Source organism: Ovis aries, chromosome 2 (genome assembly GCF_016772045.2).
Source record: "Ovis aries strain OAR_USU_Benz2616 breed Rambouillet chromosome 2, ARS-UI_Ramb_v3.0, whole genome shotgun sequence".
NCBI classification, from domain to species: domain Eukaryota; kingdom Metazoa; phylum Chordata; class Mammalia; order Artiodactyla; family Bovidae; genus Ovis; species Ovis aries.
This window is the reverse complement of record NC_056055.1, coordinates 212073939-212134886: the sequence shown is the minus strand read 5'-3', so window position 1 is coordinate 212134886 and position 60948 is coordinate 212073939. Positions and strand designations below refer to the sequence as shown.

Genomic DNA, 60948 nt, shown 5'->3' with positions numbered 1-60948 from the left:
AGGAGCTAGCAAGTGTCCTAGTAGCGCAGTGGTTCAAAAGAACAAAGGGAGCCAGAGCAAGGGCAGAAGGAGCCTTTGGGATGACAGCCACAGAGGAACAAGCTTAGGCCAACGTGGGGGTGAGCTGCGGATTGAGCTTCCACAAGAGGTTTGGGGCTAGGGACCTTCACTGAAACATGAGGAAGGAAAGAGAAGAGAAATGACTATTTTTGATCATTTAACTGAAATTCAAAATTCTCTGAGCAACAGAATGGGCCTAATGTGTACCAGGTGGGATTTAAATTTAAATGAAAGCAAAATTTTTCAAATACTAGAGACTGTTAAATATTGAAATTGTATGTTATGAATTCAATGTTACATCTTGATCTACTGGACATTGTTATCTTTTTATAGGGCTTGGGTATACAGTATTATGATCTAATTTAAACTAAAGGAGCAGATTAAAGTTCTTAAGAGCTGTGATTTGTGTTTTCATGTTATTTTCCTTGAAGTTTTAGCAGCTGCCATGTGACACCTTGCCATTGGCCACTCACATTGACTGAGTGCCTTTGAGGTTAAATTATCACAAATTATCTCCAAAGATCTTTGTCACTAAGAGTGATGATGGTGTTTTATTATATTTTTTGTTTGTTTAAGGAAAAAAACAAAACGCTTGGCAAATCTCTGAGGAGACATAATCCTCCTCAATTTTATTCAGTCCTTCAGTCCTAGCAGTAGGACTATGAATGTGTTCAGAACTCAAAGTTTTCTTCTCCAAATTAAAAATTTTTTAAAAATCGAATTCTTGCGAATCATCTGGACTTGAATTAGTTTATTTGATTTTTTTTTTAATTTAAAGGAGAATAAAGGTAGGAAACATTGCCCACAGTTGCGCGTTACTCTAAAATATGTTCCCTCCCCAGCTCTCTGGGAATTCCATCACCTGTCCCACCCTTTAGAAACAACACTTCTGTCTCTTTAACAAACTGAAAATGAGAAGGGGGCGGGCCTCCGGGGTGGCGAAGGCTCTGATTGGTCCAGCTGGCAGGAAGTGGGCAGTGAAAGCGTCGCTTCAGTTTTTGTCCGGAGGCGGCGGGGTGAGTGGCCAGAGGCCGTACAGGGCTTTGGGATCTTGGACGGGCAGTTGCTTGAAATCGCAAGTGTGAACGTGGGGTGCAAAACGGACCCCCTTCGTCGCGGTGGGTTAGGAGCCCTGGCAGCCCTTTTGCGGAGGTGCCCCACCCTGACGGCTGGGCCGCGGGGGGCCAGGGGTCCACTCGAACCGCAAGGACTGCGCAGTGGCCGAGGGACTGGAAGAAAGGTGTTCCCCGGGCGCTGGCCTCCGCCTTCGCAACGCGGACTTGGCCCGTATCTCAACGTAGATTCTCTTTTTCCCCTGTTCTGCAGGCTCGTTTCTGGCATCATGGCGCAGAGGGCCTTCCCGAATCCTTATGCTGATTATAACAAATCCCTGGCCGAAGGCTACTTTGATTCTGCTGGGAGGGTGAGTTTGGGAAGTATCTGCCTCCATCCCTACCTCCAAACCCCAGTGTTTGGAAAGGAGTTCGATTTTGCCTGAAAGAAGGGGATGAACACCTCTTTTAAAAAAATAAATAATTTCAGTATAAACATATAAAATACTTTAAATATGTAAAGTACATATGCAAATAGTTTGAGCTCTAACATGTTGAACGTATGTAAGAAGTTGTTGATAATATTTGTAGTAGAAGTTGATCATTGAAATAACTTCAGTCATTGATATTTAAATTATAAAAATGGCAGCTCTGCAATTTAGTGTGTAATCTTGCCTTTTTTTTAAAAAAAAATCATTTTTGGTTTGTTTTTTAAGAGAGATGAGAAATCCTCCTGGCTTTTCACATGCGCAGTGTTAACTGTTTTATGATTGAACAGGAGTACCGGCAGGATGAGGAGGAGAGTAAACCAGAATGCAATGAAGACATCTTTAAACTGCAGCTGCTAAGAGAGGTTTGGGACATAGGCCTGAAATCTTTGTCCCATTTCCACTCAACCCCACAACTGGAAAATAAATAAATGAATGAATACATGAAAATGGTCAGTTAAACTGATGGGCACCTCACAAGTCACTGTGAGATTACAAAGAGAACCTGGGCTTGAGATTCCAGAGGCCTGTGTTTTCTCATGCCTGTGAACATAATTGTTAAGAGGGTATACACCTAGTTGAGAAGTGTTAAGTGAGAAGAGTGATCTCTTTAAATGTGCACACATTTTCAAATTTTACCAGCTAATTTCTTCTAGGCTCATCAGCCATACGAAAAGCATTTTGCTTGTGGTTGAAGGGCTTTAGAGATTCCATATCTGCCAAGTGAACTTTCAGTAATTCTGTTGATTCTTTCCTTAAAACACTTAGCACCGTAGTTTAACTTGAGTAGTGCAAGTAGGAGGAATGAGAGAGATGGCAGAGAGTTGTAAGACAGAAGGCTGCCTAAGTGTGTATGGAGCTGGAATCAATATGATTCCTTTAAGACCATAATTGAACTGCCGAAACAAAGCTTCTAATCATTACCTTGAAGCCAGATGGCTTCCTTTTGGCTTTTTGGACCTGTGTTCTGTCTAGCTCTGCAGATCTTGAAGCTGAAGCATTTGTCTTGTCTTGTCTTGTCTTTTTGGAGGAAGATCTGCAGCTTCATGTTTCTTGGCAAAGAGAACAGTTGAGTATAGATCCTAATGACAAAAGCCTTCAATGGAACGTAGCTCGCTGTTTAGGATGTCTACAAAGTAAATGCTAATTACAAATTTAAATCTGTATCTAAGGGAGAAAAATGATACTCATAAATTTGAACTCTGGCCCCAAAATAATAGTGTAATTTATTGCCTGACACATGGTTTTTGGACAGTCCTCCCACTTCTAGAATTGTTTAATGTTGAACACTAAGGAACAGACCCTAGGGATCTGTCCTCCTTAACTTGTTAATGCAAATAGTTCAATAAGAAACTGCTCTGTTTTCTGGCATCTATTGAAAAAGGGCTTTTAGAAGCTTTTCATATTATTGCTAGGTTTGAATAATTTTTTGGTCTGCCACAAGCAATCAATATTCTTAGGCAGGTCGCTTTTATTAAATGCAATTATGTGCCAAATAGAAGGTAATGTCCCTTCTTGAGGCTGAGGCATTCTCATTATTCTCAGTCTCTTACAGTAAGGTCAGGCAAGATGATAAATTATCCATGATCTACGAACAGAATATGACATGTTCTTATGTAGATGCACTCTTCTATCTAGTTAAGATTTATGGGCCTTTTATATTAATACTGAAGTATATTTTATCTTGCTAAATGTATTTTTAAGGCCTGTTGAAATCTTAACGTCTTGGCAGACATTGTTAAATGATGAGAGTGTGTCTGTCAAACAATGTGGTTTCTTCTTCAGAGTGTGAAATAGGGGATCATAGTGATGCTTTAGAATAAATAACCCAGATATGGTTGATCATCTGATTTGCCTTATCAGAGATACTCTTCAAAGTATCAGTCTTTTTAAAAATTTAATGTCTTTTATTACCACTAATAATTCTGATACTGCCTTTCCTACATTTTTCTTTCCTATATTTTTTTCCTACTGCCTTCCTACATTTTTTAAAAATGCCCTTTTTTTAAAAAAAATGAGGCTATGATGCTTGCAGGTCATTGTTATATATGTTTTTACCATCCTTATGTAATGAAATGTTTGTACTTTTGTAATGTTCCCCAACATTATTTCACTGTTTTACTGCTTTGTGAAATCCAAGTCTGAGAATCAGGGCAGATTACTAAAAATGGAGGGATATATTAAAGTTACCTTTTAAGACATTTCATAATTCAATGTATCCAGAACTTTCTAAATATTTTTCAGTTATTAGAACAATTAACATAACTTTTTGGTAAACCTTACCATTTGCCCTTCATCTATGGTCCTTTATATGGATATCACCAACCTCACAGCCCAGTCTTAGTTTGTTTTCAGTCTGTATCCAAAATATTTGTATAGATCATTGGATTGCTTAAAATAGTAAAAATGTCAGCATTTAAATCCCTGAATGCAAAGGGTATGAGACCCACAATCTCATTTGATCCTCAGTGTACCGTTGACATTGGTGAGTCAGGTGTTATTATCCTGACTTTACAAGGCAGCTGAAGCATAAAGAAGTTACAGGTTGAGCGTGGTCACTCAGCTAATAGCAGACAAGGATGTGGCCTGGCTCATTCATTGAGCGATATTTGTGAGGCCGGTAGCCTGCAAGGCACTGTCCTGGGCATGGCTTTTTGTGTCTTGATCCAATGTTCTTTCCACTCTGCTGAATGCTCCTAATATCTATGAATTTATTTAGCTTTTCTTATGCTACTTCTACATTTTTTTAATGTTGATACATTTTTTTCTAAATGGATTTTTTAATAAATATTTATCATCATTTTTAAACAACAGAAAGTGAAAGTGAAGTCTCTCAGTTGTGTCCGACTCTTTGTGACCCCATGGACTGTAGCCTACCAGGCTCCTCCCTCCATGGGATTCTCCAGGCAAGAGTACTGGAGTGGGGTGCCATTTTCCTTCTCCAGGGGATCTTCCCGACCCAAGGATCGAACCCGGGTCTCCCGCATTCCAGGCAGATGCTTTAAACAACAGAAGCAATTAGTATTTCTTTAGGGAATTAACATTGCATCTGAATACTAAAAATCCAATTGCTTGAAAACAGCAAATATCTTCTGTTTTATGCTTAGTTTAATAAAATGGTTTTTATTATCAAAAGAAATATTGACTTAAATAATAGATGATTCCTAGTAAATGGAAATTACTGTGATCCTGTTTAACATTGGCAGTCTAATATTAAAATTTTTATGTAAAACATTTAAGTTATATCAAAAATATTTCCTCACTTGAGTAAGAAAATACAGTAGTACTTTTACGTTTTGTTAATTCATCCTTGTTGTTTAAGAATAAAATAATTGTCCTGTTCTCGCAGGCAAAAAACTGCAGCTTGAAAGGAAATGAAGTACCCTCCTATTTCTAACAGGCTATAGCCTAGGACACCAAGTGGCATATATTTTTTGATACTTGTTTTCCCTTTACTTTCTACAGCTGACTCCTGAGTTTTCACAACGCTTGAACAATAAGATTCGAGAGCTTCTTCAGCAAATGGAGAGAGGCCTGAAGTCAGCAGACCCTCGGGATAGCACTGTTTACACTGGCTGGGCAGGTATGAAGTGCTGACTGGGAGCTGGCACAAGCATAGGAGAGGCGAGCTGCCTGGCTGAATGGTGTACTCTTAAGTGCTTCTTGCATCTGCATAGAAGTAATTGCTTCTGGGTAGAATGCTGTGCTCTCAGCCTAACCTGGTATCTTCTGGATCTTTAACAGTGTCCAGAATTCAGAGCAGAGTAAGCATATTCCTAGAATTCATGCCTGACACAAATTTGGATGGCTTTCATACTTGGGTGAAAAGTTGACGTTCAGTGTTACATAGTTAATTCAGAAACGGAATTTCACTGAGAAGAGTTGGGAAGATTCCCAAAATGCAGTGCATGAAACAGGAGAATGTACCCATGGAAAATAAAACATGTCCAAAATTGTCTTTTTTTTTTTTTTTTTTAAGTTACCATGTAACAGGTGTCCATATAGGAACTCGGGATAGAGTATAGATTCCATGAACTAATCCTCCAGTATAGTCATTGCTCATTGATGTACATTCTCTGTGTTGCTGGTCATTGAGAGGCTGAGAAAGTTTGGGAGGAAACTGTACATAGATGTCAAAAAAGTGAGAAAGAGGGAAACCAAAGAAGGAAAGTTGAACTGCAGCTAGCTTACAAATGCAGAGAGCAGGAAGACAGCTTTCTAATCTTGAAGGAAACACAGCTTGGAGACTTAGCGTTTCCCAGTTATTCTGAAAAGCAAATGAAGAGGAATAGGTTTTTAGCTTAAGGAGTTTGGATTTTATTTTAAGGCAATGGGGCTTATCATAAAAATGCAGGTTCTTAGGCCTCGCGGCAAGATTCTGCTTCAGTAGTCTTGAGCAGGACCCAGGAATCTGCAGTTTACAAGCCTCCATGGTCCTGAAGCAGATGGTGATGGTCTTTCTCAGAGCATACATTGAGAGCTTTTCTAGGAGAGGAATTTACTGTTAATAATAGCAGTCTCTTAGTAATCCTCTTTTATGGCAAGTGATTCTGTTCCTTCTCCTGAGTATGGGAAGGCGGAAAAAAAATCAATAAAATTTTAATCTCTCAGGGACATTTAAGGTCAGTAGTTTATAAAACAAAAGGAGTGGTCAAGATAGTGTTATTGTTCGTTGCTCAGTTGTGTCTGACTCTTTGAGACCCCACAGACTATAGCCTGCCAGGCTCCTCTGTCCTTGGGATTTTCTAGGCAAGAATACTGGAGGGATTGCCATTCCCTTCTCCAGAGGATCTTCCCAAACCAGAGGTCGAACCCGGTCTCCTGCATTGCAGGCAGATTCTTTACTATCTGAGCTACATGTGGACCCTCCCTTTTATAGTATAATGTTATCATATTTGTGGATTTAGAAACTTAACAGAAAAAATGTTAAGATGAGAATAAAATGAAAGTGTTTTGTTTCAAGAGAGACATTATAGCAACAGCTGTCATTTACTGAGTAGCTGTACTGTGTTCCAGGTGTGCAGTCATTGGTAAACGAATCTTACTGATTAGTATTACTCTTCTTTATTTAAAACTATGAGGATTTAAACAGAACAGGACAACTGAGACAGATGGCTGGATTTCATTGCATAACTGATTGTTAAAAGAATGACATAAATCTGTAACTCACCTCCTTCAGGTGAGCTTATATTATTATATATCATAAGGTACCTTGCTTTAGGAGGAAAAGAAGTGATTGATTTCAAGTTTGAATTCATCGTTTGACAACTTTTGGAAAATCTTCACTATTGGCAGAGCTGGTTGAGAATCAAAGTTAAAATTTCCTTGGAAATAGAAAAAAGAAAAAGTTACTCCAAAGTAGAATGCAAGTTTTTTTAAAATTTTTCTGGCAATATCGAGTTTTTGGCATCATTTTCTTTGAATTGCCTGTGTCTTTCAACTCTTTTATCCTTCAGTATCTATGATATTCATTGCTGTCTCCTGAAAGCAGCGGCAAATTGGCATAGTAAGCAATTAAGGATTTCTTCAGTTGCTGGTTATTTTATGATATAGCATAAAGTTTTCTAGATAAATTTGATAATGGCTTTCAAGGCAAGGTTCCTAATGCCTCCTAATCAAGCACTGTTATAAAGCCGTTGTTTCCACATAGAACGGATTGTCTCCTCCAGTGTTTTCCTAAGTAAAATCCGGTCCCATCACTTCATGGGAAATAGATGGGGAAGCAGTAGAAACAGTGTCAGACTTTATTTTTCTGGGCTCCAGAATCACTGCATGACTGCAGCCATGAAATTAAGCAGCCAGCTTACTCCTTGGAAGAAAAGTTATGACCAACCTAGATAGCATATTCAAAAGCAGAGACATTACTTTGCTGACTAAAGTCCATCTAGTCAAGGCTGTGGTTTTTCCTGTGGTCATGTATGGATGTGAGAGTTGGACTATGAAGAAGGCTGAGCGCCAAAGAATTGATGCTTTTGAACTGTGGTGTTGGAGAAGACTCTTGAGAATCCCTTGGACTGAAGGAGATCAACCCTGGGATTTCTTTGGAAGGAATGATGCTAAAGCTGAAACTCCAGTACTTTGGCCACCTCATGAGAAGAGTTGACTCATTGGAAAAAACTCTGATGCTGGGAGGGATTGGGGGCAGGAGGAGAAGGGGACGGCCGAGGATGAGATGGCTGGATGGCATCATGGACTCGATGGACGTGAGTCTGAGTGAACTCCGGGAGATGGTGATGGACAGGGAGGCCTGGCGTGCTGCGATTCATGGGGTCGCAGAGTCGGACACGACTGAGCAACTGAACTGAACTGAACTGATGCAAATCTTCCATCTGAACAGAAAATTTGTTGGGGAGAAACTAAAGCTGATTCAACCACAGAATATCATAATATCATATTATGTCTTATCAAGTATCATCTATTCATAACTGCAATTTTATTAGCAAAAATACATTCATGACCATCTTAACACAATAAAAACACTTTGTGTTCTGTCTCAAAGCAGTGTTTACATAATAATGAGTGGCTTTGTATGTTACTTTTGTGCCTCATTATCTTTCAAAAAGTAACTCTTTTGAGGAAAAGAGAATTATATATTTTTAACTTTGTTCACCAAATTTAGGGTCATATTTCTATTTATTTGCAAATATTATTATTTGCTCTTGTTATTAATTTTTCCAAAATAACATTCCTTTGGGAAACACTAGTTATAGAAATTTTTTAAAACTTTATTTCCTTCTTCAGCATTCACATCTATTAAATATTTATTATCATATACAGTGAAACTCTTTTAATATAATATGTAGTTTATTTGAGAAACTATGATTGTACTATGATTGTTACAATTTGAACCTTACATTTCTATCTTAATTTGTTAAGCTTCATTCCCCAGTAGAAATACAGTCTGATTTCTGTGCTGATTTGGATAGGATTGTTTTTGGAATAGGATTGGGTTCAGTTTCATATACCCAAAATAATCAAAATTACAGTGGCTCAAACACGATAAAAATTTTTTTTTACTCTGATGTAAAAGAAGAGTCATTGCTTTGCTGACAAAGGTCTGTATAGTCAAAGCTATGGTTTTCCCAGTAGTCAAGTGTGGATGTGAGAGTTGCACTGTAAAGAAAGCTGAGTGCCAAAGAATTGATGCTTTTGAGCTGTGATGCTGGAGAAGACTCTTGAGAGTCCCTTAAACAGCAAGTAGATCAAACCAATCAATCCTAAAGGAAATCAACCCTGAATATTCACTGAAAGGACTGATGCTGAAGCTCCAATACTTTGGCCACCTAATACGAAGAGCCAACTCATTGGAAAAGACCCTGATTCTGGGAAAGATGGAGGGCAAGAGGAGAAGAGGGAAGCAAAGGTTGAGATGGTTAGATAGCATCACTGACTCAATGGACATGAGTTTGAGCAAACTCAGGAAGATAGTGAAGGACAGGGAAGCCTGGCATGCTGCAGTCTATGGGGTAGCAGAGTCAGACACAACTTAACTGAACAAAATAAAACAGATGTAAAAGAAAGCCAGAGGGAGGTGGTCCAGAGCTATGGTGATGGCCTCAGGATGTCAAAAGGAACCCAGGCTCATTTCTTTCTCCATCATCCCTCAGCCAGTCCTTTGGCATGGCCCTTTTCTGGATTTCAGAGAGTCAGACATCACTTAGCGACTCAGCAGTAGCTACAACATCCCTCAGCACTAGCTTCTCTCCCTTGACCAAATAGCAACTGAATATCCAGCCATTATATCGGCTTTTCAAGGCTGCAGGGAGGAAAAAGGCAAAGAAAAAATGCATTTCTTTCCTTTAAAATAAGACTTCCAGGAAGTCCTTCTCAGCATTTCAATTCTACGTTCTTTGCATTGGGTAGAACATAGTCACATGGTCATACCCCTTAACAAGGAAGGATGGTGAGTGTAGTCTAAACTGGGGTCTGTTACTGAAGGAAAGAGGAGCGTGGATTTAGGGTAAGACCTAGCAATCTCTGCAATAAGTTCTGTACAACATGAAAAAGAATCCTTTTGTTCCTATGTTTGCACAAGGCATGTAGACAGTAAGCCACAATATTTCTATCTGCAAAAGGCTCTCTAACCTGGCTCTCTAATTTGGGAGAATTTTTATAAGGATAAATTTATCATTAACATGAGTTTGAGTAAGCTCTGAGGGTTGGCAGTGGACAGGGAAGCCTGGCATGCTGCAGTCCATGGGGTCACAAAGAGTCTGACTCTTTCTCAGACTGAACTTCTGAACTGAACTGAACTGATAAATGTTTGAAATATGCTAAGCAATGTTTTGCCTACTCTATTTCTAGGGAGATTAATATTTGGATTTTGATTGAAAATTTCTTACTCACTTTTAAGTTTCTTAATTTCTATAAGTAATAGTCTTTTCATAAAGCCTGCCATAGGAAGTATTCTAGAAATGCCAAATCATAAGTCGTGTTTCTAGAGCCAAGCGTAACTTAAACTTAGAAATGGGGCTACAGCAGGTTATAAACACTGTGAAACATCAATGGTTTCTCAGCCTGAGTAGACAGCTCTCTGCCTCTCCTTTCCGCTTCCTCTCAAAGTCTCACTGGCTGTCACAGGGTTATAAAGTCCTTAATTTGTTTGTAACATTTATCAATCCACAGTACACCCTGTAGTCATGTATCTGTGTTTCTGACTCATGACTCCAAAGAAAACCACAGGGCTAGGCTGCCCAGCTTCATGATACTTCATTCAAGGTATGCCTAGATTTGTCTCAGTTGTTCAGCTTGATCTTGAAAGAGTTTCAGTGAAGAGAAAAAGCACCCATATGTTTTTAATGTTATATATGAACTTAAAACTGAAAAACAGGATTCACATCATTTTTTAATTTTCCAACAAAAATTGAGACTAATAGTGATAGGTTACTTTTCTGCTAGAGTACCTCTGTGTATTGTATGTGCTGTAGAAAACACGATACTGCTTTACTGGTAAGGATGACATATACAAGTTTAAATTGACACTCAAAAGAAGCAGATCATTGCTTTAGAAAGTATTTAACATAGACTTTACAAACTATTTTACAACTAAAATTATCTTGACTTTCATTTTTAAATAAAAGCAGAGGATATAATATGGTGATGAGGGTGATTAACATGAAGTTTTAATAGGATTCAGATATCATCTCTGAAGCCTTTATTTATACCTGTGGGTTGTCATAGTGCAGTTTTACAAGCTGTATTCTTTGGTGTTTATCTTTTTTAATATACCACAGAGAGGTAATATACTTTGATCCTTAGGAAAGAAAGAATAATTTTAAAATCCCATAACTATCTCTTATTGGCAAATGAAGCAATTTTTACCATAAATCCCTCTGGTCTCTTTTTTGCTTATTCAGGAATGAAGTGTTGTGAATAATCAGGTTTTTCAGTCAGTAATTGAGAGTTAACACATTATTACTATACATTAATGTTCAAAACACAATTCAATACTTTAATAATAAAATACATTGATTGAATGAATTTTGGCTCCTAAAGGAATGAGGATCATCAGTATGCAATTTCATGATTATCTGACTGTGGAAAGATAAGAGGAAAAATTAAAATTTGACTCTTGTTAATAAAATGCTAATAGGATTTACATTTGAATGGCAGGAGCTAGTGTGTGTGTGTGCGTGTATGCCAGTCACTAATGTTATATGCCAGGCTCCACGCAAGTGCTTTGCATTAAATAACACATCTACATCTCAAAACAACTCCATGGCATGCATCCTATTCATACCCTGATTTTGAGGATGAGGAAACTGAATCAAAGCGAGGCTGAGTACCTTGTTCAAGGTTACACAGCTAGTTAGTGACAAAGATAGAGCCCTGCTCTTTAGTCCCTGAGAATGTGTATGTGTGTGGCGTTGGGGGCGGGGGGCGCTGGTTGAAGTTTCCTCTCCACTCCTACATTTGGGTTTACTCCATACATTTGATAGGTAAAAAAGTGAAGAAGACCAACACATAAGCTATGAGATGAAGTAATGTGAACCATACCAACTTTTTAGAAATGGCTAATGACTAGTCAATTATAAGTGTTTTAGAAAAAATCAGAATAAGCCCTGCAAAAACATGACAAGAATTTGGAAAGATTGAGGGAATCATGGCTTGGTAGAAAGGCAAGAATAACTACTATTAAAATGTCTACAGGAAAATGTTATTTGAGACTGGACATGGAGTAAAATCCCTAGATTTTATGGGCATTTGCAGCTAGAAAAGTGTAATCTTCGGCTTTGTTCCTTAGAGCGTTCTTCCCCTTTCTAATCCTAAATTAATATATTCAGAGCATGGCTTCAGGATAGAAAATTAACTGGGCCAAAACAGAAGCTTTTCCTTATAATTGCTTGTGTTTGAAAAGGCTTGTTGAGGATCCTCTTGTGTAAAACATTACCCAGAGTCTGAAAGCAATCAGTAGCTCTTGCAACTGTTAAATAAGTGATGTTTGAAATGAACAGCCTCAGTTCTTTTCACTGAAATCCTCCTCTGTAAAATCGAATACACTGAAGTGTAGTGCATTATGATATTGATGTATGACATACACCAGCAGTAAGCATTGAGTTGTTCATTTTTAGCTTTATTCTTTTCCCAGTAGAGTTTCAAGAGTTCTTGGCTATACACTCCCAGCTTGGGAGGCAAGGGAAGCCATTTAGATCTTTAGGTGCCCCATTAAGAACCTTTCAGTGTGCCCATGCACGCAGCAGACAGTGTAGAAAAATAGCAGGCATGGAAACCCCTTAAGATCAAATCTGAAGTCCAGGTATTAAATGATGGTAGGTGATGCCCCTGCCAGCGACTGAACCCATGCCCCCTGCAGTAGAATCATGGGATCCTAACCACTGGACTGCCAGGAAATTCCTATATTAGTAAATGTACTTAATCACAAATTGAGATTGTTTTCAAAGGTTATTTTTCAGAGATAACTCCAGATCAAAGACCCAGCAAGGGTTAACCTATTTCTGTTCAGTAGCTTGTTTTTTGAACTATCCTGAAGCACTAACAGAAGACAAGGTATCAATAACTTTTAAGTAAATTATGGTTAAATGAGGTAAGTTAAAATGCATCTAATAACTTGCTCGCATTTAAAAAATGAATAGGGACTTCCTTGACAGTGGGCTTCCCATGTGTCTCAGTGGTGAAGAATCTACCTGTAACTGCAGGAGATGCAGGAGACATGGGTTCAGTCCCTGGGTCGGGACGATCCCCTGGAGAGGGAAATGGCAACCCACTGCAGTATTCTTGCCTGGGAAACCCCATGGACAGGGGAACCTGGTGGGCTACAGTCCATAGGGTCCCAAAGAGTCAAACAGGACTGAGCATGTACACACACAAGTGGTGTCCAGGGATCTGTGGGGACTCACCAGAGGACATGACTGTCCCTGCCATCTGGGTTCTGCTCCAAGTAGATTTGTTCTAGGAGGGAGAAGATTGTAAAGTGCTTTATAAAATGGAAAACATGAAGCTCTGGTGAGGTACTGTTATTATAAAGGATTAAGTGAGCAGATGAAGTTTTCTCATGTTAGAAATTAGCATTTAGTAGGAAAGATTGCTTTCCGTGCAGATAACAAAGTAAGAAAAGTAAACCCAAGGGATGGCTGATCTCAACTAGTGTCTTAAAGAGGGAATGAGGAAAAGTGCTAGCCCTCATTTAATTTCATTTTTTCCCACTCTTAACTATGATAATTCCCAAGGGAAATAATGATCAACTCACACTCAAAAAACACACACAGGACTCTAGCAGCTTTAGTTCTAAAAGACATGACCCAATCTTCTATACCGACTCGCAAAGTTAATGAGGCTAAGATTGGCATATATTTCCTCTTTTCAAGTATTAGATAACATTTTAAATAAGAGGATGTGCAGCATAATCCCTAGAGTACTATTAACTCACGCTCTAAATGCAAGTTATTAAAGTGTTTCAAGATACTGTTCCTCTGATCTGCCAAATTTATAGCCTCTGAGCTACAGTTTTAGCATGTGGGTCTTAGTTTCTGCTGATGCCAGATATTTGAAAGAAATTGCTCTGGCCAGGTGTCTTTTCTTTGCAATTTGATATTCTTCTAACTAGCTCTTCATCAGAGCCAGCATTTCAGTGTCTAATTTGAGCCTTGACCAAGTGTCCTTCACCATCAGGAGAGGCATCTGTGCCTCCCACCCAGCAGTGTTGGGACAAATGGAAGGAATCAGTGGCGTGGATCTCCACTGGGTCTGTGAGGGCCCTTCACAGTGATCACTAGATAGATGAATGCACCATGAATGTTGCCTGCTTTCTTTTTGCCTACAGTTTATAAGGTGCTGATGTCATTGTGCCGTCAGCGATCTTATTAATAAATGGCTGACACACAGGCTTGAAACAGCTGTAGGGTTTAGATATCACCAGTGTGCTTGAGTGAAGCACAGAGTAGGATGTAAGTGTTTGTAGGTAGATCAGAAGAACTGACAGCAGGTAAAGAAAGAGACAGATATCTAAGCATTTGATTTTTATCCACAATACCAGGTGGCATGTCTTGTCAATTTCATTCCGTTAACTTTAGCGGTTAACACAATGCCAGGGTCATAGTTGGTGCTTAATAAATGTTTGTTGAATGAATGAATGGATGAGTGAAAGAGAAATAACCTGTCTTTTACTACTCTAGCTACCATCTGTGCAAACTAAAAACAATAACAAAACTAGGCAGAATGGGGAAAGAGTGAGAATCCGACTCATTTCATGTCTCAAGGATATAAAAGAGTTAATCACATCCCATTCCCTTCAACCTCTGATGCAATTGAGAAGTGAACTCAGCAATGAGACAGGGCTCATACATAATATTCACTTTATACTTGGCAGAGTTGGATAAAGAGCATATCGTTTAGACCTGGACATAAAGTGGGCTTCCTCCTTCTTGCCCCCAGTTTAAACTTACCTGCTCTCGTGTGCATGCATGCTTAGTTGTGTCCAATTCTTTGCGACCCAATGGACTATAGCCCACCTAGCTCCTCTGACCAAGGGATTCTCCAGGCAAGAATACTGGAGTGTGTGCCATTTCCTGCTCCAGAGGATCTTCCTGACCCAGGGATCAAAACCCAAGTCACCTGCATCTCCTACATTGTCATGTGGATTCTTTACCACCATGCCAGCTGAGAACTCCCTAGACTTAAAGAGCCTCTGGACAGCCGAAGAGTGGATAACAACATGAAAACAGGATTGAGGAGAAGAGAGACGTCCTGATGCAGGGAAGATTTTGCTAACCCTTCTCAGAGGAGCCAGTGAGAGAGGAGAGAGGCAGGAGATAGGAGGAGGAAGAAGAATATGGTTGCCTCTGTATTTTCTGTCCCTTTAGATCAGGCATCAGTGATGAGACAAAGCAACTCATTCAGCACTCAGAATCACAGACTAATGGGGTTTGGGCATTTATTGAGTAGTTACTGGGTGCTGGAGACTGTTGTACTGATCAGAATGATTTACAATAGCTATGGAGTAGCTGGGCTTCCCAGATGGTGCTAGTGTTAAAGAACCTGCCTGCCAATGCAGGAGATGTAAGAGACACAGGTTCGATCCCTGGGTCTGGAAGATCCCCTGGAGGAGGCATAGCAACCCACTCTAGTGTTCTTGCATGGAGAATCCCATGGACAGAGGAGCCTGGCAGGCTATAGTCCATGGGGTCACAAAGAGCTGGACACGACTGAAGCAACTTAGCACGTGCACACACACGTATATGGAGTAGCTACTGTTATTTCCATGTAATATGTAAAAATGCTCAGGCACAGAGAGGTTTAGTAAGTGGGGTAAGATCACACAGCTAGGAAGTAGCATAGATAGGCTTCAATATCAAGCAGTGATTCATGAACCTGAATTAAGTTACTCTTAATAACTATTGTGTTAAAGGATTTATCACCTATTAAGGTAGTCTAAGGCCTACTGGGTGGCTCAAACGGTAAAGAATCTTCCTGCAATGTGGGAGACCTAAATTCTATCCCCGGATCAGGAAGACCCCCTGGAGAAGGGAATGGCAACCCACTCCAGTATTCTGCCTGGAGAATCCCGTGGATAGAGGAGCCTAGTGGGCTACAGTGCATGGGGTCACTAAGAGTTGGACACAACTGAGCGGCTAACATTTTCACTTTTCATGGTAGTCTGAATAACAGAATAGGAGCACTTCCTAATTTGACAGTTAGGAAGCAGTACACTGCAGGGCACTGAGGGAAGGAAGGAGGAAAGTATAATATCCCCCTTTTTAAAAATTTTAATCCCTTTTCCTGTTTAGCTCTGGAAATAGATAATGGAGAAAAGAAGACACCTCTTCAGTGTGCTCATTTGCCTTTTTTTATTTGCAATTCCACCTCTTCATTTGGGTCAGTATTTTTAAATTAAGGATTTAAAGTCACAGCTAGTTTCCTCCTCAGGTTACCTGTATTAGAAGTACTGGAGTATTTGGAAAGCTGGCACTACGCCCAGCTTTAACCTGAAGATAGACTGGATGTACTAGTCAGTGCAGTGTTCACATCCAGGCTTTGCGGAGAATAACTTCAGGGACTGGGAGCCCTGCACTAAAGACACTGTCATTTTGTTGAAGAAATGGAAACACACATGCTCAAAACACACGTAAGGTTAAGATAATTATTAAAAATAATGCATTAGAAAATACCAGCCTCCTTAGAAAGCAGGTGATCATACTATATGGGGTTATTTAGAGACAACTTTCATTTCTCATATTTCCATTAATCTGAATGAAAAAAAAAATTGATGAGCTTTAAAAATTTCAACTAGGGAACAGTTTGTTTGAAACTTAGGGTGAAGCAACCCATCCCCCCTCCTTTAGGAAGTTCTTGTCTCGGTATCACTCAAAACTACTAAGACCCATTCTTGGGCGTTTACTGAACATCTCCAGTGGTTGCAGCAGTATCCATAATCTGAACATGATTTTTCCCACCAGAGCATACATGAAGAAGAGTTCAAAAGTACCTAACCTATAAGGAAATAACCTGCAGAACTGAAGTACCATGGCAGAGGTTTTTATATCAGTGTGGGCTGGTTGTAAAATAAATGAATAATGTTAAGGAATAATCTCAAATGCATAATTACAGAGAAGTGCTTTGAGAGCTTCATACATCTGTGGAGATTTTTATCATCTCCATAGCCATTTGAGATGCATCAAGGTCTTGATTGGTCAAGATGAATACGACTAATGATCCCTCAGAAATTCAAAGGCTTCCTATTAATTACCTCTCAACAGCTGGCTATATTTATAGTACTGCTGGGGATAAGTAGCTGAGTAAGGAAATTGCAGATTTAGAAGTGTCCCTAAACAATTCACCCTCCCTTGCCAGAGTTGTAGCTACGGAAGGAAACAGAATAGAAAAAAATCTGGTGCAGAGCATCTATACTGAAAGCCAGGATGGATTCCTTTACAGCAAAGTTTCATTTGTTTTTTGTCTTTCAAGTAAATTAGTTTTCAACAGTTTAAAGCCAAGAGATTCCTGGGATGATCTGTGAGCAGTGCCAGACATCCTGAACTTTTTATATAAACAAGGACATCTGTCCCTAATGCAGTAATGTCGTTGAACCTTTCTGCAGTGATGAATCTGTTTCTTTGCTGTCCATTCAGCAGCCACTAGCCATATGTTAATTACACTAGCCATATGTTAATTACATTTCCAAGTGTTGGAAATGTGGCCAGTGTGATTGGGAAACCGAATTTTAAATTTGTTCATTTTAACTAACTGAGGTTTCTGTAGATACTTATGGTTGCAGTCTGTCATAGTGAACACTGTAGTTTTGAGCCACCAGACAGATTCCACTGATCCAGTTATTAGATCAAAGTATAGATATCTGGGTTTCTACTGGCCTCTGAGATCACAGGAGATACGTAGGTTCTTTTTTTCTATTTTCTGGAGGACATTTGTCCAACCTCTCTTCCCTAAACTCAGACCCATGCATCCTGCTGCCTACTTGATATCTCCACTGAGATGTCTAATGAACATCTCAGAACTGACCTGTCCAAGATTTGGCTTCCTCTTTCTGCCACTTCCCCACCAGGCCCTGTGTCAGACACTTCTAGTGCTCATTCATATCTGGGTGTCCCTCTCCTTCTTGGTTTCCAGGAGGGTTAGACCGCTCAGCTTCTTTCTAGTTAGGTGAGACCACCTCCTCTGGTCCAGGGGCTGCACGTGGAAGCAGCGTGCAGTTGCTGGCATGATGCCCTGCAGTACCCTTCATGTTATGTATGTCCCTAGTGAAGTCCAGAATGTTCAGTCCTATCTTGCAGAACCTAGACTAACACGTATAGCTAAATATATCTTTGAAAAATACTGTTTTTAAATACTCCTTCTTCACATAAATTGGCAATAAATTAGCATTAAATCTATATTTCCGTGTCTAGTTTTTAACAATTTGAACCCCCAAGGAGTCCAGTCTTACTAGCCAAGTCATCCCCTAGTCCTCTGGTCCACGTGGATTTGCTTAGATGATTCCACGTGCTGGGAGCACTCTCTGCATTTGCTCTGTGTCAGGCTTACCACAAATGAAGCCTCCCTTTCAGTCCACACTCTGCCCATACCTACTTCCTGATGATAATTTTTTATCTCTGGGGTAGAAGAGGGTTCTGTGTCCACCTCTCTATTCCTTCTCCATCAAGTCAGCATCCGAGGCTATGAAAAACTACAGAATTAACGTGATTTCTGAAACAATTACTGACTTACCATGCTTGATTCTAAAGGACACTTTATTGATTCATTTTTACTGATATTACTTAAATGTGTCTGATTTTACTTGTAAACTAGAGATGGCAGCCCAATAACAACTTTCCTGTACCCTTTGGGAAATGAAGACACCATCCAGAGTAGGAATGGTCTCTTGTTCCTGAAGAAAAGTACTCATTGCTTAACAGAATTAGAATATTATCCCCAATACTTCTTATAAAGTCACCTTTAATGACTTGAAGATTAATGGGAAAATAATGGATTAGATTTTGCTTTACTAATAATCTCAGTGTATAGTTTCATGTGGATTATTTTCTCTTTTAAAATAGGTCAGTATGTTTCCTAACCAGATAGTCAAAGTAAGACCAAAAAGCATTAGCTTTCATAGTTTAGTGGCAGTGGTTATCATGGAGTGGACCAACTAAAATAATAGAAGAATATTTTAACTTAAAGTTTATATCAATGAAAAGTTCATCCAGATTCATAAAAGGTAGGGCAGTCTTTCCTTTTTCTTAAAAATGTAATTCTAAAGTCTAAAACAATCTGGAGCGTATTTTTACAATTAACTGCAAGCAAATTTTAAATCTCATTTTGGTCTTTTCGGGTCTAGAATTTTCTTCTAGAAAATTCTACCTTTTCGTGAAAGGGTAGAAAAAGGAAGGAAATCTTGATTATTCTACCGTTTGCTTACCAAACAGTAGAGAAGGACATTTTATCTGCTGCTCAAATTTGAACCCAAGGATATTCTTGATTATGTAACATATTCTGTGATTGATGAAAACATTAAAAAGTTTAAACTCCATATATCATCCTGCATTGAACCTCATGACCAGTTCTGATGGGTGTTATCTTAGAAACCACTAAAAAAACATTTCTTCTCATTAAATGTCCGTTAGGAATTGGAATCATATTTGGGGGTGAGTTTATGAAAGGATACATCTGTAGTCTTCCCTCTTAAGCGGCCCTCCTCTCGAGGCGTTTGCCGTCTCAGAGGATGGCACCATCGCCCATCCAGCCATTGAAGTTAGGGAGTCATCTTGATCTTTCCCTCTCAGTCATTCCCCAGCAGGTGCTGTTGACTTGTACCTTCCAGACAGGTATCTTTCCAGGTCAGTCTCACTTCATCTCTACTACAGCTACTCTGCCTCTCGTTTGTACTCCTCACCGATCCTAACTGCTCCTCCTGCATCCACTGTTCCATATATTCTTTTCCAAATCTTACAGTGCAATTGCAGTGAAATTTTTTTTTATAAAATATTTTTTAATTTATTTATTTTTAACTGAAGGATAATTGCTTAATAGTATTACATTGGTTTCTACCAAACATCAACATGCATCAGCCATAGGTTTACCCATGTCCTTCCCACTTGAACATCCTTCCCACCTCCCTCTGCAGCGAAATATTAAAAACACAAATTTAGTTGGGCTCTTAAATAATGCTTTTCAAATAAAACCGCAAATCCTTAACTGGTTTACAAGACCCTATGTGGTCTACCTTCTGCCTACCTCCTGAGCTTTGAAGAGAGCCGTGTTCTTTAGGATTAGGCTTGCTTGCATAACGGGAACACACCTAAAATAACAGTGGCTTTAACACAACAGAATTTGTCTTGTGTCATGGTGTGGCACCTTCACAGTCCTCTGGGTTCTAAACTTCTTTGTTCTTGATATGTTACCATCCTCATCACAGAACTACCACTTCATGGTCTAAAATGGTTACTTAGGTACACCATCACCTCTACATTCCAACCAGGAAAAAAGAAACAGCAGGTCTGCTCCCTTCAAGAACATTTTCTGAAGTTACCCCTGTTATTTCCACTCTGTCTCATTGGTCAGAACTTACCCATGCACACGTTCTTACCCATACTATTCTGGGTAACCGTGTGCCTAGCTAAAATCCAAGGCATTATTGTTTACAGAAAAGGGAGATAAATTTCGGGGTTCCATTTAGCTGTCTCTGTTGCAAGAGTTAAATCCTTATTTTCTGCAGTGAAAGGTGAATCAAGTATTTGATGAAGAAAAATCAAGAGAAAGCACATAGCATATTATTGGGAATACGGAGGCAGATACTACAGGAAATAACTAAAATTATTGAAAGTGGTTGCTTCTGGGAGGCAGGAATAGAAGTAGGCCAAGAGACTGCCAATGTATATTAAGTGTTGCAGTACTGTTTGACTTTTTCCATGAAGAACACGTTTATTTTGATTTAAGAATTCCATTTGAAAGGAGAGTTTAAAAGCCTGCAGTGAGGCCAGGGTTGTGAGGAAATGTAAGGACTCAATGAGTTTACCCTGAGAGCGTTGAGGTTGTATCTTTTATTTCCCACCTTGCCATATCAGTCAGCGTTCAGTTTTATGCAAAGATGATGTTGTATACATGACTACTGTCAAAGGTTAGAAGATCATAAGAATCAAGTTCAAGATGTTTGGTCACAGACAATTCCCTCATTTTTTCTATTATTAGGCTCCCTGGGGTATAAAATATTGATGAGACATTGAATATCTTTGACTCAATGCATCTTGCCTTATTTTCCTGACCTAGACGGATTTATGCTTCCCTGGTAACTCAGATGGTAAAGAATCTGCCTGTAATGTAGGGGATCTCGTTCGATCCCTGGGTCAGGGATGATCCCCTGAAGAAGGAAATAGCAGCCCACTCCAGTATTCTTTTCCTGGAGAATTCCCATGGACAGAGGAGCCTGGTGAGCTACAGTCCATGGTGACACGACTGATGACTACCACACACACACAGACTGATTTATAATAAGCTTGCCCAGGTAGATTTTTCTAATTGGCAGTAGCACTCCTTACTCGAAACCCTTTTGACCTTGAGTGTCTCATAGCAGGGAAGAAGGTAGGTGGTGTAAACTACAAACCTAACAGAAGATAGCTTAATCAAAATATATGGACACAGAGGCCCAGAATGAAAACACAGGAATAGAACCTGAAGCTGTGGAAAGCTAATTTTCTGCGGATCAAAAAGAAATTTTAAAAAATTTCCATCTAAGTAAAGTATCATGAGACTTGTAAATGATTACATTTTTTCACGAGAAATGCATCAGACTTTAAAATTGCACACACCTTTAATGAGTTTTGTTTGTTAAATGTTCAGTCCAAAAGGAATTGTTGATAATGAAAGACAAAGGTCTAAAAAGGAAAACAATCATTGGGCTTGTATTTAATCACTTTTCATTTTCTCGGATCTCAGTCATGTCATTATCTGGCTTTGGTGCCTGCATAACTTAATTAGGGGAGTTCAGGCAGTGATGGGAATAGGAGGGCAAAATCAAAGAGTAACAGTTTAAACAGATTGTGCAGATGCCTGATATGGATGGAGATGAAGCCTATTAAGAACCTAATTCTAGAAGAAGCTCTTGACGTTGATCATTTGTGAAAAGGAGAATTTTTTTTTCTAACCCATATGCATGGTTTTGTACACTTATGTCTACAAACCTTAAGTATTGGTACGTCTGATCAGCAGCTTGTGGAATTACTAACACCAGGCCACTTTGAAAGAGCAGACAAGGTTATTAACTTTGGCAGGAAATGAAAATTTGGCCTTAATATACATGCGAAATTGAATTGTCTGTAGCACAAAGCTTTGGAGGTTACCCATGCAAAATGAGAAAACTATCTAAATTTAAAATTATCCTCAGTACAGTGAAAAGTAATTTTGCAAACTGCATTTTTACAGCCCCAAAATCCATGAAGAGATTGGCTCTATTAATTTAGATTTAAACAGAGGCCCTGTATCATCTAAAAATGGCAAATGAGATGGAAAATGTACTTTAAGGGAAGAAATGAGTTTCTGGAAATGCTGCAGGCAGGCAGGCTCTCTACCCCACCTCTCTGAGTCTGCCCTGAGACCAGTCGGCTTCCGAGAAAATGCTCTATCTACTGTGACAGGTGTTTGGAATGAGGACATGCACATAAGGCCTCAGTTACATATAGCAGCCTTCAAGAGCAGGATAAGAAGCAAATCAAAGCCCAAAGCAAAAGTTATTGGCAGCTTTTCTAGTATAGTTACTAAAGTGGCTTGGTCTTAAACAGGGTTAAAAAAAATTTGAGAAACTGAATTTATTTTCTTAGATCTCAGAAAACTTAATAGTTTTCATATAATCCCTGCCTGGAATGGTACTGGGATGGAGGATTTGGTTATTACTCTACCTACCTTCTCTGCAAAAAATGATCTTGTATACAAAGAAAAATTTAGTTTTTCATTCCCCAGTCTTTGAATTTTTTCAGCTCATAAGAACAAACATTTCTTGTTTATTATTAAGGAAATTATTATTTGTAAAATAGATAGGTGATGACTGATTATACCAAAAATTGGTAACGTATAATTTTTACTATCAAAAACAATACATCAGGGGCTTCCCTGGTGACTCAGTGTTAAAGAATCCACTTGCCAAAGCAGGAGACACAAGTTTCAACGCTGATCCGGGAAGATCCCACATGCCATGGGGCAACTAAGCCCAGGTGCCGCAGCTGCTGAAACTCAAGCGCCCTGAAGTCCATGCTCCACAGCACAAGACGCCACCACCATGAGAAGCCGGTGCACTGCAGCTGGAGAGCAGCCCCCGCTCGCCGCAGCTGGAGAAAGCCCCATGCGGCAGTGAATAAATAAATAAAACAGGGGGACTCTCAAAGGAAAAAATGAACACAGTAGCTGGAGTGTAACAAGGGTTCATAGTAAACTTGGGCTGAGAGTTCTTAGAGTTCCTATTTTAATTTTGAATTGATGAGGAAACAGAAAACGTGAGTATTTTCCTACTGCTGTTAGAGCTGCTTGGTAATAAAGCTGAGTCTAGAACTAAGGCCATCTGAATTTCCAGATAATTTATATACTTGCTGTTAGCTTATCAAAAATCAACACTGCTGAGTAGACGATACCCCAGAATAATATGGTCAGCTGCTCTTTCCTTATCTGTACATGGTCTTCTTTTTGCTTTTCAGGTATTGCTGTGCTTTACTTATACCTCTATGATGTGTTCGGGGACCCCACCTACCTACAGATGGCACATGGCTACGTAAAGCAAAGCCTGAACTCCTTGAGCAAGCATTCCATCACCTTCCTCTGCGGGGACGGGGGACCACTGGCAGTGGCTGCTGTGGTGCATCACAAAATGCACAATGAGAAGCAGGCAGAAGAGTGCATCACCCGGTAATCATGTTTCTGAGAATTACTGTCTAGACATTTTGCCGTAACTCTGTGTGTGTTAGCAGAAGAACGTTTTATTGAATTTACTTTTCTCTCAGCAGTAAATCTTACTGCTGTCATTTGATCAATTCGCACATTATTCCCGAGTTGCAGGTAAGAAACAGCCGTTGTAATCCTTATTCATTGCAAGATGTAATGACACTGACATGTTCGAGATCAAACGTCAGTTCCTTACCACAAATGAGATCAAAGGCCTAGTCCTCTGATTGCTAGTCCAGGGTGCTGTCCAGGATCAGGAACTGAAGAAATGTGGTGCATGTGCTCTAGTGGGCTGGGAGAGGCCTCCCAAGGGATCACAGAGCCAAAATGGCTCTTCTTTCAGAAATAATGACTTGCAAATCCAGTTTCATTTTAGTATAAATCAGGGCAGCCCTGAGAAGCTTGTGAATCATGAAGAATTATGAAACTTTTATACCAACAAATTACAGTTTTTGCTTTAGCAAAGTTTATTGAACACTTTCAGAATTCTGCTAAGAAATCTATCTGCCATGCAACTCCGCATGCTGTACTGTTAAAGTGAAAGTCGCTCAGTCATGTCTGACTCTTTGAGACCCCATGGACTATAGTCCATAGAAGTCTCCAGGCCAGAATACTAGCGTGGGTAGCCTTTCCCTTCTCCAGGGGATCTTCCCAACCCAGGGATCGAACCGAGGTCTCCCGCATTGCAGGCAGATTCTTTACCAGCTGAGCCACCAGGGAAGCCCAAGAATACTGGCGTGGGTAGCCTATCCCTTCTCCAGGAGTCTTCCCAACCCAGGAATTGAACTAGGGTCTCCTGCATTGCAGGCAGATTCTTTACCAGCTGAGCTACCTGGGAAGCCCAAGGTTCCCCCCTAAATATTCTAACACACAGTTCAGTTCAGTTCAGTTCAGTCGCTCAGTCGTGTCCAACTCTTTGCGACCCCATGAATTGCAGCATGCCAGGCCTCCCTGTCCATCAACAACTCCCAGAGTTCACTCAGACTCACGTCCATCAAGTCAGTGATGCCATCCAGCCATCTCATCCTCTGTCGTCCCCTTCTCTTATTGCCCCCTATCCATCCCAGCATCAGAGTCTTTTCCAATGAGTCAACTCTTCACATGAGGTGGCCAAAGTATTGGAGTTTCAGCTTCAGCATCATTCCTTCCAAAGAAATCCCAGGGCTGATCTCCTTTAGAATGGACTGGTTGGATCTCCTTCCAGTCCAAGAGACTCTCAAGAGTCTTCTCCAACACCACAGTTCAAAAGCATCAATTCTTCGGCGCTCTGCTTTCTTCACAGCCCAACTTTCACATCCATACGTGACCGCAGGAAAAACCATAGCCTTGACTAGATGGACCTTTGTTGGCAAAGTAATGTCTCTGCTTTTGAATATGCTATCTAGGTTGGTCATAACTTTTCTTCCAAGGAGCAAGCGTCTTTTAATTTCATGTCTGCAATCACCATCTGCAGTGATTTTGGAGCCCCCCAAAATAAAGTCTGACTCTGTTTCCCCTGTTTCCCCATCTATTTTCCATGAAGTGATGGGACCAGATGCCATAATCTTTGTTTTCTGAATGTTGAGCTTTAAGCCAACTTTTTCTCTCTCCACTTTCACTTTCATCAAGAGGTTTTTTAGTTCCTCTTCACTTCCTGCCATAAGGGTGGTGTCATCTGCTTATCTGAGGTTATTGATATTTCTCCCGGCAATCTTAATTCCAGCTTGTGCTTCTTCCACCCAGCGTTTCTCATGATGTACTCTGCATAGAAGTTAAATAAGCAGGGTGACAATATACAGCGTTGACGTACTCCTTTTCCTATTTGGAACCAGTCTGTTGTTCCATGTCCAGTTCTAACTGTTGCTTCCTGACCTGCATATATGTCTCTCAAGAGGCAGGTCAAGTGGTCTGGTATTCCCATTTCTTTCAGAATTTTCCACAGTTTATTGTGAAAAATAACACACAGAGAGTTGCAATTCCAGCAAAGGTTTTTGTTCTGTTTTGTTTTGTTGTTTCACAGACCTGACTTTTCAGAGCAGTTTTCAGTTCACAGCAAAACTGAGAGGAAGGTATAGAAACTTCCCGTACATCCCCTGCTCTGTACATGCATAGCACCACCGCACCCCCCACCATTATCAACATCCTCCACAGAGCACACTAGCTACAGCTGATGAACCTGTGTTGACACGTCATACACCCGAAGTCTGTAGTTTACTCTTGGCTTTGTACATTTTATGGGATTGGATAAGTGTATAATGACATGTATACATCATTACAGTATCATACAGAGTAGTTTCACTGCCCTTCAGATCCTCTGTGCTGTGCTTATTAATCTCTCCTCCCTTCTTCCTGTTGTTCTTTTTACCATCTCCATGGTTTTGCCTTTTCCAGAATGTCATAGAGTTGGAATCGTATAGTATATAGCGTTTTCAAATTGGCTCCTTTCATTAATAATATGCATTTAGAGTTCTCCATGTCTGTGCATGGCTTGATAGCTCTTATTTGTAGCACTGAATAATATTCCATTGTCTAAAGGTACCATAGTTTATGTATTCATTCACCTATTGAAGAACACTTTGGTTTATTTCAGGTTTTACCAACTATAAACAAAGCTGTGAAAAACATCCATATTCAGGTTTTTGTGTGGACATATGTTTCCAGCTCTTTGCGTAAAATACCGAGGATCATAATTGCTGCATTGTATGATAAGACTATGTTTCATTTTGGAAAAAACTTAAACTGTCTTCCAGCGTGGCTGGACCATTTTGCATTCCCACTATCTTTGTCAGCATTTGGTGTTGTCAGTGTTCCAGATTTTGGCCATTTTAATAGATGTATATTGGTATCTCACTGTCTTAATTTGTATTTCTATGATGACATATGTTGGGCATCTTTTCATATACTTATATGCCATTTTTTTTTTAATTTTAAATTGGAGGCTAATTACTTTACAGTATTTTAGTTGTTTTGCCAAATTACTATTAGAATAGCATTACTATTTCTGGTTTTATTTGCTGAGGATCCCTCTGCTTTAGAGGTTCACAAGAAAGTCTCATTCAATAAATCACCCTTAAGTTTCATAAAAATAAATTGTAGTAGCCGTAAAAACTCAGCAATGGCCATAGGACTGGAAAAGGTCAGTTTTTATTGCAATCCCCCAAAAAAACCAATGCCAAATAATGCTCAAACTACCGCATAATTGCGCTCACCTCACACGCTAGCAAAGTAATGCTCAAAATTCTCCAACCCAGGCTTCAACAGTATGTGAACCATGAACTTCCAGATGTTCAAGCTGGATTTAGAAAAGGCAGAGGAACCAGAGATCAAATTTGCCAATGTCCGTTGGATCATTGAAAAAGCAAGAGAGTTGCAGAAAAACATCTACTTCTGCTTTATTGACTATGCCAAAGCCTTTGACTGTGTGGATCACAACAAACTGTGGAAAATTCTTAAAGAGATGGAAATACCAGAGCACCCGACCTGCCTCCTGAGAAATCTATATGCAGGTCAAGAAGCAACAGTTAGAGTTGGACATGGAACAACAAACTCGTTCCAAATCAGAAAGGAGTATGTCAAGGCTGTATATTGTCAGCCTGCTTATTTAACTTGTATGCAGAGTACATCATGAGAAATGCTGGGCTGGATGAAGCACAAGCTGGAATCAGATTGCCAGGAGAAATATCAATAACCTCAGATATGCAGATGACACCACCCTTATGGCAGACAGCAAAGAAGAGTTAAAGAGCCTCTTGAAGAAAGTGAAAGAGGAGAGTGAAAAAGTTGGCTGAAAACTCAACATTCAGAAAACTAAGATCATGGCATCTGGTCCCATCACTTCATGGCAAATGGATGGGAAAACAATGGAAACAGTGACAGACTTTATTTTGGGGGGCTCCAAAATCACTGAAGTCAGTGACTGCAGCCATGAAATTAAAAGACGCCTGCTCCTTGGAAGAAAAGTTATGACCAACCTAGACAGCATATTAAAAAGTAGAGACATTGCTTTGCCAACAAAGGTCCGTCTATTCAAGGCTATGGTTTTCCAGTAGTCATGTATGGATGTGAGAGTTGGACTATAAGGAAAACTGAGTGCTGAAGAATTGATGCTTTTGAACTGTGGTGCTGGAAAAGACTCTTGAGAGTCCCTTGGACTGCAAGGAGATCCAACCAGTCCATCCTAAAGGAAATCAGTCCTGAATACTCATTGGAAGGACTGATGCTGAAGGTGAAGCCCCAATACTTTGGCCACTTGATGCAAAGAACTGACTCATTGGAAAAGACCCTGATGCTGAGAAAGATTGAAGGCAGGAGGAAAAGGGGATGACAGAGGTTGAGATGGTTGGATGGTATCACCAACTCGATGGACATGAGTTTGAATAACCTCCAGGAGTTGGTGATAGACAGGGAGGCCTGGTGTGCTGCAGTCCATGAGGTCGCAAAGAGTTGGACACGACTAAGCGACTAAACTGAACTGAACTTATATTCTACGTATAATGTCAGCCTCTCTCAAAATATGTACACCCGAATAGTAATAGTTTCATAAGTGATGAATGTTATTAGGTATTAAATGAAAACAAGATTTGTGTATTCAGATGCAGTGTGGAAATACTAATTAAAATTACGTGCGTGCTTTTACTGGCTGCTCAGAGTCTTCAGTAGCTTTTAAACTCACGGGAAACTCAGGTGACTCTAGGGAGCAGAATTTGCCACACTTGTCTCAGGCAATGTCAGGACATCTTAGGGTCTATTGTTCTAAGAAACACTCTTTGGGGAATAATACCATTTATTAATATTGGATTATTATGAAATACTTAGAATAAAATTTCTTTTTTCTTGATACTCTGATATTAAAAGTGTTATTTATATCATTTTTTGTCTTATGACATTTCAGCAATATTTTATTTATAGACTTAAGGTTAAAAATATAGAATGCAGGTGTATGATAGGAAAATACCTCTTTTGGGCCTCAGGTTTGATTTCTTAGATTCCTGAAGTTCATGGCAGACCAAAAAGAAACAGAATTATTTATAAATTACTTTCACATCTCCTCCCTTTTAAGGGAAAAATTTCAGTCTTTTCAGTTTAACTTCAGGAAATCCAAAATTACTTGATGACATTGGTTATTTAATAAACCTGCTCACCTGTTTATTAAACTTGTGATTACCAGGCTTCCCTGGTAGCTCAGTCAGTAAAGAATCTGCCTGAAGTGCAGGAGACCTGCGTTCAATTCCTGATCCAGACGATCCCCTGGAGATGGAAATGGCAACCCACTCCCCCATTCTTGCCTGGTAAATCCTGTGGACAGAGGAGCCTGGTGGCTACAGTCCATGGGGTCGCAAGAGTCGGACATGACCTAGCGACTAAACCACCACCACCACTTCCTTGTTTTACTTTGTGCCTAACCTTCCGCTCATCACACAGTCCTTTTGTGTCCAGAGACATTCATATTCTCCATGTGCCATCCATGTAGTCCACTGCCAGCACTGTATTTCAGCTTACCATTCCTGTATTTTCTTAATATAGCAGTCTCCCAGAACCATGATCTGGAGTTTTAGAAACCAAAGGCCTTTGGGATTAATCCTTAGACAAATTGAAATCCAAAGAAATCAGTGTTTCCCTAAGGTAGGGCTTCTTAGCTTTGGGATCTTGAGAAACTTAGGGCTTCTGGGAGTATATAGAAAACTCCTGAATTATATTCAGTCTGGAGAGAACATTTATACTTTTCTTGGAGAGGTCTGTGACTCCCCGAAAGGAATGTGTACACATAGGTGTGTTCTTGTTCAAAGCTGTCCGGCAGTTGGCTGAGGCAAGTGGAGAGGAAGCTAACAAATAGTGCCAGTTGTTCCTACTGCTTGATTCATACAAGAGTATAATTCAAGGATACTTGTTTTCTCCCTTCCTTCTACACAGAGATAGTTGGTGCTACTACATGAATAAAGAGCATTGCCTGTTTTGTGCCCAGTTAAGTGACTTAGCCTCACACACAGCATGCTTTCAAGCTAGTACTCAGAGTGACGAACTTTGGATTTCTGGTCAGAAAATGTATACCCTTTCTCTTTTGTAGTGATGAAGAAGAAAAGGACTTCTTTTTTAAAAGTTACAAACCTTTTGATGATGAAAGGCAAAAACTCTTGCCAGTAACACACTGGGGAAATACTTCTAGGAGTGGAACAGAATTATCCTGTTTTTATGTCTTTATTCTTGCTTCAGTGACATTTCAATGACTTGTCTCTTCTAAAGATCGGTTGCTATTAATATCCACATAGCAAAACAAATAAGTGGAGCTGCAGTGATGTGCTTCTGGGTTTGAGAGTTTCTGAAAATACATAAAATAACCATTACGATCAATAAATGCTATCATTGCTTCATTTTGTCTTAATAATATACCATCTAAAGCATGATGTTAAAAGTCCTAGTTTTAGTAATTGTTTTAGTCTTTCTCTTTCTGACTTTGTTTTAAATTTTTATTGAAGTATAGCGTGTGTTAGCCACTCAGTTGTGTCTGACTCTTTGCGACCCATGGACTGCAGCCCACCAGGCTCCTCTGTCCATGGAATTCTCCAGGCAAGGATATTGGACTGGGTAGCCATTCCCTTCTCCAGAGGATCTTCCTGACCCAGGGATCAATCCTGGGTCTCCAGCATTGCCGGCAGATTCTTACTGTCTGAGCCTCCAGGGAAGCACTTATTGAAGTATACTTGATTTTATGTACATATGGGCTTCCCAGGTGGCTCAGTGGTAAAGAATCTGCCTGCTAAACAGGAGACACAGGTTCAATCTCTGGATCAGAAAGATCCCCTAGAGAAGGAAATGGCAACCCACTCCAGTATTCTTACCTGGGAAATCCGATGGACAGAGGAACCTGGTGGGCTACAGTCTGTGGGGTTACAAAAGAGTCAGACACAACATATATATATATACACATACACACACACATGTATATATCTGTATATATATGAGTTCCCTGTGCTACATAGTATATCCTTGTTGATTGTCTATTTTATCTATAGTAATATTTGTATGTTAACCCCAAACTCCTATTTAATTCCTCCCCGACCCTTTCCCCTTTGGTAAACATATGTTTGTTAACTGTGTTTGTGAGACTGTTTCTGTTTTGTAAATAAATTCATTTATATCATTTTTTAGATTCTACATATAAGGGATATTGTATACTATTTGTCCTTCTCTGCCCAACTTACTTCATTTAGTATGGTAATCTGTAGGTCCATCCATGTTGCTGCAGATGGCATTATTTCATGCTTTTAATGGCTGAGTAATATTCCACTGTATATATGTACTACATCTTCTTTATCCATTCATCTATGCCTGGACTCTGAGGTGGCTTCCATGTCTTGGCTGTTGTAAATAGTGCCCTATGAACACTGTGTTCTGTTCAGTCCAGTTCAGTCGCTCAGTCGTGTCTGACTCTTTGCAACCCCATGAATCACAGCACGCCAGGCCTCCCTGTCCATCACCAACTCCCGGAGTTCACTCAGACTCACGTCCATCAAGTCAGTGATGCCATCCAGCCATCTCATCCTCTGTCATCCCCTTCTCCTACTGCCCCCCAATCCCTCCCAGCATCAGAGTCTTTTCCAGTGAGTCAGCTCTTCGCATGAGGTGGCCAAAGTATTGGAGTTTCAGCTTTAGCATCATTCCTTCCAAAAAACACCCAGGACCGATCTCCTTTAGAATGGACTGGTTGGATCTCCTTACAGTCCAAGGGACTCTCAAGAGTCTTCTCCAACATCACAGTTCAAAAGCATCAATTCTTCAGCACTCAGCTTTCTTCAGTTAGATAAATGCAACTAGTGAGTTTTAATGAATTCAAATCCATAAAAAAATGAAGTACTTCCTTCTTAAGTACTCATTATAATGAGATGCACTGACCAGTACTTTCATTTTCAAGTATTTGAAAATAAGTACTTGCCATCTCCTTTGAATAACCAAATGTTTGGTTGCAAAATAATTGGTATGCTAATTATATATCGCCACCTAGTGGTTCCTTGTGGAAGCCATCGGGCTTTCCTGGTGGCTCAAACAATAAAGAATATGCTGGCAATGTGGGAGACCTGGGTTGGATCCCTGGGTTGCAAAGGTCCCCTGGAGAAGGGCATGGCAAGCCACTCCGGTATTCTTGCCTGGAGAATCCCCATGGACAGAGGAGCCTGGTGGGCTACAGTCCATGGGGTCACAAAGAGTCGGACATGACTGAGCGACTAAGCACACAGCTAGCGGGGATGCAGGTCATGACAAAGGCAAATAAAAGAATGGTATTTTTTAATTCACTGGTTCAAGCACATTTTATTTAGATGAGAACATCATTGGAGTGAATGCAATATGTATTGTTTTTAGTAACTTCCATAGAGCAGTGTTTATTTAAAAAATTGCTAGTGATTTCACTCTTTGAATAGTTCTTTTAATAATACCCTTTACAAAAATCAAAAGTGCTTTTCTATCTCTAAATTCTATACAGTTTGAGGCATTTATATTACTACTTTATAATAAATTCTTATGAAAACTCTGGGATGTTTTTTCTGTTTACTGTAACAGTTGAGTTTGTATCTAGTGAACAGATTTTATTTATTACGTTCTCAACATTACTGAGCTTCCAGTTCTGGAGTGAGAAAAAAAAAAAAACAGAATTTTTCTTAATAAATGTTTTTAAATTATTTAAAAATATTAGAGATTTGTGGGGATGAGGGAGGGTATTAAAGTAGAAAAAAACAACCTGTGGTTATAGACCAGATAACCCTGTTGGCATTGGAGGGGGAGAAAAGTCAAGCAAGGTATTACGAGAAAATTGAAAGCAACCTCTGACCACTGTGTCCCTATTACTAATAACCACTATTCCACTGAGAGTTTTAATGCAAAAGAAATGCATGAGCCAGCATTTGCATGTTTAACCAATTTGATTGAGATGACTCCATTTGTTGAGGTATAAATATGGAAACATTTAACTTTGTCAATAAGTGCGACCAGCCAAGCTCTTTCAAACCTCTCTTTCCTATAGGGGAGTAGGTTCCCTAAAGGATGCTTTCCTAACTTCTTCTCAGTTACTGTTTCATAACTGCCAGCCCTTTTTACTCGCTAAAATCGTCTCATTCCTCTGGATGCAACCCATTTCACTTATCCTCATCACCTACTGATGGACAACTTGGTTGATTCTGAGTTTTGGTAATTGTGAATAAAGCTGCTGTAAACAACAACAAAAAAAAGTCATTCTGCTTATTAAAGTGTGTCTTCTTCATTTTTAATCCTAAGAGTTCCCCTCCCACCACAGTCTTGTAGAAGTGGTTGGGGAGGGTTCAGGAGAGGAGAGTTGTCTTCTCTTTCACAAGTATCTTCCTTTCAGAGCTAGCTCTCTCTATCTACCGATGTATAGCCTGGTGGTAGCAATTGTTAGGTTCCTGTTTTCCTGTTTGTTTTCGTTGCTTGTTGATATTGGTGGCCTCCAGAAATAATAGGTAGGGGGCTGTGTACCCTCTCAGCTATAACCTTCATTTTACCACTGAGTAAATGAAGGCACAAGCAGTTAAGCAGACTCTGCCAAATGTACAAACATTTATTAGGAAGAAGACGCACACCCACAGTTGGTCCTCTGCCCTGTTCTGTGGCTCAGATAAAACCACATCCTCCTCTGACCCTTCTTGGATCTTACTCCTCAAACAGTGGCTAGAGCCTGTACCATGTCCCAAACATCCCACCCATCTTCACCACTCACTCCACCAGTATTTCCTAACATTCTTTACTGCTCATGTTATCAGATCCTCTGGTGTAAATTTTGATAAAGTTATTTGAAGTGCCATGTGTCTATGAATGTTGATTCCTTACTAGAATATTTCAGTTGACTCACTCACTCGTGTCCAACTCTTTGTGACCCCATGGACGGTAGCACTCCAGGCTTTCCTGTCCATCACCAATTCCCAGAGCTTACTCAAACTCATGTCCACTGAGTCACTGTCGCCATCCAACCATCTCATGCTCTGTCATCCCCTTCTCCTCCCACTTTCAATCTTTCCCAACATCAGGGTCTTTTCCAGTGAGTCAGCTCTTTGCATCAGGTGGCCAAAATATTGGAGCTTCAGCTTTCACATCAGTCTTTCCAGTGAATATTCAGGACTGATTTCCTTTAGGATGGACTGGTTTGATCTCCTTGCAGTCCAAGAGACTCTCAAGTCTTCTCCCACACCACAGTTCAAATGCATCAAATTTTTTGGCACTCAGCTTTCTTTATAAAATACTTGAGATATAACCAATCACTCTAGGGGAATGATTTTTTTGTTACTTCAAATGCTTATTAAACATTTTTAGTATGTAGACTAAAGTTAGATAATATACATATGCAGGCATTATTTATACTTCACTGCTTTAAAAATAATGTTTAAAATGGAAGGCATCATTCATTTTATAGTTGAGAAATTTAAAGTATAGAGATTAAATAGCATGTTTAGTATCATTAGCTACCTGATGACAAGATCTTTTTTTTTTTGATAAGACTAATGTCCTCTCATTACTCCTCTTTTCCAGAAGTCCCCTGACTCTCTCCCTCCATGCTTTTTTAGTATACCAAAATCATTTTGTCAAGTTTCATCAAAACCTAAATCATTTTAATAATTAAAATGAGCTCACATTGAATTTATAGGATAATTTAGGGATGATTGAGATGTGCTTTCAAAGTTAAATGTGATGAAAAATGTAAAATAGCATGGACATTTTCCCTTGCTATCATATTTCCTGCCCCCCACCAAAAGAGAAAAAGAAAAAGTTCATTGTCAGAGTTCAGACGACAAGTATAGCTGCTTCTCTTAGCTCTTATCCCTCCGTGAACTCCACCTACTTTCTGGTTCCCCAAGGCTTCGGTTACCCTACTCAGCCACACACTTCCCACGATTGTGCCTGCATCTGGAGGTTCAAGTGATGGGGAGGCTGGAAAGAGAAGTGAGGCAAAGGGCCTCCTGCCCCGTCAACATTCCTGGGACTGCAGCCTCTCCAATCTGTGTGGACAGGTCCCTCTCTCAGAATTTTGGCCCCTGTAGGCTCCAATTGCCTTCACTTCTGCTGCCAGCATGAGATTGCTTGTGGTGTGGGGAGTGAACAGAAAAATGAAGTGTTTTACCAGTCTCTGCTGTTAAGAGTTCCCTTTCCTCTTCTTTTCTGAGACAGAACTTAAGGGCTTCTTCCAGGACTCTTTAGCCCACTGACGCACACTTCCAGGCTTCGAGCAGCACTGAGTTCAGGCCAGGGAAATAGCAGAGGGGAAAATGTGGTTAACTCACCACTGGTTTGGCAGTACACTCTGGTCATCCCCATTCTGCTGGCTACTGTTTACTTTTCAGGGTTTTCAAATAGCTTCACACATTTTCTGTAGGTTCTGGACCTACTTGTGCTGTGAGAGGCAGGATGATATATGCTTTCTCCATCTCGCCTGGGACCAGAACCAAAAATAACTTTTTTGAGGGGGAAGCTTTTTGGGGGGAGTCTATATCAATAGGGAGCTAATAAATTATAATCATTCAGTGGAATACTGTGCACCTATGATAAAGAAGATTACTCTGTGTGTGCTGATCAGGAATGATTGGCAAGATGAACTGTTAAGTAGAGTCACAAAATATTTGGGGAAATATGTTTATAAATAAGTTTATGTATTCTTACTCTGTGCATAAAATGATTCTCGGAATATACAATAAATTGGTAACCAGGGTTATTTCTGAAAGGAAGGACTAGATGCTGGGAGACCGAGGAAACGGAGCCTGACTGATCCCTTTGTGCTGTCTGTATGTGTAACTGATAGTGGTGGATCAGGCTGCTACAAACACTTCAGCCAGGCCAGATGACACATTTCAGAAGTAAACCAGGAAAGGCGATAACTGGGGTGCAGCAGGCATTTCATTTTATGGAAACGGATGGCCCTTTGAGTGTTGACTTTTGTCATTTCCTCAAATTGAATATTATAATAGCCAGTAGTTCTTGGCTTCTCGGATGTCAATTGCTGGTCTCCGGGTATACTGCCATGAGGGGCTAGGGAAACTGTAGGTGGTCCCAGCCATAATCATGTGTTCCTTCATTCTTTGAATTCTTGTTTGTCACTTCCCTTGTGAACTGAAGAAAAGAAATGTAGTTGATGGTTAATCACTGACCCCTGATTACCCATTTATGGTCTGGCCCAGCCTACTTAATATTTAGAGTATACTAATGTAATTTATATGCAAATATAATTAAATATGTTTTATGTAAATATATTTAAATATTATATTTTCTATATTTAGTATAAATAATCCCACATATGTGTATATATATATATATAAAACTCTCTATATATATTTGTATGTGTGTGTTTTAATTGTACCATTTTTAAGTAACTATCCAACCCCTTTCACATTATCTTAGGCATGTATTTTTATTCCCAGGCTAATTCACTTAAATAAGATTGATCCCCATGCTCCAAGTGAAATGCTCTATGGACGAATGGGCTACATCAGTGCTCTTCTGTTTGTGAATAAGAACTTTGGAGAGGAAAAGATTCCTCAGAGCCATATTCAGCAGGTACCACGTTTTATGCTTTCTGGCATCTTTTTAGGATCCCACTTCCTGTCTGCCTGAACTGTTGGTTTTGTTTCCCTCGTCGGCATGTCCCAGGCAGCTGGCCAGGAAGGTGTATCTTGACCTCTGAAGGTCAGGCATGATCCCAGCACCACCAGCTCACATGGGGTGCTGACCCTAACCCTAACCCTAGCCCTAACCCTGAAGGGAGTGACTCAGGGTAAGAAGTCCAGTTGCTCCATGTGAGAATTCAGGGGCCATTCAGAGGAAGATAAGGGCCACAGCTGACCTCTGAGGTGTAGGTGTTCCTTCTGTTCCTGAGGGAGTTTCGCTTTCCTTTGACAGGTGAATTCTTATGAGCTGTAGTAAAAAGAGTTCAAAATCTTCCAGACTCTCCCTCTTTGAGGCAGAATAATCCCATGTGCTTCTCTGAGTACAGAGTCAAACTGTGCCCATTCATGGCCATAAGGTGATGTCTAACTTGCCATGTTCCCCAGTACCTGTTAGCAAAAATCCCTTGACTCCATTCTAATTCTTTCCTTATTCTGGTTGGGTTTCTCTCTGTAGATTTGTGAAACAGTCTTAACTTCTGGAGAAGACCTAGCTAGAAAGAGAAGGTTCACAGGAAAGACTCCACTGATGTATGAATGGTACCAAGAATATTATGTGGGGGCTGCTCATGGCCTGGCAGGAATTTATTACTACCTGATGCAGGTAAGAGGTGGTGATGATGAAACTAGAATGTGGTTCCTACTGTACTATCTAGGGTGAGAAGACAAGTGCTCCAGCTCAGTTTTTTCATTCTGTCAACTGCCACATCACTCTTCCGGTGATTACCTGGCCTAGATAAACTAGAGTAGTGCCTGCCAAGGGCTTCCCTGGTGCCTCAATGGTAAAGAACCTGCCTGCCAATGCCATAGACACAGGTTCGATCCCTGGGTCAGGAAGATCCCCTGGAGAAAGAAATCACAACCCACTATAGTATTCTTGTCTGGGAAATCCCATAGATAGAGGAGCCTGGCGGGCTACAGTCCATGGAGTTGCAAAGAGTCAGACACAATGCAATGACTTAATAACAACAGTGCTTGCCAAAACGTATTTGAAGTGTATTAATGTAAAAGGCACTGTGCTTTGAGATGATGTTTGATTTGTAGGTGACCACACTTGCCCACCTCATGCCACTTGTGCAGAGTAAGTGTTTGACCTGTTCTTCTATATGAAGTGCCCTCTGCTCTGCTCTGCTCTTTCAGCAGATGCCTTGAATTAATACTGCTCCTCATTATAAGGCACACCCATTGAAAGAAGTTCCAGGAGTAAGAACAAAATCAGTAGAAAACAAGGAAGGATCTGCTGCCTAAGGCGCAGTTAGAGAGCAAAACTAAGGACCCTTTTCAATGGATTTTGTGTTATTTACCTGAAAAATAGCTGAATATGCCATGTTCCGGGGTTTCCCTGGTAGCTCAGCTGGTAAAGAATCTGCCTGCAATGTGGGAGACCCCAGTTCTGTTCCTGCGTCAGGAAGATCCCCTGGAGAAGGGATAGGCTACCCACTCCAGTATTCTTGAGCTTCCCTGGTGGCTCAGACAGTGAAGAATTTGCCTGCAATGTGGGAGACCTGGGTTGAATCCCTGGTTTGGAAGATCCCCTGGAGGAGGGCACTGCAGCCCACTCCAGTAATGCAGGAGACCCAGGTTCGATACCTGGGTCGGGAATATTCCCTGCAGAAGGAAATGACAACCCACTCCAGTATTCTTGCCTGGGAAATCCCACGGACAGAGGGGCCTGATGGGCTACAGTCCATGGGGTCTCAAAGAGTCCGACACGATTTAGCGACTAAACTATCACCCCTACTACTTTAGATGAAAGTTGTACCTGATTTGTCTAATGCATCTCTTTGTGGTCCTTAAAGGTGCTTAAGGTAATAAGACCTTAGGAAACTTCTCTTAGCTCACATTCTTAAGCATTGGCTTTAGAAATTTTTATATGTATCTAGATAAAAATAAATATTGAAAATAATATGTATATAAGATTCCAGATGTAAACTGATAATCTAATTTTGATTTGTCCCAGTAAGTGAAAAAATTGGCTGGAATCCAAAACCATTTAATGACTTCCAATTAATTTTGGTCATCTTTTCCTCTCTTTTTAAACCCATCCCTGAGCAAAGTGTCTGACAGGACTGAGTGACTAACACTTTCACTTTGAGTGTTAAAAAGGACTGTTTGTTTCAGCAAAACTAATAATTCCCATTCTTGTTCTTAGCCCAGCCTTCAAGTGAGCCATGCGAAGCTACATAATTTGGTCAAGCCCAGTGTAGACTATGTCTGCCAACTGAAATTCCCTTCAGGCAATTACCCTCCTTGTGTGGACGACAGTCGTGATCTGCTCGTCCACTGGTGCCACGGAGCTCCCGGGGTAATCTACATGCTCATTCAGGCCTATAAGGTAACATGAATTTTCTCGTTTTTAGAAATAAGTTAGCAAACAGAATATAAAATTCCATCACCTTAATTAGTTTTCTGTATAATTCTTCAAGGGTACATAGACAAACCATTTGTTGGACCTAAACTCACTTGGCTATAAGAATTATAATTCATTCTCACAGTATCCTTTTATACCATAGCACACATTATTTCACAGAACAAAGAACCACTTCACTTGACAGGTAGAGTAGCCAAGATCTATAGTCTTAGTGGCAAAGACAAGATAAATATCCCAGGAGATCAATTAAAAATAGAAAGGATTCTCCCTGGACATTGCTGGTGGCAATATAAAATGGCACAGCTACTATAAAAAGCAGTTTGGCAGTTCATCAAAAAATTAAACACAGGATTAAACATATGCTCAAGCAATTCCACTCCTTCCGTTCAGTTCAGTTCAGTTGCTCAGTCGTGTCCGACTCTTTGCGAACCCATGAATTGCAGCACGCCAGGCCTCCCTGTCCATCACCAACTCCTGGAGTTCACTCTGACTCACATCCATCGAGTCAGTGATGCCATCCAGCCATCTCATCCTCTGTCGTCCCCTTCTCCTCCTGCCCTCAATCCCTCCCAGCATCAGAGTCTTTTCCAATGAGTCAACTCTTTGCATGAGGTGGCCAAAGTACTGGAGTTTCAGCTTTAGCATCATTCCTTCCAAAGAAATCCCAGGGCTGATCTCCTTCAGAATGGACTGGTTGGATCTCCTTACAGTCCAAGGGACTCTCAAGAGTCTTCTCCAACACCACAGTTTAAAAGCATCAATTCTTTGGCTCTCAGCCTTCTTCACAGTCCAGCTCTCACATCCATACATGACCACTGGAAAAACCATAGCCTTGACTAGACGGACCTTTGTTGGCAAAGTAATGTCCCTGCTTTTCAACATGCTATCTAGGTTGGTCATAACTTTTCTTCCAAGAAGTAAGCATGTTTTAATTTCATGGCTGCAGTCACCATCTGCAGTGATTTTGGAGCCCAAAAAAATAAAGTCTGACACTGTTTCCACTGTTTCCCCATCTATTTCCCATGAAGTGATGGGACCGGATGCCATGATCTTCGTTTTCTGAATGTTGAGCTTTAAGCCAACTTTTTCACTCTCCTCTTTCACTTTCATCAAGAGGCTTTTTAGTTCCTCTTTAGTTTCTGCCATAAGGGTGGTGTCATCTGCATATCTGAGGTTATTGATATTCTCCCGGCAGTCTTGATTCCAGCTTGTGCTTCTTCCAGCCCAGTGTTTCTCATGATGATCTCTGCATATAAGATAAATGAGCAGGTTGACACTATACAGCCTTGCTGCTACTGCTGCTGCTGCTGCCAAGTCCCTTCAGTCATGTCTGACTCTGTGCGACCCCACAGACGGCAGCCCACCAGGCTCCCCCGTCCCTGGGATTCTCCAGGCAAGAACACTGAAGTGGGTTGCCATTTCCTTCTCCAATGCATAAAAGTGAAAAGTGAAAGTGAAGTCGCTCAGTCATGTCTGACTGTTAGTGATCCCATGGACTGCAACCCACCAGGCTCCTCCATCCATCGGATTTTCCAGGCAAGAGTACTGGAGTGGGGTGCCATCCTCCTTTTCCTATTTGGAACCAGTCTCTTGTTCCATGTCTAGTTCTAACTGTTGCTTCCTGACCTGCATATAGGTTTCTCAAGAGGCAGGTCAGTTGCTCTGGTATTCCCATCTCTTTCAGAATTTTTCACAGTTTATTGTGATCCACACAGTCAAAAGCTTTGGCATAGTCAATAAAGCAGAAATAGATGTTTTTCTGGAACTCTCTTGCTTTTTCGATGATCCTGCGGATGTTGGCAATTTGATCTCTGGTTCCTCTACCTTTTCTAAAACCAGCTTGAACATCTGGAAGTTCATGGTTCATGTGTTGCTGAAGCCTGGCTTGGAGAATTTTGAGCATTACTTTACCACAGAATGGGAAATATGCACAATTGCACTCATCTCACATGCTAGTAAAGTAATTCCACTCCTTGGTACATACCCAAAAGAAGTGAAAATGAGGTTTCAAACAGATATATGTACACCAATGTTCCCTAGCAGCTTTGTTCACAGAAGCCAAAAAAGTGGAAACAATCCAAGTGTCCATCAGCAGATAAATGGGTGGGCAAAATACGGTGTCTACATGCAAGAGTATGATTTATCCCTAGAAAAGAATTAACTTCTGATCCATACCACAACATGCATGAACGTTGGAAACATGATGCCAAGTGAAACACGCCAGAAACGAAAGGGCAGATCCAGTATGACTCCACTTACATGCTGTGATGGTTAATGTGAGATATGTGAAATAGGCATATTCATAATGAGAGAGGAGCACAAGAGTTACCAAGGCCTAGGAGGGTGAGGATGATTACTTCATGGGTACAGAGTTTCTATTTGGGATGTTGAAAAGGTTTTGGAAATAGATAATGGTGATGGTTGTATTAATACAACATCAGTTCAGTTCAGTCTGTTAGTCATGTCCAACTTCGCAAACCCACGGATTGCAGCACGCCAGTCTTCCTTGTCCATCACCAACTACTGGAGCCTACTCAAACTCATGTCCATTGCATCAGTGATGCCATCCAACCATCTCATCCTCTGTCATCCCCTTTTCCTCCTGCCTTCAGTCTTTCCCAGCATCAGGGGCTTTTCCAATGAGTTGGTTCTTGGCATCAGGGGGCCAAAAGTATTGGAGTTTCTGCTTCAGCATCAGTCCTTCCAGTGAATATTCAGGACTGATTTCCTTTAGGATGGACTGGTTGGATCTCCTTGCAGTCCAAGGAACTCTCAAGAGTCTTCTCCAACACCACACTTCAAAAGCATCAATTCTTCAGTGCTCAGCTTTCTTTATAGTCCAACTCTCACATCCATACATGACTAATGGAAAAACCGTAGCTTTGACTAGACGAACCTTTGTTGGTAAAGTAATGTCTCTGCTTTCTAATATGCTGTCTAGGTTGGTCATAACTTTTCTTCCAAGGAGCAGGCGTCTTTTAATTTCATGGCTGCAGTCACCACCTGCAGTGATTTTGGAACCCCCCAAAATAAAGTCTCTCAGTGTTTCCATTGCTTCACTGTCTATTAGCCATGAAGTGATAAGACAATCACTTCATGAACTAAGATGCCATGATCTTAGTTTTCTGAATGTTGAGTTTTAAGCCAACTTTTTCACTCTCCTCTTTGACTTTAATCAAGACGCTCTTTAGTTCCTCACTTTCTGACATACGGGTGGTGTCATCTGCATATCTGAGGTTATTGATATTTCTCCCAGCAATCTTGATTCCAGCTTGGGCTTCATCCAGCTGGGCATTTCACATGATGTACTCTGAATATAAGTTAAATAAGCAGAGTAACAATATACAGCCTTGACGTACTCCTTTCCCGATTTGGAAACAGTCTTGTTCCCAGTCTGTTGTTTCATGTCCAGTTCTAACTGTTGCTTCTTGACTTGCATACAGATTTCTCAGGAAGCAGGTAAGGTGGTCTGGTATTCCCATCTCTTTAAGAATTTTCCAGTTTGTTGTGATTCACACAGTCAAAGGCTTTGGCATAGTAAAGCAAAAGTAGATGTTTTTCTGGAACTCTCTTGCTTTTTCAATGATACAACGGATGTTGGCAATTTAATCTCTGGTTCCTGTGCCTTTTCTAAAACAAGCTTGAACATCTGAAAGTTTACGGTTCATGTGCTGTTGAAGCCTGGCTTGGAGAATTTTGAGCATTACTTTGCTAGCGTGCGAGATGAGTGCATTTGTGTAGTAGTTTGAACATTCTTTGGCATTGCCTTTCTTTGGGATTGGAATGAAGACTCAATATGCACAATTTGCTGGCATACTGAGTGCAGCACTTTCACAGCATCATCTTTTAGGATTTGAAATCGCTCAGCTGGAATTCTATCATTTCCACTAGCTTTGTTCATAGTGATGCTTCCTAAGGCCCACTTGACTTCGCATTACAGGATGTCTGGCTCTAGGTGAGTGATCGCACCATCATGGTTTCTGGGTCATGAAGATCTTTTTTGTATAGTTCTGTGTATTCTTGCCACCTCTTCTTAATATCTTCTGCTTCTGTTAGGTCCATACCATTTCTGTCCTTTATTGTGCTCAAATTTGCATGAAATGTTCCCTTGGTATCTCTAATTTTCTTGAAGAGATCTCCAGTCTTTCCCATTCTGTTGTTGTCCTCTATTTGTTTGCATTGATCACCGAGGAAGGCTTTCTTATCTCTCCTTGCTATTCTTTGGAACTCTGCATTCAAATGGGTATATCTTTCCTTTTCTCCTTTGCCTTTAGCTTCTCTTCTTTTCTCAGCTATTTGTAATGCCTCCTCAGACCGCCATTTTGCCTTTTTGCGTTTCTTTTTCTTGGGAATGGTCTTGATCACTGCCTCCTGTACAGTGTCACAAACCTCTGTCCATAGTTCTTCAAGCACTCTATCAGTTCTAATCCCTTGAATCTATTTGTCACTTTCACTGTATAATCGTAAGGGATTTGATTTAGGTCATACCTGAATGGTCTAGTGGTTTTCCCTACTTTCTTCAATTTCAGTCTGAATTTGGCAAGTAGGTGTTCATGATCTGAGCCACAGTCAGCTCCCATTCTTGTTTTTGCTGACTCCATCTTTGTTTTGTCTCCATCTTTGACTACAAAGACTATAATCAGTTTGATTTCGGTATTGACCATCTGGTGATGTCCATGTGTAGAGTCTTCTCTTGTGTTGAAGGAAGAGGGTGTTGCTATGACCAGTGCATTCCCTTGGCACAACTCTGTTAGCCTTTGACCTGCTTCTTTGTATTCCACAGCCAAATTTGCCTGTTATTCCAGGTAGCTCTTGACTTCCAACTTTTGCATTCCAGACCCTATAACAAAAAGGACATTTTTGGGGGGGTTACTTCTAGAAGGTCTTATAGGTATTCATAGAACTGTTCAACTTCAGCGTCTTCATCATTACTGGTCAGGGCATAGACTTGGATTACCATTATATTGAATAGTTTGCCTTGGAAATGAACAGAGACCATTCTGTCGTTTTTGAGATTACATACAAGTACTGCATTCTGGACTCTTTTTCTTGACTGTGGTGGCTACTCCATTTCTTCTAAGGGATTCTTGCCTGCATTAGTAGATATAATGGTCATCTGAGTTAAATCACCCATTCCAATTCATTTTAGTTCATTGATTCCTAGAATGTTGATGTTCACTCTTGCCATCTCCTGTTTGACCGCTTCAAATTTGCCTTGATTCATAGACCTAACATTCAAGGTTCCTATGCAATATTGCTCTTTACAGCATCGGACTTTACTTCCATCACCCTTCACATCCACAACTGGGTCTTGTGTTTGTTTTGGCTCCGTCTCTTCATTCTTTCTGGAGTTATTTCTCCATTCTTCTCCAGTAGCATATCGGGCATCTACTGATGTGGGGAGTCATCTTTCACTGTCCTATCTTTTTGCCTTTTCATACCATTCATGGGGTTCTCAAGGCAAGAATACTGAAGTGGTTTGCATTCCCTTCTCCAGTGGACCACTTTTTGTCAGAACTCTCCACCATGACCCGTCCATCTTGGGTGGCCCTACAGGCTGGCTTATAGTTTCATTGAGCTATTCAAGGCTGTGGTCTATGTGATCAGATTGGTTAGTTTACTGTGATTGTGGTTTTCATTCTATCTGCCCTTTGATAGATAAGGATAAGAGGCTTATGGAAGCTTCCTGATGGGAGAGACTGACTGTGGGGGAAATTGGGTCTTGTTCTGATGTGTGGGGCCATGTTCAGTAAATCTTTAATCCAGTTTTTGTTGATGGGCTGGGCTGTGTTCTCTCTCTGTTGCTTGACCTGAGGCCAAACTATGGTGGAGGTTTTGAAGATAATGGTGACCTCCTTCAGAAGGCTCCATGTGGGCATTGCTGCACTCAGTGCCCCCAACCCTCTGCAGGCCACCACCAACCCACGTCTCTGCCAGAGACTCCTGGACACTCATGGGCATGTCTGGGTCAGTTTCTTGTGGGGTCACTGCTCCTTTCTCCTGGGGCCTGGTGTGCACATTTTATTTGTGCCCTCCAAGAGTCTCTTTCCCCAGTCCTGTGTAAGCTCTGGTAGTTCTATGGTGGGGTTACTGGCAACCTCCTCTAAGAGGGCTTATGCCATACCCAGGTCTGCTGCACCCAGAGGCCCAGCCCCTGCAGCAGGGCACTGCTGACCCATACCTCCTCAGGAGACACTCAGACAAGTTCTGGCTCAGTCTCTGTGGGTTGGGCATGCGTTTTGTGCCCTTCCCAGATCTGGGCAGCTCAGACGACCAGGTTCTTGGTGAGTGCACTGTCCCAGGTGGGCCGTGCGTCTTAATCACCTCCCCGGTCCCGGCCACTTGGTTTCCCAGGTGTGCCACAAGAGCACCATCTCAGATGTGCTGTGTGTCTCCCCTGGAGACCTGATCTCAGGCTGCAACCCTCCTGGCAGGTGTCAACCATCCAGAATCTCTGGAAGATTATTGGTTAGCAGCTGGGAGCCTGCTCACAGTTTGGTGGAAGATGCCATCTCTGTGACTGAGATTGCAGCAGGCCCTTGCCTTCTGTCTCAGCCTGCCTCTCTGCCTCTAGGCGGGCAGGGGCCAGTGTGCAGGGGGCTAGCTCTCCTTTGGTATTCCCGTAATCCTTTGTTCTGTGAGCAGGCCAGACTGTGCATTAGGTGTTAGTTGGGCTTCCCTGGTGGCTGAGAGGTTAAAGCATCTGCCTGCAATGTGGGAGACCTGGGTTCAACCCTGGGTCAGGAAGATCCCCTGGAGAAGGAAAATGGCAACCCACTCCAGTATTCTTGCCTGGAGAATCCCAGGGACGGAGGAGCCTGGAGGGCTACAGTCCACAAGGTCGCAAAGAGTCGGACACGACTGAGCGACTTCACTTTCACTTTCACTTAGAGCCTTTCACAGGGAAGTTCTTTTCCGCAGTTGCAGTTAGGCATGTTTTCTGTGGTTTGTTTGGTTTTTTCTTTTCTCCGGGTTATGTTGCTTCCTGAGATTCCAAAACTCCCCACAGATTGTGAGAGGATTTCCTACTGTATGGAAATTTCTCCCTCACGACTCCCTCTCCAGGACAGGTCTCCATCCCTAACTCTTTTGTCTCTCTTTTTGTCTTTGATATTTTGTCCTACCTCCTTTCAGAGAGAATGGGCTGCCTTTCTGGGTGCCTGGTGTGCTCCGCCAGTGTTCAAAGTTGTTTAGTGAAAGTTGTTCAGCATTCAGATGATCTTTTGATGAATTTGTGGGGGAGAAAGTGGCCTCCCCATCCTATTCTTTCACCATCTTGAAACAACACAGGGTATATAATTAATGCCATTGAATTGTCCACTTTAAATGATTAAAATGGTAACTTTCATACATATATTTCACCATAATTTTTAAAATGCAAGTATCACTTCTAAAAAAGCATGTTATGACAGAGCCATAATCAAAGAAGCAAAGGTTTTTATTTGAGGGGTAAAAAATGGAAGTAAACTAAGATATTGATGTTCATTGGTACGTGTTCTACAAATTACAATTTTATAGCCTCCGGCATCTTATGGTCTGAATAAGCTCTTAGTATGTCAGATTTTGCCTTCAGAAAGTTAAATATAATACAAAAGTTTTTTAAACCATCTTGCTCTACTTTTATACTGTAATGAGATATTAAAAATATCTACTCAGAAAATATTTCTCAGGAATTCCCTGGCAGTCCAGTGGTTGGGACTGTGTCCTATTGCAGAGGATATGGGTTCAGTCCCTGGTTGGGGAACTAAGATCCCACAAGCTACATGGCATGGGAAAAATACACGCACACAGACACACACAGACACACACACACACGTATATTTTTCACATCTTTAATCAAGAGTTAGGAGGTCACAAAAGATTGTAAAGATGTATCTCTATTTTTCTGCAAAGTATAGTGTTTTATAATTAATTTTATAAACAGTTTCTTCTCCAGGGTATAAGAAACTTTCTAATAGTTTAGAGCATCATTGTTACAGAGAAGATAGTGTTTATCCTTTGCAAAGTGACTAAGGATAATAGCAAGTTGCAAGTAAATAAGGCTACTTCACCAGTAACATTCAGTTATACAAACACAGTGGCTCCATGATAAAGAATCCACTTGCCAATACAAGAGACATGGGTTTGATCCCTGGGTCGGGAAGATAACTTGGAAAAGGAAATGGCAACCCACTCCAGCATTCTTATGTGGGAAATCCCATGGACAGAGGATCCTGGTGGGCTGCAGTCCATGGGGTCACAGAGAGTCCAGAAAGACTCAGCAAGTAAAAAACAGCAACAACACAAACACATATGCATATAAAACTTAGATCATACGGACAAAGTCATGTCCAGTTATGTATTTTAAAACAAAAAAAATGCTAATGAATTATTCTAATTTTTCCCCACCAATATGACATATCTCTGTCTCTGAATTTTTTACCCTTTCTTACTAAGCAACCTCCCTTTCTCTTCCTCCCTTTTCCCATCTTCTTTTCTCTCCTATCAGGAAGGAAGGTCAATAGAAGTATCTTTTATATCCCTTATAATAAACTCAGTCCCTTGACTCTGCAGGTGTTCAAAGAAGAACGGTATCTCAATGATGCCTATCAATGTGCGGACGTGATCTGGCAGTACGGCTTGCTGAAGAAGGGATATGGGCTGTGCCACGGCACTGCAGGGAATGCCTACGCCTTCCTGTCGCTGTACAAGCTCACGCAGGATGCTAAGTACCTGTACAGGGCCTGTAAGGTAGGATTCAGGACCGTCAAACAGAGCACACCTTTGCCCAGAAGGTTATCGTAGTGGCTCTGGTTAATCTGATTTAATTCATTTATTTTTTTAAACCATAAGTCTATAGAACAAACACAGTTTAAGAAAAACCATTCAACTGAATTAGGTGTTTGTTTTTGTTTTTTTTAAAGGATATAATGCTACTCAACAGCATTGGCGGGGGATGTTGTGTTTGCTGGGAGCTGTAAGGTGGTTTTGTTCCTTTCTTCTATGATAGCCCTGGGGACGTGACTCAGAAACTCATTAAATTCCTCCCATGCTTTGTAGTTTCTTTTTAGACCATCCATTTCTCTGGGTTAAACCCTTTCCCTGCCTTGAGAATAGTTTTTGTCTTTTCAGAGTAAATCTTAGAGACAACCTCTGTCAACTTTCAGGAGTCTCTAGAAGAAATCATTTCAATAATTTAACTTGGTCTCGTTTTAGTTTGCTGAATGGTGCTTAGATTATGGAGAACACGGATGCCGGACACCGGACACCCCCTTCTCCCTCTTTGAAGGTATTTTCCACACATTACTTATTTGCCTTATAATATCAGCATCCACTTCTCTCCTTAGTAATATGTTATATTTTATCAACAAATTAATTTCATAGTTATTTCTTAAACTACTTCTTTATTTCCTAATATGGTAACTCAGTATTAAAAATCCATTAGTACCCAGACCACCGTGGATCCAATAGTAGTAATTATGATGACTGCTGTTTATGGAGCCAGGCACATGCTAGTCATTTTGTAGATTGTCATCATAAATTATCTCATCAGAAATATGTATTATTATCCTCATGTCATAGATGAGATATCTGATGCTCATGGCCTGAGGTAAGTCAGGCCATGATGAAGGAGCTCACATATGGTAGCTGGTAGGGCCGGGCCTTAAACCAGTCTGGCTCCACTCTCCCTGCTGTCTTCTACTTGCATAAAGAGGCTGGGCACCTTACTAGTGATCCCCTCTAATCAGCTGCAACATATAAAATCAGACACCTACTTCATTTAAATCATATAAATTATATCATCATGTTGTTTATCCTGCAAAATGAAGCCACTCTATGAAAAATATCATCTTTTGGTATAATAACTTTTGACTCTTTCTTTTCCTTCAGGAATGGCTGGAACGATATATTTCTTGGCTGATCTCCTAGTGCCCACAAAAGCCAGGTTCCCTGCATTTGAACTGTAAAAGGAAAGTTCCCCCTCTGTTGCACCTCTGCATGCACCTCTATTATCAAACCTTCGCTAAAGCAACAATAGAGTCAAGCTCTGTATGTAGTTTAGTTGACTTTTTTCAGAATATGTCTTTAGTTCAGTTCCTTTTTGTTACTTACTTTTATTTTAAAATATCCAAGGAAATCCTAAGTAACTTCAGTTTCTCTTAAAGGGAGGGTAGATGATATGTATAGTATTTTGAGGGCATGTATGTATATATTTCAGAACTTAGGGGCAATTGTATTCTTACTTAAGCTATGAATATAATCATCTGTTACTGTTCTAAAAATATTTAAAAGAAACTAAATGTAGATAAAAACATGCTTCTTATTTGATATTGCCCTCTACCTCTTCTCTTTAGTATTTTAATAACAGTTTTATGACTTTGCTTTTCTCTAAGTGGTTATGAAAGGGGGCAAAATTTGAAAAAGCTGTCAACTGGGCTAGGGACCGAAACACCATTTTTCAAATTCACAATCTTTATCTAAACTAGAGCTAAACATACTTTCAAATTTACCCCTTTTAGGAGAGCATTCAGGCTCTATAATCCAACGCCTTTATTAAAAACTTCTAAAATGGGATGGTCGTTATACGAAAATTATGATTTGATAGTTATTTCAAGATAAGCTAACAAAAAGTTTGTTTTTTCCAGATAAGCTAATATGTTTTGGAATTACTTAATATAAATGTGTTTCTTCTTTGGAATTAGTAAGATCAGGAAATGAGATTTCTATGTGTGAATATATATGACCCAGGATTTGAGTCCACCCTTTCTGACTGACCTTCTAAACTTTAGCTTGTGTTTTACTTATCTTGAAAAGACTATGCTTTGTAAAGTGTTGCCTGCTTGATACAAGCCATAAGATATTTTCCTTCCTATCTATCTAGATGTTGGTCTTTTCACTAAATAGTAAAGCATTCTACTTGTTTAAAGAGGGGGAGGGATGTTATATGGCAGAATCGCTAAGCTTTTGATAGAAATGCCGTTTATTGAGACAGTATTACCCAGTGATCGTTCTTAGAACAAATGGCTTTTGTCTCTTTGCATACTCTAGGCTTTAACACTATCAATTTCTGAGCCCTCAGGATTGGTTATTTATATGGTAGGTGAAGAATTCCTGGTGCTTTAAATTCTGTACCAATGTTTTGACTTATCAGCTCCTATCCTTCCTTCTTCCATTGCTGATTTTCCCAGGCTTGTTTCATCTTTTCTATGTATATCGACTGATTTTGAAACATTTCGCCACTTTAAAAAACAGGGTCTAAGAATTTTAAATGTGCCTATTTCACAACTGTCTTGGTCACAAAAATATGCTATTTTTAACTGGAACTTTGAACCAAATTCCCACTGAGTGCATGTTGGTTCCTGTGGGTAGAAATCCCCTATTATTTTCCATGTAGCACCAAAATAGCTAATATTGTTGGAAACTACCTGACCCTTTAAAGGCTAATGACAGTGGTATCTAAGACACAGTCCACTGGCTCAATTCCCAGGATTAGCTTATTCTGTGACTTGTGTTAGCGTGAACAACCTTGTGCCTCTCAGATTTTGAAGTGCTGCTGGTAAGCTGTGGGCCAGCTTTGCCTTTCTCATGAGCGTGAGCATTTCAGATCAAAGGTGTCAGCATTCACTGTAAAGCTAATTTGCCTTTGGATGGGTGTCCAACTTTAAAGAATAGAGCCCGTATGGTTTAGTTAAATGTCTTACTGTACTCTACCTGCGCTTTTAGCTACTGTATTTACTAGCCAAGGGAAAAAGAACAGAAAACACTTCCTATTAACCAGAGGACAGTGATTACAGTGCTTCACCAAACATCTTAATTAGTTTAACTCCAAAGCAGGAGACCTGGGTTCAATCCCTGGGTCGGGAAGATCCCCTGGAGAAGGAAATGGCAATCCACTCCAGGACTGTTGCCTGGAAAATCCCATGGACAGAGGAGCCTGGCAGGCTACAGTCCATGGGGTCACAGAGTTGGACACGACTGAGTGACTTCACTTCACCAGGAAGACATCAAGGCAGGGAGTAGAACATTTTGAATAAGATTCTTATTTGTATTTGGATTGCAGTTTAGCTACTGTCATCCATTAGCAAATTTATCAATATTGACATGATTATCAGTTATTAAACAGGCAAGATTTTATACTTGTGCCATTGTTTGTTTTATTTATGTTTACTAGCTCAGAAAGTTTGATTGGCTTTTAAACTCAGGCAAAGGGTATAAAACTCAAACTAATAACCTAACACCATGGTAGAAACTGAAATTTTATACTAGTTTTCTTAGTTTTGAAAGGAAGAGGCATCATTTCAGTTCTGTTTCTGTTATATCATTTTTCCCTCAGATATTTTTCTCTTTGTTAAAAAAGCAAAACAAAATGAAAAATTTCTCAAAATTGCCTTCCAGAAAACTCAGTAGTATCTTTTATCTCTGTGTAAAAACTAGGTAGTCGAACCGTAAAACTGTGTCAGGCAGTATCCGTTTATCCTCCCGTGTGTTTCTGTGAATGTCACATCCATTGTTTACATCAATCCTATTGATCTGTGGTCCCATCAAGAAGTCAGCCTTTAATCCTTAGAGTCATTTGACTCCCTTTTCATCTTTGATGTCAGTTCCAATTATTTGGCATCAAAAGCCTTCACGGTAGGTAGAGTTTTAGGTAAAAGTGACCATTTTCTCTCTTTTATTACAGTGTCCCCGTATATCTTAATTGAGAGATATGCTTTGCTCATGTGTCCTCGAGTTAATTTGTGTCTGATTTTATAATGCCTTGCCTTCTCTCGACTGAGTTTGAAATACACGATGAGAAGAGTGAATATTTATTCATCTACTCTTTCAGCCACTTAAACTCATTTGTAGTCCTCCTTTATCCATGCCGAATTCTGTCTTCAGTGCTGCCCACCCTAAATAGGTCAGAGCACCCCACTTCTGTGTTGTTAAGCTGTAGAAGAACTGTTTCTCTCCTACAGGTACAAAACAAAGCGTTTGGGATATTCAGGAATCCTACGCCAATGTTACATTGCCATTTATTGGAAAGGGCTGGAATTGTATGTATTTCTATGTTCTATAAAGGATTTATCATACTGGTTCTCAATAAAATTTTATTACAACCATCCATTGTCATGTGCTTCTTCTTTGCTCTGGTTTAAACTTAAGAAATATTTTCTTTCAGTGGTAAATGATGGCTTTTTCTTTATACTCATTCCCTAGAACTTGCTGCTGACTTTTTCTTCATTGTTGAGTCAAACAAGATTTGAAGTACTTTATGAATATAAAGATTCATTAGAGAAAAACATTTTAAAATCTGATCATTAATAGAATTAAGAAGAATCTACTAGGCTTCAAGTAGGGCAGTGTATTAACCGTCCCATACATATGAGAATCCACCCTGTGGTTAATAAAAGTCTCATTCTAGAAGTTGATTTCCCTGCTGACTCGTTCTGAAGGGTACTTTGAATGGAGGGGGAGATTAAATGAGGCATGATTATAAAATGTGTGTACAGAGGTTGGAAAGGAGTTCTGCTCAGTCACCTGGCATGACTGTACTACTTCCTTTCATGACTCAGCCATTTAGTGTCACTTAGCACACCAGAATTTGCCAAACTATAAAATACTTGTTTCCATCCCCAAGTTATATTTTGTTCCCTGTACCTCTGACTAAAATGCCCTTCATTCCCCTTGTCTAGCGTTTGAATGACTTATATTACTAAGGCTAAATTCAGTTATTTTTATTTTGCTCCTTTGATCTAATGAAGGTAGAGATGAGGGCACCTCATCTTTGGATGTGGGCACAGGACTGTGGAGAGGACGGTGTTCTGCAGAGGCCACCCAGAGACTCCAAAGTGATGTGTGGAGCATTCCCCCTACCTCTTCACAAGATTACATTTCAATTGGTAAAGCAGCTAGCTTTGTTCTCTGGTTTACCATTTCCTGGCTCATCTTCCTACCAGAAGAAAAACAATAACAAGCGCTTTCAGTTACACCACAGTGTTAATCTCATGAGCAAAGAAAACTTGAAGAAGTAATTCATCTCCTGCAATTTACCCACAGTAGTTTATTTTTTCCTACACTTTGCATTCGAAAAAGCCTTTGACCCCCTGCTTCCCATACTCTCTGAATAGAATAATCAGTTTTGTGCCATTTCTTTTTCCCCAAGATAGTTCCCACTGTGGACTGTGTCATAAAGTCTCATGTATTCTTGCCTCTTACAGGCATCATTTAAAGTAAGAAAAAAGTACAAGTCAGTCCCTTGATAATTTGCTTTCTCATTCTGTTTCCTATCCAGATTCACCCTCTTCCCTCTGAAGCTGAGGGTCAGTTAACAAGGCAAGAGAACATTGGGCTTTTTCACATGTTGGCTTCATCGGTCCCATTATGTAAGCTTTGCAAACACTGTTTTCCAGAAGAAGGCATGTGCCAGTGAATCCTCTGGGACTTATTTGACAATTCTGTGAGTAATGGAAGAAAGCAGCAAACACAATAAGCCACGGGGTGAAATAATGAGGATAGATGAATGGATCTTAGCAGGACTGCTGCTCATAGTCGACCAGTTTAATTTCACAGTTCTACATTATGTTAACTTTTCATCCACATGCAGATCGCAACCATGGTGACATTAAATCTCCAGCTAATGTTCTATCACTCTACAAGTAAGTGGCAGAGAAAGTATTTGTAAGGCACTTAGTCATTATGCAGAGAAAAGCAGGACTCTTGATAAATCAGTTTATAAAGTAGTTGCATAATTTCTCTTATCTAATGGAGCTGGGGTATTAAGAAAGGTATCTGTAACCAGAGAAACACGGATAACGGCTAATGGTGAAAGTTGATGGTTAATTTTGATTGAGTATCTGGCATTCAGGCATTAACATCACCCCTTTGCTGGTATAATCTGAACTGCTGGCAATATTCATATGCTTCAGACTGCCATTTTATTTAATCATACCTGAGAAATGCTTTAAAACCATTTTATTCCCCAAATTCATTAAGCATGTATGTTATAAGCAAGATGCCTGGCAGAGGATTCTGTGTGCATGAGACACACATCCCAACCCTGACAACTCAGTCTGGTGAAGAAGATGGGGGAAGAGACAGCTGATTACAAGGAAACATTTTCAAATATTCCTGTTCACCTTCCAACTAGTCCTTCCCTTATTCCACAAATTTCAAGTGTGTCCAAGTTTCTCCTGTGACCCATGGTTTCTATCTGTATTTGTAAATAACTGAGTTCAGTACTCCTGCAGAGAGTTGTTATTTTTAGTCGCTAAATCTTTGTGACCCCATGGACTGCAGCCTGCCAGGCTCCTCTCTCTATGGGATTCTTCAGGGAAGAATACTGGAGTAGGTCGCCATTTTCTTCTCCAGGGAATCTTCCAGATCCAGGGGTCCAACCTGGGTCTCCCACATTGCAGGCAGATTCTTTACAGTCTAAACCACCAGGGAAGCCCACCTTATCTGCATACAAATCATTAGGAATCTTGTTAAGATGATTCTAAAATGCCAGTCTGGCGAGCCCTCAGAGTCTGCCTGTCTAACAAGCTCCCAGACAATGCCCATGCTACTGGCCACAGAGCATTTGAGTACCGCGGGGCTAGATGATGCATCACAGAATTCTGACTCTAGAGAAGAAGGAGGGAAGGTCAGGAGTTGGCTGATGAATTGAGAGAACTGATGTTGTGATCAAAGAGCACAGGCACTAATAGCAAGAGCATCAAAGAGCTGGGATGATTGGAGTCTGATTACTGATGTGATACAATCCCAAACAATGTCAGCGCAAAGGGTACAGCCTTGAAGAAATCAGTTGTCTGTGATAGTGCTTGTAGCAAGGGAAAGGAGTGGGCTTGGAACAAATATGTGTTTAGACTTTTAGTAGAAAAATTGCCAAGGGTTTGGAATCTTTCAATTCAGGGTCCTCATGTGGAAGATAATCTATACTAAATAATTAATTGGAGTCATCTGGAATCAAGATTTGTATGAGGAAAATTAGACCCTTGCCATTGTTTAGAATTTATAAGGAGCCACGATTAGTCAACTAATTGTTAAAGGTATTTAAATTTTAAAAAAAGATCAATCACATCACTTTCTCCAGTTTTTCTTTTTTCCTTAGCATGTTCTGAGTAGAAAATGTACACCAGAGGTGTCATTTACACTTTATTTGCCACCATCTGTCATTTGCCATATTTCCTAAATGAAAATTTCATAAAGTGATCTGTGGTGTCACAGAGGTCATTTATCCAGGGACACTTCAGTGCATAAGAACAGGGCTGAACCGGGAAGCTTGGAAATGTCACTAGAAATAGGAAAATATTCATTTTTAACTTCTAAATTGGAACACTGATACAAGTAAGCCTAGGCAGACACTCTTACTCACATTAGTGTGTCCCCTGCACGTTCTGTACTCAGCCTCGTGATCGTGCTTAGTCACTCAGTCGTGTGCAACTTCTTATAACCCCATTGACTGTAGCCCACCAAGCTCCTCTGTCCATGGGCTTACTTCCAGGCAAGAATACTGGAGTGGATTGCCTGTTTCCTCCTGCAGGGGATGTTCTGTGCTAGGAATTGATGTAAGATTAGATGACTCACATAGCCAATGTATTGTCTACTTACTATAGTGAAAGAAGAGCATGTTGTATTTTACGTTTCACCAGTTCTCACCTGTCCAGTTAAGAATTAGCTTCATTTGCATATTACTGAAATATATTATTGACTCTGTAGACTCTTCTGTTTCCTTGAAAAAGCCAAATTCATCATCTTTCTACCAGTCATTTCAAATTGCCCTTTTTGCTGAGTTTCCTAATTCACTTAATGATTTACTAATTCACTTACTAACTACCTAGGTGCTCAAGCCAATAAACATGAATTAGCATTCTCAGATTGTTGGTTCTCAAAGTGCAGTCTCTGGCCCAACAAGGTTAATTAGCATTACCTGGAACTTGTTAGAAATGCAAACTATAGGACCCAACCAAGACAAACTAAGTCAGATATGCTGGCATAGAAAGCAATCTGCTTTAACAACCCCAGATGATTCTGATCAAGCTTGAGAAAAATTTTAAAATAATGAGGTTAACATTATATATTCTGTAGCCATGTAACTTAAACTTTAGTGTTTTCAATTTTCTGTTTTCATGTTGTGTTTTACAACACACACACCAATCTGTTGGCCCATGAAAAATACCTAGGCCTGCGGGGTGGTCCCAAGATGGTGAAGGAATAGCACGGGAGACCACTTTCTCTCCCACAAATTCATCAAAACTCATTTGGATGTTGAGCAACTTCCACAAAACAATGCTGGCTGAGGACACCAGGCACCCAGAAAGGCAGCCCATTCTCTTCAAAAGGAGGTAGGACAAAATAGAAAAAAAAAAAGACAAAAGTCAGCATCCTGGGGAGGGAGTTGTGAAGGAGGAGAAGTTTCCACAATAGGAAACCCTTCGACAGGTCTGTGGGGAGTTTTGGAACCTCAGAGGGCAACATAATCAGGAGAGGAAAAAAAAAAAAAAACCCACAGAATTCATGCCTAACCACAACTGCCAGTGGAGAAGTAGCCCAGAGACTCATGTCCCCCACCAGGGAGGTGGGAGTTGCATCATCAGTCCTTAGGGTAAGAACTGGACCTGAATTCCCTGAGGATGATCTGAGGGAGCTAATGTGAGATAGCAACCCAAGTCACAGGATCGCCAGAGAGAAGAAAAAAACTTTGCCGCAAATGCTGTAATGCACAGCCTGGCATGCTCACAGAACAAAGGATTGAGTGAATACCAAAAGAGAGCTGCTGCTGCTGCTGCTGCTGCTAAGTTGCTTCAGTCGTGTCCGACTCTGTGCGACCCCATAGACGGCAGCCCACCAGGCTCCCCTGTCCCTGGGATTCTCAGGCAAGAACCCTGGAGTGGGTTAGCTGGCTGCATATAGGCCCCTCCCCAGCTGGAGGCAGAGAGGGAGGCTTGTGAAAGCCAGAGCCAGAAGACGAGGGCTGCTGCGATCTCGGCCCCAGAGACAGCATCTTCCACCAAACTGTGAGCAGGCTCCCAGTTGCTATCCGTGTCTTCCTGGGATCCTGGACGGTTGACATCTGCCAGGAGTGTAGCAGCCTGAGATCAGCTCCCCCGAGGAGACACACAGCACCCCTGAGACAGTGCTCTCATGGCGCACTCAGGAAACCAAGCGGCCGGACCAGGGAGGTGATTAAGACGCATGGCCAACCTGAGACAGGGCGCTCACCAAGCACCCGGTCACCTGAGCTGCTCAGGCCTGGGAAGGGCACAAAATGCACACCCCAACCGGGTCTGAGCCCTTGCAGAGTACCCAAGAACCTGAGCAGCTTTGACCTGGGAAGGGCACAAAATGCAGGGCCCACCTGGGACAGTGCCCTTGCAGAGCACCCTGAAGCCTAAGCAGTATAGATGTGGGAAGCACACGCCACCTTGGCATGTGGCAAACAAACCCAGTGCGGTCCCTACACTGCAAGCACTCCCCGCACATGGCAGCAACATTTGTTTGCAGTGTCCCTCCCTCCCCACAACACAACTGAACCTAAATAAGGGACCACCTTTGCCTCCTTGTGTCAGGGCAGAAATTTGACACTGAAGAGACTGGCAGACAGAGGAAACCAAAATAAACAAAGAAGAGGGAACTGCTCTGGAAGCAATAGGTGCAACAGACTAAAGTCCTGTAGTTGATATTGACTGTGCATTGGAGGGGGCCCATAGACCTTGAGAACAAGTACAAGCTGGAACAAGGAACTATCTGAAACTGAACTGACACCACACTGCCCACAACAGCTCCAGAGAAATTCCTAGATATGTTTTTACTATTGTCACTTTAAAATTTTTTTTAAGTTCTTTATTACTCCTTCAATTTTCATTTTTATACCCTACTATTACCTCGCCAAAAAAGACCCTATTTTTAAAGCAAATTATATATATATATATATATATATATATATATATATATATATATGCAGGGGTCCAGCCCCGGGGGATCCAGGGAATTCAAAGCGGGGACGGCGTTGGTGAAGGAAAAAGCATTTATTTATTAATATAAGATTAGATTAGGAAGAAATAGTGTAGTAGGAAAATTAAGTGGAGAAAAGAGGCTGAATAACTTGGTTTACGTGGAAAGCCAATAAAGTTCCAAACAAGGAGCTTGCACCATCTACATTAGGCCACCGGCGTCCGTTTGAATATCGGAGAGTGCCCTGCCTTGGGCTGTCTCTCTTACGGATCTTAGAAGCCGGGACAAGTAAGTAGCCATGGCGAGCCTCCATGCCCCAGATGGGAATTCAGCCAGAAATTAGAGTAAAGAGAAGACACGGGGGAAACCAGTCCAGCGACTTGCCCAGCCTCTATTGTCTAGGAAGGCCTTTTATACCTTTTTGATTGTACATAGAGATCAATGGGTAATACAAAATTATGCAGCGTTAGCAGCCCAGACTCATCAAAACCAAGCTTTTCTCTCTGCATACCTAGTTGTATACACAAGTCTTAGGTGATTTACATCATCTTCCGGCCAAAAGGGCCAATTAACATTTTACAACCTTTTTTCTGATAAGGGTTTGTCAACTAGAAGACTTATTTGTGTTGTTCTTCTCAAAGTCTGGTGCCACTCTCAGAAAGCACTAAATAAAGTTACATTCTTACATAGCAAAGATACAGCAATTTATAACAAGTAAAAGGAGTACAGTGATTTATAACAAAAGAAAAGTAATTAACTCTAACATCAAAACTACTACATATCTTTTTCCATATCCCATTTACATTGATTAACATCCTCCTAGGTGCCTAAAAGATAAAGAATATGGAGGCCTGGTGGCAATCATTGAGTCAACAGTGAAAACCTGTCACCAATATGATTTTTAGCTCTTTAAAAAAGGCTCTGTATCTTTAAGATGCTTTAAGCTTTGTGCCTTTCAGGGTTGGGGGCTGTAAGCAATTCACAAGCTGTAAGAGGTCAGGGGGAACCTGTTAGGCAAGCTAGAGAGCTATCAGAGGGGTTTAACTGAAATATCCCTTTCAAATGCAGAAGACTAAAGCCCTGATTTGACTTTTTTCCAGAGAATATCAGAAGAGTGGAAAAGCAGGCAGATTCTTATTTTAGGGGGTACATGCTCAGGAAATACCAAGGGGAAAACCTAAGGTCTGATTAGCCTTGCCATCAGAGCTCTGCCGCATGACCTTGTCACAGGTGGAATTCCTCATGCTGGCTCCCGGCATATATATATATATATATAAATTTTGTGATTGATTTTGTTTTGTATTTTTATATTGTATTTTTGAGAGTCTAAACTCTATTCTAGATTTTTAATCTTTGCTTTTTGATATTTGTTATCAATTTGTTATCAATTTTGAATTTTTAAGAATCTAATCTTCAAGTATCCATTTTTCATTTAGGGATTTGATTACTGGCTTGATTGCTGTCTCCCCTTTTCATTCTCTCTTTTCTCCCCCAACATCAGTTGGATCATCAAAAAAACAAGAGAGTTCCAAAAAAAATCTACTTCTGCTTTATTGACTATGCCAAAGCCTTTGATTGTGTGGATCACAGCAAACTGTGGAAAATTCTTAAAGAGATGGGAGTACCAGGTCTCCTGACCTGCCTCTTGAGAAATCTGTATGCAGATTAGGAAGCAACAGTTAGAACTGGAAAAGGAACAACAGACTGGGAGAGGAGTATGTCGAGCCTGTATATTGTCACCCTGCTTATTTAACTTATATGCAGAGTACATCATGAGAAACGCTGGGCTGTTGGAAGCACAAGCTGGAATCAAGATTGCTGGGAGAAATATCAATAACCTCAGATATGCAGATGACACCACCCTTATGACAGAAAGTGAAGAAGAACTAAAGAGCCTCTTGATGAAAGTGAAAGAAGAGAGTGAAAAAGTTGGCTTAAAGCTCAACATTCAGAAAACTTAGATCATGGCATCCAGTCCCATCACTTCATGGCAAATAGATGGGGAAACAATAGCAACAGTGACAGAATTTATTATTTAGGGCTCCAAAATCATTGCAGCTGGTGACTGCAGCCATGAAATTAAAAGACGCTTACTCCTTGGAAGGAAAGTTATGACCAACATAGACAGCATATTCAAAAGCAGAGACATTACTTTGCCAGCAAAGGTCCGTCTAGTCAAAGCTATGGTTTTTCTAGTAGTCATGTATGGATGTGTGAGTTGGACTATGAAGAAGTCTGAACACTGAAGAACTGATGCTTTTGAACTGTGGTGTTGGAGAAGACTCTTGAGAGTCCCTTGGACTGCAAGGAGATCCAGCCAGTCAATTCTAAAGGAAATCAGTCCTGAATATTCATTGGAAGGACTGATGCTGAAGCTGAAACTCCAATACTTTGGCCACCTGATGTGAAGAACTGACTCATTTGAAAAGACCCTGATGCTGGGAAAGATTGAAAGCAGGAGGAGAAGGGGATGATAGAAGATGAGATCGTTGGATGGCATCACCAACTCAATGGACATGAGTTTGAGTAAACTCCAGGAGTTGGTGTTGGACCAACAGGGAGGCCTGCTGTGCTGCAGTCCATGTGGTCGCAAAGAGTTGGGATACAACTGAGCGACTCAAATGATTTTTCCCCCAGGTCACTTATATCTCCTTTCTTCCTCTTCTCTTCTCTGTGTAACTCTTGAATCTCTCTAGGTCTTCCGGGCTATGGAGAGCACTTAGGGAATTGATTACTGGCTAGATTGCTTTCTCCTCTTTTGACTCCCCCTCTTCTACTCCTGGTCACCTCTATCTCCCTCCTCCCTCTTCTCTTCTCTATGTAACTCCATCAATCTCTCTGGGTGTCACTGTGGAGAATTGTTTTACCATTAACCTAGATGTTTTATCATCTCTGCTGTATGGATGGGAGAAGTCTTGAGGCTACTGTAAGAGAAGGACTGAAAGCCAGAAGCAGAAGGCTTAACTCCAAAATTTGAGAACATCAGAGAACTAACTCCAGGGAACATCAGTAGACAAGAGTTCACCCAAAAATCTCCATATCTACACTGAAACCAAGCCTCACCCAAGAGCCAACAAGTTCCAGTGCAAGACATACCATGCTAATTCTCCAGCAAAGCAGGAACACAACCCTGAGCATTAAAAGACAGGCTTCCCAAAGCCATGCCAAACCCATAGACACCCCCAAACTCATTACTGGACACTTCATTGCACTCCAGAAAGAAGAGATCCAGCTCCACCCACCAGAACAGAGACGCAAGCTCCCCCAACCAGGAAATCTTGACAAGCCACCAATCCAACCCCACCCACAGGGAGCAGACTCCACAATAAAGAGGAACCTTGAACATTCAGCCTACAGAAAGGGTACCCCAAACACAGCAATCTAAACAAAATGAAAAGGCAGAGAAGTATTCAGTAGGTAAAACACATTTTAAATATCCACCAAACCAAACACAAGAGGAGGAGATAAGGAGTCTACCTGAAAAAGAATTCAGAATAATGATAGTAAAGATGATCCAAAATCTTGAAAACAAAACGGAGCTACAGATAAATAGAGAC

At 40.7% G+C, this 60948-nt stretch overlaps 1 protein-coding gene across 7 annotated transcripts; it reads left to right on the top strand.

The window, feature by feature from the left end:
- Positions 1-1036: 1036 nt before the first annotated feature.
- Positions 1037-51558, top strand: LANCL1 (LanC like glutathione S-transferase 1). 7 transcript variants are annotated; one of them, XM_004004893.4, is made up of 10 exons: positions 1037-1076; positions 1387-1483; positions 5066-5183; positions 23230-23437; positions 35863-35998; positions 36563-36709; positions 38258-38440; positions 47030-47206; positions 47672-47744; positions 48347-51558. In XM_004004893.4, the coding sequence occupies exons 2-10, from the start codon at positions 1403-1405 to the stop codon at positions 48421-48423; spliced, it is 1200 nt and encodes a 399-aa protein (XP_004004942.2). In that variant the 5' UTR covers positions 1037-1076; positions 1387-1402; the 3' UTR covers positions 48424-51558. The 7 variants fall into 7 exon arrangements, with proteins under 7 accessions (XP_004004942.2, XP_012000450.2, XP_012000463.2 ...); XM_012145060.3 differs by having other exon boundaries at positions 1037-1178; XM_012145073.4 differs by having other exon boundaries at positions 1037-1212.
- The last annotated feature ends 9390 nt before the right edge of the window (positions 51559-60948 follow it).

Coding starts and splice junctions, on each gene's coding strand:
- LANCL1 (XM_060410393.1), top strand. CDS start 1,403: ATGGCGCAGAGGGCCTTCCCGAATCCTTATGCTGATTATAACAAATCC. Junction 23,438..35,862: donor GCAGAAGAGTGCATCACCCG/GTAATCATGTTT, acceptor TTTTATTCCCAG/GCTAATTCACTTAAATAAGA. Junction 47,207..47,671: donor ACCTGTACAGGGCCTGTAAG/GTAGGATTCAGG, acceptor GTCTCGTTTTAG/TTTGCTGAATGGTGCTTAGA.